This window comes from Phragmites australis, chromosome 24, assembly GCF_958298935.1.
Source record: "Phragmites australis chromosome 24, lpPhrAust1.1, whole genome shotgun sequence".
Taxonomy (NCBI): domain Eukaryota; kingdom Viridiplantae; phylum Streptophyta; class Magnoliopsida; order Poales; family Poaceae; genus Phragmites; species Phragmites australis.
This window is the reverse complement of record NC_084944.1, coordinates 10,861,162-10,933,250: the sequence shown is the minus strand read 5'-3', so window position 1 is coordinate 10,933,250 and position 72,089 is coordinate 10,861,162. Positions and strand designations below refer to the sequence as shown.

Below are 72,089 nucleotides of genomic sequence, written 5' to 3'. Positions count from 1 at the left end.
CATGTATTAATGTTGAAGGCCCTACACGCTATCGGGGCTATGCAATACCTTCCAGGAAACCTAGGCTTGATGCCTTTGCGGTGACCTTGGCTTACTGTGCCCGCAATGTATAGGCATTTGCATGGTTATGTACTAGTTAAGTTTTGCAGTCTACTGTTGGCAATAAGTAGCTAATTGTAGTATAAGACATAGCAAGGTCAGATGATTATTCCTAACTCATGCCAAATGAAGATGTAACTTAAGTTCTACAGCTTACTGCTAAACAGGGACATAATCTAGATTTATTATTTCTATCTAGTGGCTATTTGTTGTAAAAACTTCTAGCAGTATGGTTGGAGGCCTCCAACATGTTTTGGTCTTACTATATGAAAGATAGATCAACTAGGTAAACTATCGATAGGTAATCGTGGATGTACCTTTGCCAGAATAAGGCCTCTATTATGAGGCTTGAAGGCCTTAAAACCTATGGCTAGGTCGGGAGAGGTTGTCCTCAACCCCATCAGCCCTTAGCCGCTGCCTGGCTATGGAGGTAATCCATCCAGAGCATGGCGACAGCGTGTCAGAGGTGAAGCCAAAGGCTAGTCGGGAGAGGTGGTCCTCAACCCGCTCAGCCCTTAGCCATTGCCCGGCTCCGGAGGTAATCCATCCGGGGCCTGGTGACGGAGTGTCAGAGGTAAAGCTGAAGGCTAGTCAGGAGGGGTGGTCCTTGACCCCCTCGGCCCTTAGCCATTGCCCAGCTCCTGAGGTGATCCGTCCGTAGCCTGGTGACAGTGTGTCACAAGTGAAGCCGAAGGCTAGACGAAAGAGGTGGTCCTCGAGCCCCTTGTCCCTTAACCGTTGCCCGGCTCCGGAGGTAACCCGTCTGGAGGTAATCCATCAAGAGCCTGGTGATGGCGTTCTTTGACTCAGTCCTCGTCGTTAGGATATTGCATCGTCAGTGGTGGAGTTGGTGGTGGTGAAGCGGGGTCAAAGGGCCAGAGATTTGCCAGGAAGCTTGCCCCATGCTTCCAACCCCTATGTCGTCCTTCGCCGATTCCCCCTACGGCCAGGTATCTTGCTTGTCTTCCGAGGTATTCCTCTGGGAAGGTCATGAGGGTTTGGCAGTAGTCGATGTTGTGGCCATGCCCCGGTCCGTGCAGGATGCACTTGTATGCCTCTGGGGGTACCGCAGCATGTGGTTGACATTGAGATCGCTGCCGGGGGCCATGTGCCCCGGAGCCCATGGTTTCCCCAGGGCCTCCTTCCCTTCTGGGAGATCGTCAAGGTGATCCAGTGAACTGACTTCTGGAGCCGGAGTGGCTCTGACTACGCCTCCTTGGGCGAGGTGGACTTGGGGTCCCCTACAGGCGGTTGGCATCACGAGGGCTGCGTCGGGGGTGCTAGCGGTATCTACACACTTCAGAGCCCTGCACCTCCTCAGAACCCTCTTTCACCAGAGGGGCCCGAGGAGGACGCTGGGTGGATAGACTCTTCGAAGATGTTGGCTCGCCTGGGGCATCCTAGGTGCTATTGAAGGAGATAGTTTGGGACCAAGCCTAGGCGGGAACACCCCTGGGTTCAACCACCTAAACCACTGGAAAGCAGTCTGCTTGGCTGCGGCCTTGGCCACGACCTCTCCTAATGCGGAAAGGTCTTCACCATGGAGAGGCTGGAAGGCCTCCGCGCCATCTGGAGTTTCCATACTGATCCAAGGTTCTGGGTTGGTCAAGGCCGAAGGAACGCCATCCCACACGGCAGCAGGGCTGGAGGGTGCACATGGTGTGCATGGCTGAAACAGCCACGCATATGGTTGCATGGTCGCAACGATGGATATGGCGGCTAGAGCTAGCACTTTGGTGGTTTTTCTGGTGGATTCCTACCTCTCTTTAGCACTTCTCTGTTCGAGTCCCCATGGACGGCGCATTGTTGGAGCAAGAGATCGTCTTGCCCTAGCAGGTACGGCAAGAGTTTCTTCTAAGGAGGAGACTCAAGCTTGGAGATGAAGTTTGAGAGAACGGAAACCACAAATGTATTGATAGTAGAAAAAAGGATCAGTATACAGGGAGTATTACAACGTGACTTTGTGTTTGTGCACCTCTATTTCCTGTGTGTTGCCCCTTGTGTTGTTTTGAGCATTCTCCTTGTGACCCGTCCTTGCTTAGATGATCACGACCCCCTATTTATAGGATGGTACATAGCTTAGTGTACAAATTATCATAATATACAAATATCTAGGGCCTGACCAAATTACTGGGTCTTATCCTAGATAACTACTTTTTATCCTACATAGAAAAAAATATCTATCGTGGTAACTATTGTGGTGCCTGCCCCTGAGGGTGTCAGGACAACTATCATCGCACTAGGGTGTCAGGATAAGCACCACTTGCATCGGCATTAATCGCCCATCACCTCGCGTCAGGTCGGTTACAGGGGGGGTGTCCTTTCTTCCCTGATATTATCTCCGGAGACCTGGTGCATCTTTAGGCTTCGGAAGGCCACATAGGCACCAGAGGGGTGGGCCGAAGCGGTCTGCATCCTCCGGAGGGCAGGCCTCCTGCTGAGAGTCTAGAGGCCAAAGGCTCCAGAGGGGCTTGTTGTCGCTCCGAATTTTGGGAAGGCCACGTACGTACATGAGAGGTGGTCCGAAGGGGCCCGCAGCCTCCGAAAGTTAGGCCTCCTGCTGAGGGTCCGGAAACCTAAGGCTCTGGAGGGACCTTTGATAGCAACCTTCAATCATTGTCCTCAGATTGGTCTATTTTCCCTGAACAATATCGAACCTCATGTTCAGACTTTATCCATAGAGTCACAAGGTTGCGGGTTTCTCTCATGTTTCTCTCATTTTGCTTTCGTTTTCTTTTTCGTTGAGGAGCATTGGGTGATCAAGTAGGAGTAGACCATCAAGTTTTACAACAAATTTTGTGAGGCACCTATTCAACCCCTCTAGTCATCGTGTTCGGTCCTATAATTGGAATCAGAGCCGGTTAGATCACTAATTGACCTTAACCAGTTTTGTGATCCATAGGAAACATGGAGAGACATGGAAAAATTTCTTTGTTTGATGGGCGTGATTTTTTCGTATTAGAAGGTACGTATGGAGGCTTATCTTCTAAGTTAAGGAAGTGCTATATGGGAGATTATGGACTCCCTGTATGAGATTCCTATCGCTCGTACCACTCAAGTCTAAATTGAACAATATGAGTCCAACAACAAGGCTCGCAATATATTGTTCACTAGCCTAAGTAGGAACGAATTTGATAGGGTCTAGCACCTTTATACTGTCCAAGAGATCTGGACTACTCTGAGTGTCTTTCATGAGGGTACTAATCAAATTAAGGCCAAATGCCAAAACACATACAACCAAGAATATCAAATGTTTGTGTAAGGCCCTGGAGAGTCTTTGGATGCGATGTTTTCTCGCTTTGATGGCATCATTAGCAATCTTTGCTCTACTGGTGATTTGCCATATTCTGACCATGAGCGAGCAATCAACTTCTCTATGCTCTTAACCGTAGTATACTCTTCAGCATGCTCAAGTCCACTGAGATCGCCAAGGCATCTCGTCTAAGCCTAGGAAACCCCCTGTCACAGAACATGGCGTTGGTTTCGAGCACTAGTGGTGGCAATTAGGATGGAGCTAGCCTTTCTTGTGCTAACACTTTATTTGGTGGTTTTCCTTTGTCTTCCTTGGTCTCTACTACTGAGGAGCAAGTGGATACTTTGGATGATGAGGATCTTGCTCTAATCGTGAAAAAGTTCACTCGCTTCTACAACAACAAGAGAGACAGGAGGAGGGGCGGTTCCCATGCTTGCTTTGAGTGTGGCGATATCACCCACTTCAAAGTGGACTGCCCCAAGCTCAAGAAGAAGGAATATCGTGACCACGACTACAACAAGCATAAGAAGAAGGACAAGAAGCCCTTCTTCAAGAAAAACCATGAAAAGATGGCCAAGAAGGCGGCCAAGGCAGCTTCTAAGGAGTTTGTGGTGGCTCTCAGTGAAATCGACACTTACTCGAGCGAGGAGGAGAACTCAGAGGAGGAGCAGCCCATGAAGAAAAGATAAGGCCAAGGACTTCACCGGCCTCTGCTTCATGGCGGACGACAACAACAGTGACCCTGAGCTTGATCCCTCTAAGGTATCACTCACCTATGACCAGCTTTCAGTTCAGGTTGATACCTTGAATGATTGCTTAACAAAGCGGTTTGTGCGGTTTAGGAACTCAAGTCTAGGCTAGAATGTTCTTTTTCTGAGCTTGAGTTCCTTAGGACTAGGGCCAAGGTTGAGGATGAGTGTTAGTGTTGCTTGGTGGTTATGACTGAACTTGCCGAGCTTTAGAATGTGCATGCTGAAGTCACCAGTCGGCTTGAGACTGCTGAGAAGAAGCTCCTTGAGGAGAATTCTTGACCTACTCTCTTAGGCGCTTGCAAGAATTGCCCTTTTGCTCTCAAAGGATGTTGATGTGAAAGCCAAGCGCATAAAAGACTTAGAGTCTAGATTAGAGAGTGCTGAGAGTTCTAAGGATGTGCATCCTAACTATCCCGCCTGCATTATCCTTAAGGACATGCTTAATTGGGTTAGAGGGCAAGTTGAGAAGCTTTTGAAAATGAGTATCTACTTTGTCTTGTGGAGAACTGCTCAGAAGGCAAGGGCAAGATAGATTTGATCTTGGACAGGACCAAGATGTGTGCCAATAAGGCAGGTTTGGCTCTTGGGTTGGGTTTTAAGAGGGTTGCTTATTCTGAGGTTGGAAAGACTGTTTTCAGCACACCTACTACCTTGAAGCTGAGAAGTCCAAAATTAATACCCCTCCATAGCCCACCGAGAATTAAAAAGAAATCCATTGCACCACACAAGAGAGCTCCACAGCCAAAGATGAGAGCCCATGTGAGTGATCCTAGAGTGACCAGCAGTCGTGTTTCTGAGAGAGTCTTTCACTACACCTACTACTAGAGGGAAGGTCACCTAATTGGGTTTTGCTTTCGCTGTAGGAGTGATGAGCGACGTGAGTGGGAGTGGAGCAACCGGGACATGTACCGCCCTTCTACTGGTGTACATGAACCTTTTTCTCGCTCCTACCCATGAGCTTCTAGTACTCTTCAGTTCCCTTCTAGAGGTGTTGCCCGTCATGGATCTTACCATGACTCATATGGTTTTGGATCACGTGTAAGAGGTTTTGAGTCACAGCGCTTTGGCAGACCACGTTTTTCTCGTCATCATTCTCACCCTAAGCGTGCTAGTGTTGACCTGCATACCCCTGCTTTTACCTCTACTCCTCAAGTGTCTCAGTGCTGGATTTCCAAGAAGTTTCTTACTTACCCTAGCTCTGGGCACTCGAGTATGTCTTATTTGATGTAGTTGGCAAGCGGAGGACTGGAGAATAAGTGGTTGATTGACCCTGGTTGTTCGTGCTATATGACCAAAGATGCATCATGGTTCTCTAGCCTCACCCCGATGAAGCGACTTGAGTACATCACATTAGAGGACGATCGAAAAGGAAGGGTGAAAGCCAAAGGTACAGTAAGGGTGAATAAGAGTTTTACTCTCAAAGATGTAGCTTTGTTGGAGCATCTGGGATACAATCTTCTCTCTGTATCTTAGTTGTTGGATGAGGACTTGGAAGTGTGTTTCAAACGCGATACTTCTCGAGTTCTTGATTCTACTAGCGCTTAGATTTGCAAGATTTCAAGAGTAGAGAGAGTTTTTGGAGCAGATTTTTCTGAGTCTTGTGGTTCTTCTTGTTGTTTGATTGCTCAACCTTCTTTTGAGCTTTGAATGTGGTATAGGAGACTAGGGCACATGAGCTTCGATTTGCTTACTCGTTTGAGTGCTCTACGCTTGATCCGAGGATTGCCCAAGCTCAAGTTTGAGAAGAACCTTGTTTATGCTCCTTGTCAGCATGGCAAGATTATTGCCGCTCCTCACCCACCAGTTAAACTGGTGATGCTTGAACGACCGGGAGAACTTCTTCATATGGACACTGTTGGTCCATCTTGAGTTCGTTTGGTAGTTAGAAAGTGGTATGTATTTGTCATTGTTGACGATTTCTCTCGCTATTCTTGTGTCTTCTTTCTTGTGAGCAAGGATGAAGTGTTCTCACACTTTCAGAGCTTGCCTTTGAGATTATTCAAGGAACTCCCTGGTGCATTGAAAGCAATTCACAGTGATAATGGCACCAAGTTCAAGAACTATCTCTTTGATGCCTTCATCCTTGAACATGGCATTGAGCACCAATTTTCTCCCCCACATGTTCCTTAGCAGAATGGCGTGGTTGAAAGGAAGAACCGGACTTTGGTTGAGATGACTAGGACGATGCTTGATGAGCATAGAACTCCTAGGAAGTTCTGGGCTGAAGCCGTAAGTACAGCATGCTACATCTCCAACCAGATCTTCTTGCGCTTGATCTTAAATTTGACTTCTAATGAGCTGCATTTTGGGAGGAAGCCTAAGGTTTCACACTTGAGAGTCTTTGGTTGTCGGTGCTTCATTCTAAAGCGTGGCAATCTTGACAAGTTCGAGTCGGGCTCTTCGGATGGTATTTTCTTGGGGTGTTCTCTTCATGGTTATTCTTACAGGGTCTTTAAGCTTGACACTAATACCATTATGGAGTCCTATGATATGACCTTTGATGAATCAACCCCTTGTGCTAGTCCTGTCTTTGAGTATGCAGGTGATCATGAGATGAGTGAGACCATTTTTGTAGATGGTGACCTTCCAGGTCTCAGTGATGATGAGGATGATCCACTACTTCCCTCGACTACACCTACTCCAGAGCTGCTTCCTGCTTCTTCCACTCCAGCAGAGGGTCCTGCAGCCACTACATCCTCTTGGGCTGCTCTCGAGCCTGCACCAGCTGTGTTTAAAGGGGAGGTTCTCTCAAAGCGTGAGGCCCCTCGATACATTCAGTGACTTCACCCTCTACACATGATGATTGGAGATCTTGATGAGAGAGTAACGAGGTCTAAATCTACTTCGCATGCTTATTTTAAAGATTTTGCATCCGTTGCTTCTTTTGAACCCCATGATGTTGGACATGATTTATCTAATTCAAATTGGGTCAATGCCACACATGAAGAGTTGGAAAACTGTGAGAGAAACAAAGTTTGGGTCCTTGTAGAGCCACCCCCAAATGTTCACACCATAGGCACCAAATGGAAACAAGGCTAGACTTGTGGCTCAAGGTTTCACCCAGATAGTGGGGATAGACTTTGGAGAGACCTTTGCACCCGTAGCTAGGCTAAAAGCCATTAGGATTCTTCTAGCATTTGTGGCATCCCGAGGTTTCAAGTTGTTCCAAATGGATGTCAAAGTACTTTCCTTAATGGCTTCATAGAAGAAGAGGTCTATGTCAAAAAAAACCCGGGCTTTGAACGTCCCAAATACCCAAATAGAGTGTATAAGCTTAGGAAAGCTTTGTATGGGCTTAAGCAAGCTCCTCGAGCTTGGTATGAGCATCGGTACGAGATGGGATCCGTGGATAAAACTTTATTCGCTCTCAGGCATGGCAATGATTTCCTACTTGTTCATATTTATGTGGATGATATCATCTTTAGTGGTTCCTCTCATGCTCTAGTAGCCACGTTTGCAGAAACTATGAGCAGGGAATTTGAGATGTCGATGATGGGTGAGCTCAACTTCTTCCTTGGACTGCAAATCAAGCAATGCAAGCAAAATACGTTTGTCCACCAGACGAAGTACACCGAGGATTTGCTGAAGAAGTTCAAATTGAGCGACGCGAAGCCCTTGGCGACACCGATTGGCTACCTCGGTGGTGCTTGATTTGGATGAAGATGGAGAGGAGGTAGACAAACGAGAGTACAGGAGCAAGATTGGCTCCCTCCTGCATTTGATAGCAACAAGACCGAACATCCACTTCGTTGTTTGCTTGTGTGCTCGATTCCAAGCTTCACCAACGACATCTCACCACCAAGCGATGAAACGCATACTCAGGTACCTCAAGCACACCCTCGAGTATGGTCTTTGGTTTTTTGCCTCTTCTTCTCTCTCTCTTCGAGGTTTTTCCGATGCGGATTTTGCTGGTTGTTGAATTGATAGGAAGAGTACCACAGGTAGCTGTCATTTCTTTGGTACTTCTCTTGTGTGTTGGTCTTCTTGTAAATAGTCTAGCATTACATAGTCTACTACTGAAGCTGAATATGTAGCTACTGCTAACTGTTGCTCACATATTTTGTGGATGGTTGCTACTTTGAGAGATTTTGGGTTGGATTTCAAGAATGTGTCACTTCTTTGTGACAACACCAATGCCATAAGCATTGCCAACAACCCAGTCTAGCACTCCATAACCAAACACATAGAAGTGAGATTCCACTTCTTGAGAGATCACAATGAGAAGGGAGATATTGAGCTGAAATACATTGATACCCAACACCAGCTAACCGACATATTTACTAAGCCTCTTGATGCCACAAGATTTGCCTATTTGAGAGGAGAGCTTGGAGTGGGCCATCCCTATGGCATTGAGTAAGGGGGAGTTGCTCTTATAAATACTCTATCTTACTTTTGTTGCATTTGCATTGCATAGGATCATGTCAGATAATCATGTTAGCAAGCTTCACTTATATGTTCTTGGTACTTTCTCATACTAGTTTTGAATTTCTACTTTAGAGAATGGATGTGCAACAATTTGTGCAAGTGTAGACATGATTTTCTTGAGCAAGAACTTGAGATATAAATATGAATCACTTGTCACCCTTGAGTAGATGCTTTAATGTGATCAGTGCTTATATTAGGGCTAGTTCTATGAAAAGCTTGAAATCTATTGAGCAAGCTTGATTTTCTTGAGCATGAACTTGAGATATAAATATGAATCACTTGTCACCCTTGAGTAGATGCTTTAATGTGATCAGTGCTTATATTAGGGCTAGTTCTATGAAAAGCTTGCGCTAGGCTGCTTTGTTCTTTTCAGCGGATTGGGGGTCTTTGACCATTCTCTATGTAAATGTTTAGCCCATGATTCTTGGGAGAGCATATGCTCTTTTGTGTGATAAAAACAGAACTTGTTTTGGCTTTGTGACAAATTTGCATATTTTGAATTATATGATGAGAAAATGAAATGAATGATCAAGTTATGAGCTAAACATGAATCCAATACGGTGGCTTAATGCTCATGTGGTTTGCCACAGAAGTAAACCCATGGTTGCTTAAGTTCACTTGAGGATAGTAAAATGATCACAATGCTAAAACTTAAGATGCTCTCTAACTGTGCTAAGAATGCTTTTATTCATCTTGTCAAACTAAGGCTTGCATTGATATGTGGGTGTTTGCATAGCCCGTCAGGGAGAACATGGTTGTCTAGTTTGAACTTGACGTAGAACTAGCATCTCTAATCTTTGCACTGGTCATGAAACTATGGGTGCTCTTGTGGTGACATCTTTTGGATAATTGAACAACAATGATCAAAAACTTGCTATACTCTTAGTGCTTGCGCTATGAAATCATTTTGAATTCATGTATGATTTTGAGTTATATTGTTCACTCTTTGTAGTGCTTTGACATCTCTAGTTATTGCAAGTGCTTTGTGATCTATATGTAAAGCTTTGTAGGTTTGCACCTTATTTGCATCTTCTTGTTTTGCATCTTGTTTATTCCTTGATGTTTGCATTGCCAAAGGGGGAGAAAAGAAGCATGAATCCAAAAAGACAAATCTTGCATACTGAATGATGGAGAAAATCGATAATGAAAAATGTGCATCCATCAAGGGGTAGCTGGAGCTTTTGCATTTGTGCTTTTGGAGTTTATGGCTTGCCTTTCTTCTCTCCTCAGTGAGCTTTTTGTGCGTTCTTAAATTCCTTCTCATGTTCTTTGTAATGTTATCAATGCACTCATCAAGGGGGAGATTGAGAAACCAAGTTGATATGTGCCTTAGTTTATGCTTTGTGATGAGTGATTGCCAATGTGTGGCTTTGGTTGAGTGCTTGTTTGATTGCCAATGCAAAGGTATGTATTGCAATGATAATGTTGTCTAACCAAAGTTGCAAGGAATTGGAGTTAGTTCGGTACAGAAAGTTTTCACTCACCAGACAATTCGGTGTGTGGGTTTTTTGATCTCATCAGATAGTCCGGTGTATGATAGATATGAGCACTGGGCTAAATTCTACAGATAAGGTCTTCTGGTGCCAAAATTTGAATCAAGCACCGGATGGTCTGATGTGTGCACGGGTAAGCACCGGACTAATATTTCCAGAGAGGCTGAAATGTGTGCCTGCAGAAGAAGAACTCACCGGATGCTCCGGTGAGTGGAATGTGCTCACCGGAGAACAACACCGGACTAATTCTTGTAGAGAAGGTTTTTAATGCCAAATTTGAAGTGAGCGCTGGATTGTGCGGTGTAGGCAAAAGGTGGTCACCGAACCAATATTTCGAGAGAGGTTGCAAAACTTGGTTCCAGTGGGGATGTACCCACCGGATGGTCCGGTGTACGCTCAAGTTATCACCGGACTATATTTTCCAGAGAGGGGTGCAAATGCAGAGCATGGAAGAGTTGAACTCACCGGATTGTCCAGTAATGAGCAAGAAGGCACACCGGATAGAGTTTTCCAGAGAGGGATTTCTCTCGGTGCAAAATGGAGATGTACTCACCGGATGCTCCGGTGTTCAGAGGATGAACTATAACACCTTGATTTTCAGATTTCTCAAATTTCTAAATTTTCCAACATTATTGAATTTCTTCACTAGTAGAGTAGGTTTAAAAGCTATTTTCATAAACAATCAATTAATATAGGTTATTATTTTGTGTTCATTACATGCTGAGTTTTGTTAGAAGCCAGGGAAATGCATTAGAGTTCTTTTCCTTTTTCTTTCTCTTTGGTGTTTTGAGTGAAAAAGGTTTTAAAAAAAGTTTTTAAAAAACTCAATAGAGAAAAGTTAAGGATCTTAATGGTTGGAATTCAAAATCCTTGAATTCATCATCTATTCAATCCTTAATCATATCTGATCCTTCTCTAGTTCAATTCACATCTTATACAAATCCTTGTTTAAAGCTAATCTCTCCTCTTTCAATTCTACCCAAATCCAAATTCAAATTCTTTATCTACTCCCATTCTTGTTCAACCTCATTTTTCGTTTCTCTTAAATTCACTCCAAACTCAATTCAAGTTCAAACCCTATTCAAATTTCTCTTCAAAAGTCCCTTTTATAAACCCTAGATATACCTAAAGTGTCTTTGGGCTCAATCTTGCTCAAGTCTAAACTCTTTGTCACGTCTTCTAGATGGCCCAACAAAAAGGATCCATAAAATCTACAAATTTTCGCGAAGTTCTGGACAACCTCATGTTCCCATGAAGTTTCGGAGTTAAAAACGGCCTCAAATGGAAATCTTAACAATACCAAAGTTGTAGGTCTCATCGAGAGCTTTGATTTGAACCTATGGAAGTCCCCTTTGGGATAATGGAGCTAAGAGTTATGGCCCCCGAAATCAGTGCTGCGCAGATAAGTCTGAGTTCAAATAGTTTATCTTGTGGTGCAATTTTGATAATAAAGATGACGTTTTCAGAAGTTCCAACGAATACCAAAGTTGTAGTTCTTTTCAATTACTATAATTTAGAGTCTAGAAACATCCAATTTCGAGTCCAGACAATAGAGATATCATCCTCGGAATAGAGAGCTACGAAAAAGGAAATCCTAACCAACTCGAACTCAAACCCGATTCGTGTTTGGCTTGGACTCCACCTCAACCAGCCGCCCCCTCGTCCTATAAATAGGAGTAGCATGCCCTCTCCTACCCCTATTCCATGCCCCTAAGTTCTAGACGCCGCTGCTGCCCTGTCTGTGTGCCACTGTTCGTCAGAGCCGCCGCTGTCGCCCGTGATGCGCTACTTCGTCTTCTCCGTGAATCATCCTTTTTCAACCATCGAAGCAAGGTGAGGAACCTTTCTTATCCTCCCTTACTACTATTTTACCATCATACTAAGTCCCTAGCCATGCCCTAGCCCTGGCCAAAGCCCGATCTACACTGCCACGGTCGTCACTGTCACGGATAGCTGCGCTGTAGTTGATTGGCATCGACGTTCCCGGCCAAGCCCTTTCACCAGTGCATGACCCATGATGTTCCCCATGCCCTCACCAACCAAGTCGGCCAATAGAGCATCCAAACCACCTGAATCAAGGTCGACATGCCTGCTGTCCGGTTTCTGAACACATTCTGCGCGCGCACTGGATTTGCATTCGCGTTCCCCGTCAATCCGAAAGTCGTATGGATGCACCAACCACATCACGGTATGTCGCATCGAGTCTTCTATGTGACCCTAGGAGCCCATCCCCGTTTGTGCAGAGACACGACCGAAACACGATTGCAACCACAATATGTCACAACCATCACCCATCTCATATCCGCTGATCGTTCTTCCTCTCAAGGGATAATCTACCCAAAACCATGCTATATCATTGTGATCCCGGGATATATGAATGTCTCTGGGAATGCGAGCATCTTCATTGCTGCATCTGTTCGTGGTCACCACCAAACCTAGCAGTAGTCATCGCTATTTTGCTACTACCTCGGATGACCCCTTCCAAAATCAACCATACCACTGAGTTAGTCTTTCCGCATTCTACGCTATGCTTCCCTCAGTTTGCTGAAATACCACTGAAGCCCAACATCAATGTCAGTGGCCACACGCCCGATCGTTGTTTTTGACGAAATTCGAGCCACTACTGCTATGCAGACTTACTGGTAGTATCCTTAACCTAGAAACACAACCTCTGGCCATTTCATCCATCATGGGTGGTCGAGACTAGATCTCAGTGTATCCCTTCTTTAATCCAAGTTGATGCTTGCATAACATGCCAAATCAACACCACATCTTTCTCCTTAGCCTAGTCAGCGAAGTCTAGTCTGCCCTACACTTCTTGAATCTTACGCAATTATGTTGTCAAGCCTGACACACTAATTGTGCAATAAAGCCTTTTTCCAAAGGAAGGTAGTTCCAGTAAATCAGCATTTCCTTTGAAGTCTAATCCATCTCCCGAAAGCTATTCTCTTCTCATCTTAACTCCGATTATGCGATTCTTGCATCTAAATGTTTCTAAAATTATCCCTATCCAACTATAGTGTTTTCAAAGTGTTTTAATGATGTTTGGTAAGTAGGTTTTAGTGTTTGCTTTGTGTTATTTATCGGTAGTTCCTGTGAATAGTCGATAGCGTTCCGGAATAGTTCAAGGGACTTCAAACCAAGGTTTCATCAACATTGAGTAGTATTGGGTAAAGGCAAGTGTCCTTGATCATATTGAACTTATGTTTTAAATGCTTTGTTTTACAAAATTGCATGCAATGTCTATCAACTTGATGGGTAGTCACCTATGTTAGGGTTTACCTAGCTCTTCCTTCACATTCCTTGATGCCTAAGTAGTAGTTGATATGAGTCTCTTTGGTAGAATTGCTTAGCCAAGCTTTTGGGATGTTGGGAAGTGTCATATACATATTACGTGGATATATGCAATGGTGATTATGAACTTTTTAGTAACATGGAATCCTAGGACTTGGCCAAAAAGTTGGTTTGATTATGGTGGTTTATGTGGTGGGCTTGTGGATACGTTCCAAGAAATTTGTTGGTTATTTTTCATGTTGGTTTGATAATGGTGGTGGGCTTGTGGATACGTTCCAAGCAGAGATATTAGGTTTTGTTGGTTATTTCCCTGTTGGATAGTCTTTGCCCAAGTGTCACATGTAAGGACTGGTTCGTAGAGTGACAACCCAAGAAATACCGTTCAAACACAAGGCTGATATGTGTAAGGCTTAGCATATCAATTAGGCACCTCACTGACATTCGTTGGAGTACCAGGACCCAATTGATGGACCATGCTTCATAGTGATTCTCTTAGCAGCACACCAATGGCATATGTTAACTGTGTCATGAACACAGCAACATGGAAATGATGACTCGTGGCTAAAAGTTGGACAACCTGTGCAGAGTGTAAAACTATTATAACATCCGACCCCATGGTTATGGGAGATTTGGATCTTCACATGATTAGTTGGTTATGGATGTGGACTTGGTTGTGGTTTTGTTTATAGTACAGGGAGTACTAGACGGTTATGGTATGCAAGGTGGGGAGCCTTGTATACTGGGTGTTGCACTGTATGGGTTACATTCACTTAATAATTATTTAATACTTTTTGAATCCAAATATCTTTCTATTACTCGTATTTATGTAAATATACCATGTGTTAGCCTATTCTTGTTATAAGCCTACATATCATTATCTTTCCCACACTTACTGAGCGTGTCATGTACTCACACTTGCAATTTTTCCTATGCCATGCGACATGTGTGGTACTGCTCAGTGAGTGAAGATGTTTAAGATTATCAAGACGAGGTTGTGACGTTCTATGCGCGTGTCTCCTGGTCGGTTGCCTGCGGCCTTGTTGGGCACCAGTGCTTCTATTCCGCTACAGATATCTACATAGAAGACAATATATGTATATTGTTGTAAGAGTTTAACATTTATTCTACAGAAGTATTGCTTTTGTTACTTTACCTGTGATATCCTTATATGTGTTGAACATCCTGGGGGCACATAAGCTGTATTTGGTTTTGTCCGTTAAAACCAGGTGTGACATGAACACACCGGAACATCAGGTGTTCACATTTTGGGTCACGTCTGTTCTTCTCAATTGGGATTTGATTTGGACCAACATGTGATGACTTGGCTCTAGAGATACATGTTTGCTTATCTATTAATGTGCAGGTGTTGAATGCAACTTGATAGTTGACGACGGGTGATCGGGGCCAAGTGGGGTGCTTGGTGCCGGACGACAAGGAGGTCGGGCAGAGTCAAGGGTGATCCTAGCTGCACACATGAAGATCAAGTAAGGCATGGGATGAAGGTTGATGAAGACGGTGGGTTGACAAAGTCAAGTGAAAGGGATGGCGGTGCAAGTGACAAGGCGGCCCGATGGATCAGGAGCGGGAGAGACTTACCAGCGGTCAAGATCGTAAGATGGAAGACACGTGTCAATATCGGGATGCTTGCTTCACTACTACAGAAAACCCCTTTACTGCCGGCTCCAAACCCCCTTCACTACCCGTTTTGGAGCCGACAGTCGACCACGGGCAGTGATAGTCGAGGACTACCATTGCCGGCTCAATGGACCGGCAGTGAAGGGGGTTATCACTGCCAGCTGAAGGATTCTGCCGGCAGTGATTCTCTGGCATCACTGCCGGCTATATCCTTCGACCGGCAGTGATTTGTTGGAATCACTGCCGGCCGAAGGTTTGAGCCAGCAATGTTTTCCCTCTCCCCCCTCCACGGTCCTCCTCTCTGTCCTCTCTGTACTCTCTCCCCAATCTCTCCATCTCTCTCACTCAATACAAGCATACAATGATACATATATTTACTGTAAATCAATAATAAAAACACCTTCTTAAATGCTTATCTTTGCTAACCAGGTCTTTAATCTGTCGAAGGCTTATTTCATGCATTGGTGGGGTGGGGTGGGGGCTTATCGATGAATAGCATAGAACTATCATATCCGGTTACCTCAGGTTTTTCATCATTCTCGGGAAATATCTTTATCTCTGAGAAGGGAATCCAGGGACACGTGGAAACTTCTTATAGATACCCATGATATCTCATAGATAGGTAAGTTTATCTTTAAGAATGGGAAAGAAGACTTCAAAGGACAAATGACACCTCCTATATATGTGGAGCCAGGAGACCATGGATATGACAACTAAAATTGAAGCCATTACTTGAAGCCTAGAAAGCTCTGCATCAATCAAGCCTTTCATAGTTCGATCACTATTAGCATCTTCCCCTGACTACACACAAAAAAGCCGTGTGACAAGGTTAGATGCATATAAGCTAGCTACGCACCCCTTTTAACAGTCTTAGAGATCAATACAAGATAAACATAGCATAGGACAATTATCCTAAGGGAGGTCTGAATCCATATAAAAACCTCTCTTTGTGTTCTCTCATCTCTTTTACGTGTTCGTAAAATCAGTGGTTCACCGATCGTCAACACACATATAGTGCAGCATTTTTGCATGAACCAGAACAAATCCTATAGGAACCACACGAGCCACCATTATTCCAAACTGGGTCAATCTTAGGTGTATATCCTACATGTGCATATACTGTATAACACCAGGTCACCTGGCTATATGAAGTATTCCTTTAAGAATATTCTAAGCATAATCTATTATCTTAGTATATAAAAAAGAACCTCCACGTTTATCCTCAATAGGTAGAAAATCTCACGTAAATCATTAATAAAAGAAAAAACTAAACCGCTTCTACGGTGGGCTCAAATTTTGATGTACTGTTGTAGATCAACCATCATATTAGATTGCATGGAAATCTAAACCGCTTATATAGTGTGCTCAAATTTTGATATTACAGATCAACCATCACATATTGCATGGAAATCTCACTACTTAGAATGGGCTATCACAGACGGGTTTGGTTTTCGTCTGTACAAAAGTATCTATGATACCGAGGTTGTCACAGATGTTAACACTTCGTCTATAATATATCTACAAACTGACGGTTTCTGTTAATGTCTGTCTGTATCTTATGATACATCATAGATGAATTTTCTAAATATCCTTCCGTGATACTATTTTTAATAAAAATAAGATTTTGGACGTAGGAGAAATAAAAAAATCTTTTGGCACCCAAGCCAAGTTGTCATTAGTCACGCGACCCAATCTATGCTATCACACAAGTCATGCGATATTTCGTACGAAATACGCGTGAGTGTGGTTTATGGTCATTGAATATGACCTCAGGTCTCACGCGTAGCTTTCTTATTATCTCACATATACATCATTGCTGATAGAAATCGGATATTTTATCCTTTTTGTTCGAAGCTTTGCACAATTATTTGGTCATCTAAATGATTTTAAATGAAAATGTTATAAACTATAAAGTTATAGGTCTGGTTGAGAGCTACAATTTTTTATATTTGATGCTATTTGGAAATTCATAAAATATTTATCCTACAGACACAGATGCTTTTTCTTAATGTTCGTTTGTGTTACAGATCACAAACGATATTTCTTAATGTCCATCTGTGTCTTCACATTACATATAGTATTTCTTAATATTCGTCTATGTCTGGACATCATAGATAATTTTTATTAATGTCCGTCTGTATGTTCACATCATAGACGATTTTATCTTCATGTCTGTCTGTGTCTTCACAACACAGATGATTTTTCTTAATGTCTGTCTGTATTTTGTGACACATCATAGACGATTTTTCTTAATATCTATCTGTGTCTTATGACACATCAAAGATGAATTTTCTTAATGTCGGTCTATGTCTCATGACACATCACAATAGGTTTTCTTAATGTTCGTTTTTGTCTTATTACAGACAGTTTCTATTAAAAAACTATATATGATTTTTGGCACACTAAGACAGCTGGTCATTTTACACACATGTCTATTTTAGTAACTATCTTTAGGTACTTTGTCTGTGATGGGTCCTAAGAAATCGTCTGTGACATACCGTCTGCTTTCGCGATTTCTATGGTAGTGTCTATTCATACTCTTTGGAGCAATTGAAATATTGTGCAGGACTCTACTTGGTCTATTTAAATAAACTTTTTTGCATTGCTAACATTTTATGTCTCGGACTCTTTGATTTTTACATCAGATTTTTCTCATAAGGTAAGGGCTAGGTTTAGGAGAAAAATAATCGGTTAATTTCCAAACAACCACATGGTTGCTCACACTACCTCGGAACGGGTTATCACAGACGGATTTTAAACCATATCACAGATGAGTATGGATTTCGTCTTTACAAAAGTGTCTGTGATATTGAGATTGTTACTAACGGTTACAATTTTATATGTAACAGAGCTACACACAAATGAGTTTAAATAAGACATGTATCAGTAATATAACTACATATATTAGTTTCACAATACACAAAGACATTGTATAAAAAACAGTTTGTGTGTATTAAGGTTCATAGACGTATTTTAAGGAAATCTGCGTATATAAAGTGTCACAGATGGATTTTTCTAGAAAAAAAAATGTCTGTGTGATCCTTTTCTTCCTGAGAAATAATTTTGCTTCCTGGCTACCCTCATGATAAGGAATACATCATAGGTATCATATGCAAACTTATATAAGAACATCACATGAATATATCACACATACATCACATTTAAATTAATTAACACATAAGAACACATTGTTAAGAAGCTCACCACCGAATTAAACATAGAAATAATATAAGAAGAACATTGTTCATAACATAAACCTATACACAACATGAATGCCTAATAGCTGGTCTTCGAGGATTGAACTTCAACAAAACGCATGCGTTTCACCATAATCTCAGCAGAAGTATTGTCTTCATACATCACATCGTTGTCATCAGGATCAAGCACCATCATCACTAACTCAGTCACGTGCCAGAACCAAACAATATTGCTTTCAAATCTCAAGCTCTTGTTAACTAAGAGATGATGATTGAAATCAATCTTGCAGATCATGAAAATGTCTCCATTGTGATGAACATCAATAGCAAAATATTCATTTAGAATAAAAGATAGTACAATGCAATTCACAGTATAAATTGGATCCACAGTGGTGCCCTTCACAGTAGCGAAGAACACATGTTCCACAGGGCCAAAATCAACACCAAGTATCCTGACCGTGGAAGTAGACGGTCGGCTATCTGGATGTGCCAGAACTCATAGATGGTTTTTACAAATCCTTCAATATAGACATAGATGGATTTTAGGCAAAACCATCTATGATATTATCATAGATGGTTTCTTATAAGATCTGTCTGTGTCTGATGATAAACATAAATAGATTACTATGATAAATTGTTTGTAGTTAAAGATCTAGGTACTGCTTTAAATTTGACCCCTCACTCTTTACTTCCTGCTACCCTTTTAAATAACCGCTTGTCTCCCTCACTAAAGCAATGAAGTTTATCTCCCTCGCTCTTCACGTTGCCATCCAATCCCCATCCGTAACTACTTTTTAGGGTTTGATTTTACGAGGGAGGTTCAAGATCTGGATGATGAATTCCCTTCCTTGCATTGAGGTGAATTTTATCGTAGTTTTGTTAGGACTTGTTAAGAATTGATTCTATATACTGAGTGTTGTTATTATATGTATTTGGGTATTTGACTACTGATGGATCCTAGCAAACTGTGGAGTCACTCCGTCTGCATTGATTGTTTCTATGGTAGTGCACCTTATAACACCAGAAACGTGGTACTCAGACAACAGTGCAGCCATGAACTCGATAGAACCCCAAATGTAGATCGATAGGACAAAGACGACTGGACAGAGGAGGGAAAATTGGGAATTTCCATGGCGGAGGATCTTGCCACTACTGCAGAACAGGTGATCAGTGTTGATTTATGAACCAGCACTGATTAATCGGCACTGAAAATCACTATCAGTGCCGGTTCTAGATTAGAACCGGCACTGATAGTGCACCTATCAGTGCCGGTTGGTAATACCAACCGGCACAAATATGAGTGCTATCAGTGTCGGTTGTTTGTTACCAACTGGCACTGATAGGTGTTTCCCGTCTCTTTTTAAAAAACATAGCGGTTGTTGCCAGTACAGTGCTATTTTCAAATTTTGGACGTTGCTGGAAATAGACACGCATACATATCAAGTTTCATCACAGCATATATACACAACCACGTATAAATTTTATTTATAAAACATCAAGTCTCGTCACAAATATATATATACCGCATACTTATCAAGTTTCATTACAATAATCTTATGGAGTTTAAGATTTTTTGTGAATCGATGGGTCTGAACTCTGCCCTTTTTTATGGGTTGAAGGTAACGAAAAAGACGATCCAATTTCATGAAACTCGCCAGTTGGATTGATGATTTCGTCATTGATAAACCCGACAAGTTGTTCTTGAAGTGCGTTGATTTCATGAGGCATGAGACGTTCTTTGGACAGCTCGAGGATCTGCAATTTCAAGAATTGAATAAATCAATACATATGATTTTAGCGTATCAAACCTGAAAATTAGTCATCAATGTGTATACCGCCTACCTCAGGATCTTCCGGTAGGATCGAATCCTCTGTGTTGAAGCTGTGCATGAATTCCATTACATAAAAATCACATAAATTATTGCCCGGACCCTGCTTCCTACAAGGAAAGCCATGTCAGACTGTCCATTCTTTCGTGTATGGCCTGTATCTAACGCTCTTCTTGGTGTATCGCGGGTACACTCTGTATGTGTGTGATTATTACCGTAAGTAGACTTAGATTCAATCAAATCAAATATTACAAGAGCAGTAACGAAATGGTCGATTTTTACCTTTGTAGCAAGTCAATGACGGGTTGGTAGGTTTCTTTCGGAATATTTTGTGAGTCGAAAATAAAGATCTTGCTAATATCTGACTGGATGACAAGAAGGATCCAGTGAAAACTGTACATAGGTCACTATAGGTTAGTTGGTCCTAATTTCTAACGATGTATTGCTCAAAAAGAGTAGAAACACGTACCCCCAGTGGTAGGGTAAAAGTATGTATTTTTTCAATTATAGCTCCAGAAGACACTTCAATACATAGTCCTCGGTTTTCTTTAGGTCGGTAGATTTCATCATTATCGGGTTAACAAGATATGGGTCGATGAATCCCACATGCATGATGCACTCCTTCCTACATCTTTGTACCTCCATTCTACACAAGGAATAAGTTAAGAGATTCAATACAATGGTATAGAAATGTATATTGTGAAGTATACGTATACGACACTTACAGAGTCCAACAACTCAAGATAGACACGTCGAGGGCATCATGTTGGTACAGTCGATACATTTCCTCGAAGAATATAAAAATACTGCCGTCCCCGTGGAGGAGATCTTGTTCCTTGACTCTAGCCTCGAAACTTTCCCTACCCTCCTTCGACTCATTCATGTACCACGCATGAAATTTCCGAAGTTGATATGTCAATTTGGCCCACTCGTCCAGCGCGACCAACAGTTCGCCCAGCTTAAATTTCCATCTCTCGGCTGCTTTGGGTGCCACGGACTCGTTAAAAAAAATACTCTCTTGTCATATTGGCATCCTTAAGGAATCTTTCTAGTTGTTGTTCTTTCCGTACCTGGTCGATAGAAGCCTGCCTCAAGGATTTCTTTCCATTGATATGCTCGTAGTCTGATTGACGCTTAGCCACAGCAGGTTTGCTCAGTGTCAAGAGAAACTTTTTCGTTTCTTCAGTGAGTGGTTTTTTCTTCTCAGGCTCTCGCTTTTTAAAAATTTCTCGACTTCGGCGTTCACTATCGCTCTGTTTTCCTCTGCAGTTCTTTCATAAGGCAACTTCTCAGGTGCTGCCACCTTCTTAGACTGAGAGCGTGTTGTCAACTTCGGAGGAGGAGTTGGCAATTTTGGTGGCAGTGTTGCTGACTTCAGAGGAGGAGGAGTCGGCTCACTTGGAGGCACTGGTGCTGACTTCGGAGGGGAGGTGTTGGCTCCCTTGGTGGCACTGTTGCTGACTTTGGAGGGGGAGGAGTTGACTCTCTTGTTGGCGACTTGTGTGGGGGAGGAGTCGGCTCTCTTCTCGGTGACGGTGGCAGTGGCGGCGACAGTGGAGGAGTTGGATCTCTTCCTGGTGACGGTGGCACTGGCGCCGACCGTGGAGGAGTTGGATCTCTTCTGTGTGCTAGGTCCGACTCCACATCAGACGACTCGTCTGTCTCATCTTCAAACAATATGTAGCACTTGTGCCACAAAACGAAGCCACCCACGTTTGATCCGAGCCTCTTGGAACCTGTCTCTCCCGGGTAATCCATATCAAGCTTACGGTACGGCTTTCGCACGGAGTCCACGTGGACCTTAGCGTATCCCCGTGGTATCGGGAGATCGTTCAAGAGAGCCCCTTCGACGCATTGGTCGACCTGCCCCATAGCCACCATGATGGTAATGTTCATAGTGGGCACAACAAGCTTGCACACCTTGCTTTCTGTGATGTCATCCATGGGGAAACGGGCTAATTCTTCTTCTCCAAACCCCACGGACGCGCAGCTGCTCCGACGACCACCAGGGCTCACAACATTTTCTTCGCCTTGCTGATGCCTGATTCCTTGCTGAAATGATTCTTTGATTTCTCTGATTTTGGCGTCTGTCATCTGACACTCTTGCACAAGTTCTTGTCGCACTACAGCAAGCAGGTCTTCTAGCTATTCTCTCCTTCTCTTCCGACTCCTATAACTTTCGGCGGATTTTGGGAATCCCTCTTTCCAGGGCACCACACCCTTGCCTCTGGTGCGACCTGGGTGCTCGTTGGTTCCTAGTGCCAAGGTTAGCTGGTCGTTCTCCCTATCCGGCCTGAAAGAGCCTTGGGAAGACTGGGTGTGGGCATCTGCAATTCTCTGTATCACTTCCTGTTCTCTGTCGCTTTTGAAGTTTAGACTGCCATCTGCCGCCAAGGTCACCCCTCTCGCATACAAATAGTGCTTCGCTCGTTCAATCCAGGGGGCCATCTGAGGTGTGGCACCACTGCGGGTTACCTGTTCTTCCATCTCATCCCACTCGTCGTATTTCTTCACGTACCCATGCGAGCCAGTTCTGTGGGGGTATACGTTCTTCTGGGAGTTGGCTTTGTTGATCTCACTTAGTCGTTGTGCTTCCTCTGAACACTTGTGCTCTATGAAATCGTTCCAGAATGGTTGAACCGTCGGATAATGGTCCCATTTTGGTGTCCAGTCCACCAAGCTATAATTTATCCACAGCTTACCCTTGAAATTCTTGAACGCGATGGACATTGTTGATAGGGCACGACTCTTCGCTTTGGCCATGTTGCATCCTTCAGGGAACTCAAACTTTGCCAACAACTTTCCCCATATAAGATCCTTGATGTTTTCGGGAACCACCCACACGTCATCCCGTCTGCCGCTCCAAGTTCTGTATGTGACTGTGACATGGTCCCTCACCAGACACCCGATTGCTGTCTTGTACGAGCCCAGAATAACTTTTGGTCTCGTGGGCTCCCCGACTGCATTGACCTCCGCGATGATGAAACGTCCCTCAGGCATCCTGCTGAGACCTCGTCCACTCCTCTCTTCTCCAATCATCTCGTCACCACCCGGAGCATCAGCATCAGGGTCGATCTGACCCTCCGGTGCATCACCTTCGGCCGTGCCATGTGCAGCCTCAGCGGCTGTCTCCAACTCAAACTGTTCCATGTTCAAATACAACCTCGGGCTACCGCCCCATGTTTGGTCCGGTTCTATGTTTGCAGGCTCATCATGTACTGAGGCTGGAGTCGGACTTGAGGGACCTTGTATCGGAGGGGGGACGAGACGGGGCCATGCACAGCGATTGGATTTTGTACGTGTCATTCCTACATCAACATTTTAGACACAAGAAGCACTTGATTTAGAGATAATCTCAAACCGAATGCTATACTGGAACATAGAAGAAATGAGTAGAAAGGGATGTAAAATGCAAGGGCATAAGGCACACAGAAATGCAAAAGTACAACATATTGATCAGGTCCATAAGTACAACATACATCAGTTTCAGTTATGCAAGTATTCATAGCCAGAGTACAGAACACATAATAATCAGGTCCACACAAGCATTATACATTCAAACTACTCATCGCTATCATCACTCGGCAACCACCAGTACTCATCGCCCTCAATGTGGCCAACATCATCGCCCTCAACGTAGTCATAAGGAACCACGTCGTTCGGGTCCACGCTAGAATCCACATCATCGCCCTCAAGGTGGCCAACATCTTGACGGTCCAACACCTCGGCCGATTGAATGGACAACTTCTGAAGCCTGCTCACTACCTCCTCAATTTGGAGTACAAGCCGATTCGCATCCATAGAGCACTTGCACGAACAGGGATTGAAGCTTTCGTTAGCCATCTTCCTTAGGTCTACAACTATATCATCAATCTTTTCGATGGTCCACGTCCAACCATTAGTCATTGTTCTACAACCATCCAAAATGGATAGGAAAACACATATGACATACCAATTTATGACAAAGCTATATATACAAAGCTATATATTCAAAGCTATATATACAAAGCTATATATTCAACCGAAAGGAACTTAGTGCAGCATGAGAGCACCCTTCAGGAGAAGATAAAAATAACTAACAGTTATCTGTCATCAAGCATACCAGATCCACAAGACCAATAACAGCTAACTGTAAAAACAGATGTAATCTTCAGAACTGCAAAGGGATCAAAAGACATATACATACATGAAGTAAGGTACCCTATGACGAGTTCTAGACATGTATTCTAAGTTAGTCATTGGAGAGTAATTCCGTGACACAAGATCATAGCCCAAATCAATGCACACAAACCAAATAAATAGTGATTCCGTGACTTAAAACCCACAGAATACATATGACTTGTGCACAGGCAATCCACAATTTGTTCATGTTCCCTAGAAAACAGCAGTGACAAATTTAACAAGCCAATGGCCAGGGACATGTTACAACTCAAGAGAATTTTTACTCCAACATATAAGCCAATCTCCATCTAACTTTATATCCAACCAACTGAATTAAAATGTCACCCAGAAACACTTCTTAGGTAATCATAAGTCAATAGTCATGCCACATTATAGCATTCTAAAAGTTATCAGTGGAGGTTCAAGAAAGTAAAACTTTGTCTGAAATATATTTGGTTCCAAGCAAAGTTTCCACTTCTCTCTCAGAGACCAAATGTGGTAAAGAAAATCCTGACTACATATAGCTTGGTGAGGAAAGGTATCCAACTATAACTAAAAGGAAGCTGAATATAGTTTCAATTGGAAGTATAAAATTTAAGCGAATACATCCAAAAGTATTGAACGAGGTAACAAACTCAAATACTTTACATTGAAACCGCCATCAGAGAAACCAAATTTGGACATGATGTTGTGCTACCAAAAATCTGATCTTTTTTTAGCCTCAAACTGAGACCCATAATCTGATGAAAGTTCAATCCACCACAATCAAAATCACTACACGAAAAAGACGAAGAAATCCAAAGAAATTGGAACTTCTCCACTCCTTTTGCACTAACAAGCAGACTGACAGTATCTCAACGTATGAACCACCTCCGCAAACATCAATGAAAACAGCAAGATCCCAAAATTGACATGTACGGGTGATTCCGTGTCAAATTCAACTTCATACGAGGAATCATTTGCTTACATAAACAGTCATTGCAAGGTTAACTCTTTCACAAATCTATAGTATAGTTGAGTGCCCTGTATTGCAACAGAAATAAAATTTGCACAAGATATCATCAATCATGGTTGGACGAGTAAAACAGACTATCGCACAAATCAGCTCAAGAACATCTTGGCATAACGACATATCCAACATTCAGCTGCAAATGACCTCTTCTGAATAATGAAGTAATGAACCAAGGTTCCAAAGGCAATTACAAAACTCAAACTGAGACAGTAAAACTACATGAATGACGCTGCTTTAAGTTCAAAGCATCAGAGTACAGGCTTAATCACAAAATTTTAATGTTGGCATGCTTCCAAGTTCCAGCTGTAGTGTGTGTTTGAATGCATATGGTATGCATGCAGCCAGCCATTACAAAAATGGAAAAATAGTCTAGCATATATGTATATTTGAACTTCACATTTTTCACATGTATTTAGGTAATCGACATGGCCAAATGTTATCATGCTGAGGTGGAATGGCGTGATAAGAAATGGGTGGGTGGGTTGCTAACCAAAACCGAGCAGGAGAGGTGGTCCTCGGCGTCGGCGTCAAGGGCGGCGGCGGCTCCTCCTTCGTGGGGGGTGACGGCGGCAAGGGCTCGGGGACAAATCAGCGTCGGGAGGAGGCGGCGGTGCGTCGGGGCGGCGTCCGGAGGAGGCGGCGTCGGGAGGAGGCGGCGGCGCGTCGGGGCGGCGTCGGGAGGAGGCGGCTGAAGCGAATGAGGAAGGCAGCGCTAGAGTGAATAGAGGAACGAGGATGCGACTAAGTGTTGGAGATAAATATAGGAGACGTATCAATTCCGGTTCTATTTTCTAACCGGCACTGATACTATTATCAGTGCCGGTTGCACTGATAGTTGAAGTATCAGTGCTGGTTTTATGTACAACCGACACTGATAGTTGAAGTATCAGTTTAGGTTACTACATAGAACCGGCACTGATACAAGTTTTCCCAGCAAATTAATTCTTATAATGTGCTTTGTTTGAGAAAATAAATGCTTTAATGTGCTTCATTGCATATAAAATTAGTTTTAATTCTAGAAAATTGTAAATAAATTTTATAAAATCTTTTTAACTTGTTTTATGTTGAAAAATAATTCTAGAAAAATTCAATATGCACTCGATATAAATTAAAGCATATTATTACATCACCCATACATGTCCTTGATACAAAATAAAGCTTAACCTAAATACTATACAAACTTCACCAAATACATGAAAGCTGCTTTCACTGAACGATTAATGCTTTGTTATGGTCACGGCGTATGTAGGTAGCTTTTGCAGTGTCATCAATGAGAGGCAGTTCGACATTCTCTCCAAAAGGAGGCAGGTCTTCGAATTTGTCGCAGTCTTCGTCGTCGACAATATTCTCAACACCGACGATTTTTCTTTTTCCTTGAAGAACCACGTGACGCTCCTCCTTGTTAGCTGGGTCCGGGTCCTTTACATAGAAGACTTGTGCAACATCGTTGGCAAGCACGAATGGTTGTTCTCTGTATCCAACGAGTTTGAGGTCCACGGTAGTCATACCGTACTTGTCGACCTTGACTCTCCCTGTGAGTCTGACCCATTGGCACCGAAACAGAGGGACCATCAACTCGCAATATTCAAGTTCCCAAATCTCCTCTATGAATCCATAGTAGGTCTCCCTGTTGCCAGCGCGGTCACAGGCATCAGTACGGACACCGCTATTTTGGTTAGTGCTCTTGTTGTCTTGTGCTCGCGTATAAAATGTATAGCCATTAATCTCGTATGCTTGGAATGTGCGAATCGTAGTTGACGGGCCATTTGCCAATAGTTCCAACAGAGCATCATCGGTATCCACCAATTACTGAAATTATCTCTGTGCTCTTTTGCGATCCAATCATCTGACTTCGTTGGATTTGTTGAGCGTAGCATGCTCACATGCATTTTGACATACGGGATCACTACAACTACCTGTTGCAGAACTGCGAAGTGTGCTTGAGTGAATGAAGCACGATCTTTGATATGGATTGAAGTATGACCTATCGTCCCTTTCCTCTTTAGCCTCCCCTCATAGCGAGATATAGGCATACCAATCGCGTTCAGTTTCATATAGTCAATACAAAACTCAATGACCTCCTCCGTACTCCACCCTTGGGCAATGCAACCATCCAGACGACCTCGGTTACGAACATATTTCTTCAGAACCTCCATGAACCTTTCGAAAGGATACATCTGATGCAGAAACACGGGGCCAACGCTCTTTATCTCACCCACAATGTGAACAATTAGATGGGGCATTATATCAAAAAATATCGGAGGGAAAATAGTCTCAAACTGACATATAGTATGGACCACATCTTCCTGCAGCTTTGCCAGTTTGTTCGGATCAATGACCTTCTGTGAAATTGCGTTGAAGAATGAACACAGCTTAATGATTGGGTCTCGGACCTTATCCAGCAGAATACCTCGAATTGCAACTGGAAGCATCTGCGTCATCATCACGTGACAATCATGAGACTTCATCCCAACTAACTTCGTATCTTTCATGTTTACAAAGTTCCTGATATTGGAGGAGTAACCGGTCGGAACTTTGACATCACGCAAGCAACCACACAGGCAGATCTTCTCTTCCTTGCTCATAGTGTAGCAAACTGTGGGAAGTTTCTTTTTACCGTTGTCTAATTGTATGTAGTGTATGTCCTTCCTGAGGTTCATTTCTTCCAGGTCTAGCCGTGCATTTAGTGTATCTTTTGTTTTACCGGGTATGTCTAGTAAGGTACCAATCAAGCTATCAAACACATTCTTCTCCACGTGCATGACGTCGATTGCGTGTCGGACCATAAGATACTTCCAATAAGGCAGCAACCAAAATATTGACATCTTTTTCCACATGGGAGCATTTTTCCCAGCCTGCATTTTTGTACTGCCTGGCCCCTTTCCAAGTACAACTCTAAATGTATTAACCATCTTAAATACCTGTTCTTCACTACGAATCTTCGGAGCTTGACAAAGCTCCATTGTCCCATCAAAAGCTCTTTTATTCTTGCGGTATGGGTGATCCGGACAGAGGAACCTACGGTGACCCATGAAGATCATTTTCCGGCTGTTTTTTAGCCACCGCCCCTTTGTTTCCTCCAAGCACTGAACACATCTATTGTACCATTTTACAGTCTGCCCTGATAGGTTACCAAGAGCAGGCCAATCTGAAATCGTCACGAACAGCATCGCGCGCAGGGTGAAATTCTCGCGTCTGTCCTCATCCCATACCTGTACGCCATCTTTCCACAGTACAAGAAGATCTTCCACCAATGGTTTGAGGTACACATCGATATCGTTGCCTGGTTGATTCGGCCCACTAATCAGCAGAGGCATCATAAGGTACTTTCGCTTCATGCACATCCAAGGTGGAAGGTTGTAGATACAGAGAGTCACAGGCCAAGTGCTATGAGTACTTCTCGTGTTGCCGAAAGGATTCATCCCATTCGTGCTCAACCTGAACCTTATATTCCTCACTTCATCTCTGAATTCCTTGTATTTCGAATCGAATCTCCTCCATTGCATGCCATCAGCAGGGTGTCTAAGCATTCCATCTTTCTTGTGCTGTTCAGCGTGCCATCGCATCAGCTCGGCATTCGCTCTGTTAGCAAACAATCGCTTCAAACGGGGGACTATAGGGAAATACCAAGCCACCTTAACGGGGGGTCTTTTCTTCTTTCTCTTCACCCCTACGCCATCACTCTCGATATCATCAACGTTGCTCTTGTACCATGGTGCATTGCAAACGCGACACGCTTCCAGGTCTGCATCCTCACCGCGGAACAACATGCAGTCGTTTCCACATGCATGTATTTTCTCTACTTCCAATCCCAACAGGCAGACAACCTGTTTGGCATGGTACGTGTTTTCGGGCAACACGTTCCCCTCTGGAAGCAATTCCCTCAAGAATTCTAACAATTCATTAAAACCCTTATCGGCCCAACCATTGCTAGCCTTCATTTGCATCAGTGTCAGCACCATATGCAACTTGCTATGCTCATCTTTACAGTTCGGGTAAACTGGTGTTTTAGAGTCCTCTATCATGCGTTGGTACTTTTGATGTTGTTTTTCAATGGTGAAGTCCCCCTCCCCATCGCGCAACATTTGTTCTATGCCTTCTTCATTGTTGCCAACAAAAGTGTCCCAATCATCGTTCTCGACAAAAGTATCTCCAAATACCGACATATCGAAGTCTTCGTTAGCCGTCGGATCGTTGCCTCTGTCTCCTTCGACTGTTGGTTGCCCTTCATGCCCAACATCTGCAAGTTCACCGTGCTCAGTCCAACGGGTGTAGCCAGCCTTGAAACCCCTGCGAATCAAGTGTGCACGGATCTGCTCTATGTTTGAAAACCGCTTCTCATTCTTGCAGTAGACACACGGACAGCATATATAGTGCTCGTCACGCTTCCCTTTTGGCTTCTTGGCGGCAGCCCTCAAAAAAGCCTCGATGCCAACAATGAACTCTGGCCCTCGTTCCTTATACATCCATGACCGGTCTATCTGCAAATTATTATAATTAAACACATTGGACTTATAATCATTAAACATTTCTAAATCTAGAATATATTCATTGAATTACCTCGCATCCTGATTGGTCCCTATTTGAGGGCCCATCTCCTTCCGGTACTTGGGCCGGGTCGGGGGACCCGCCTTCCAAAGGCTGTCGAGTCTGATTGCGACCCGTGGGTGGACGTGCCATCCCTACAACACAGTATTTTATCAACTGTACATGTTAAATTCATTATGTTGATTAATTAACAGAGGAAATCCACTGGATTATTACTAAAATTCATGACTTTAAAAATATACGCAATCCACATACTAGAAAATTAGAGCTAGATTTTAGGGACATTTTGCAAAAACCTCCCTGATTTTTTATTCTTTGGGTGCCACTCGAATGACAGTTCTAGCGGTATTTTTGCAATTTTTGAATGGCAATAACGGTTCAACAAGTGGCAAATTTGCAATTATCCATAGATTTTAATGTAGGCACCCAACTCTATTGACATGTGACTTTTAATCTACTCGTTAAATCATCTACAATGATAAAATTGCGATCTTTCTCTAATTTATATGGATATTTGAGCTCTTGCTCATTCCAAATTTCAACACCAACTAACAACCACCTAAATTCAAACCTAAAGAAATCTAGCAACTAAAATCCAACTAAGAATCAAATGTAGATCATCTCTATACATCTAACAACGATAAAGTTGCAAACTTTACCTAAATTAGATCTCAACTACATCTCTAAATCCATAACCATGGAACAAGCACCATCCATCATCAACCCTAGAGCAATCTACCAAGTAATTTATCCAAAAATGAAATATAGATCATCTCACTAACCTTAAAACAGTTGACTCCTCCAAATTTTGAAGGCTCCCACGCAAAAAAAAAACTTTGAATCGCCAAAAAAAATGGCAAGGAGGCGCTGTAACACTGGGCTGCGGCGGCGGCGGCTTTGTCCTGGGTCGAGACGGGGAAGAAGATGGGCTATATATACTGTAGGATGCTATCAGTGTCGGTTTAAAAAGGAACCGGTACTAAAACACTACTATCAGTGCCGGTTCTTAACTCCAGACCCTCGATCGCGGGCAGGAGTTTTAGAACCGGCACTGATACCACTTTCAGTACCGGTTCCTTTGAACCGGCACTGAAGGTGACGGTTATTATGTGGGGTTTTGTAGTAGTGTGCTCTAGCGCGCTATTTGAGGGGTGGACGACCAATGCATTGATGGAGGAACGACGGTGAAAAGAACCGGTTGGGAGGGCTAAGGGAAGAGCGGCAGAGGGGCTATATGCGTTCTCGATCTAGTACTGGCGACATATAGAGGTGTCCGTGATGATGGAGCAAAAAATCGTCGTGAGGTAGCTAACCATACAATGTCGTGAAATTGCAAGGGCTTGGCGAGGTTGCTGCCATGACAACGTTTTCCATGTACACCACCAGGTTCATCGATATGCAATTAAACGCAGTTCTCTCAAGGCACTCAAACTCTGCAGCATGCATCGAGTGGCATCATCCTGTGATTGGTTCATCCAACACGGAACTCTACATATTTTTAGAACAACTAATTTAGTTTCTAGAGAAGGGAGGGAGTGGAGCTGACCACCATGTTCTCCATGGTTAGCAAGAGTGACAGGTGTGGTCGGTGTTGTAGCCAGTAGATGGTGAAGGTGCGCTTATGGGGTTCATTATACGGCGTCTTTGAGTGCAGTGAGCTCGGTATATATGCTGATCGAGCCAGAGGCATCACATTGTGCCCTGCGCGCTCAGGGGCTGCTTGATGGGCGCACTTGCGGACGACGAGATCAAGGCAGTGAGCACAATGCCAGACACAAATTTGAAGAAAACGAGAAACTAGATTTAAACGCATCTTAGAAGAGTCGCTGCTAAAACAGAAGACTTTGTATTGGCAATACTCCAATTCCTTTTATGGGTTTGATGGTCTAAACTGCGTTCTTCTCAGCCAAGGGGCATAACCAACGAGAAAGGATCAACGAGCGACAGCGGTTGACATGGTATGAGGCTGGTGACTCACTGTTGAATGGCTTTGTTTCTATGCACTGCAGTACACAGGTAGAGACTTTAAGCGTCGAAGGCTACATAGTTGTCGTGGTTCACGTCAAAAGTTTTGGATGCCGCATCAGAATTCCTCTCCTACCAGCTGTTATACTAGATCCGAACGGTTGTGAGTTTGGGGCAATAAAAGCTGGATTAGATCAATGCAACAACATCTCCGATGAAATCGAATCTGCTGATTAGGGTACAGTAGGTCGGGGAGACTCAAGGCATGGAGGAAGAGGTGAAGACATAGATGGTGGTTTCCAGTAGTGCGTTCTTGCTCAGCAATTGGATCACTACGTGAAAAACAAATAAAGGAGATATTACATAAGTGACGGGTCATATTACTCTCCTACCAGCTGTTATACTTAGATCCGAACGGTTCTGAGTTTGGGGCAATAAAAGCTGGATTAGATCAATGCAACAACATCTCCGATGAAATCGAATATGCTGATTAGGGTACAGTAGGTCGGGGAGACTCAAGGCATGGAGGAAGAGGTGAAGACATAGATGGTGGTTTCCAGTAGTGCGTTCTTGCTCAGTAATTGGATCACTACATGAAAAACAAATAAAGGAGATATTACATAAGTGACGAATCATTTTACTACCCGTCATTTATCATAAAAGTGACGGGTCGTAGTTGTGACCTGTCACTAATAGCAGTTATTGGTGATGGGTGAAAACTTGATACGTCACCAATAACAACTCATCACTCACAGGTCATCGTAGACCAGCCATTGCTGATGGGTCAAGTTTTGACCCGTCACCAATGACTAACTTATCGGTGACAAGTTTCATAGGCTGTCATAAATAATGGGTCAAGTTATGACCCCTCACTAATAACATTATTTACAAATACAGAAAATGATCCAAACATTGCAAAAAAAATTATTTTTATTTTATTTTTCTCTTATTTTTTTCACTTTAGAAGCACTAGAATATAAATCATTGTACATTTCTGCTCAAATTTGATGTAAGGGTTAACGGCTATGGATACAAACGCTCGTTCCGAAAATGGTGCAGAAACTTTTGGAGGCGAGAACTTAATCTTCCAAGCCATTTTAGGCTCGAAAAATTCGCTGAACTCGACAAAGTGTGGGAGAAACGTATGTAATTTTTTCTGTAGATGTCCGTAGAGTAAAAAAAAGTCAAAATCAGAGTCCGTATGCAAAAGTTGTAACCATTTAACCGAATGCACTCCGAGTCAACTGGTTTTTATATCTATTGTAAAATTAACATTGGTGACGGATCATATAACTGTGACCCGTCACTTATGACCCTCGGAAAAATAGTTAAAAGGATCTTTTATCCGAGTCCCTTCAGGACGCACACGAGGTTGAGGTGGTTAGGCAGCTACGCACGCGAGGGGCCTTTGCGAGTTCGATTCTCACGGAACGCACATTCTAAAAACAGCCTGAAAAATAGGTAGAGACACGTGGCGAGTGGTGATAGGCCTAAGTTGGATTGGCTTGGGTGAAAAATATTTTTTTGACTTTTTTTCACATCCAAAAAGCGTGAAAACAGTATATCAGTCATAAGTGATGGGTCACAAACAAGTCATCAGTGACGGGTCACAGTTATGACCCGTCACTAATAACCTTAATAAGTGATGGGTTAAGTTTTGACCCGTCACCAATGACCTTATTATTGGTGACGGATCCTTACCCGTCACTTATTACATGTCATCAGTGACGTGTTCGGGGTGATAGGTGAGGGACCCGTCACCCATGACGGTTATGACCCGTCACCCTTGTCCATTTTTCACGTAGTGGATGGGTGTTTATGTGCCATTACTCTAAGAAATCAGTTAATCTAGTTTCTTTCATTGGATCCATCGATGGTGATGCAAGCGTGCGTCGTTACCTTCTTGGAAGTGTCATTGGGAGCACTTTTGTTCCCACACCATTGTTGGACTTAATCCTGGTCGTGAACCTTGGGGACTCGTTTTACGCAGCTTGAAGCCGTATTCAAGTCAGATTTTTAGTTTGAATGTGTTTAGGACTTCGAAACGTGCGGTGTGCATGGGTCTAGTTCGAGTCGAAATTAGAATCCAGAATTGGATCGTGGGATGGCACGTCAGTTATGACCCATCACCAATAACCTTAATAAGTGACAGGTCAGGTTTTGACCCGTCACCAATGACCTTATTGGTGACGAATCCTTACCCGTCACTTATTACATGTCATCAGTGACGTGTTCAGGGTGACGGGTGCGGGACCCTTCACCCATGACGGTTATGACCCGTCACCCTTGTCTATTTTTCACGTAGTGGATGGGTGTTTATGTGCCATTACTCTAAGAAATCAGTTAATCTAGTTTCTTTCATTGGATGCATCGATGGTGATGCAAGCGTGTGTCGTTACCTTCTTGGAAGTGTCATTGGGAGCACTTTTGTTCTCACACCATTGTTGGACTTAATCCTGGTCGTGAACCTTGGGGACTCGTTTTACGCAGCTTGGAGCCGTATTCAAGTCAGATTCTTAGTTTGAATGTGTTAAGGACTTCGAAATGTGCGGTGTGCACGGGTCTAGTTCGAGTCGGAATTAGAATCCAAAATCGGATCGTGGGATGGCACGTTAGTTATGACCCATCACCAATAACCTTAATAAGTGACAGGTCAAGTTTTGACCCGTCACCAATGACCTTATTGGTGACGAATCCTTACCCGTCACTTATTACATGTCATCAGTGACGTGTTTAGGGTGACGGGTGCGGGACTCATCACCCATGACGGTTATGACCCGTCACCCTTGTCCATTTTTCACGTAGTGGATGGGTGTTTGTGTGCCATTACTCTAAGAAATCAGTTAATCTAGTTTCTTTCATTGGATCCATCGATGGTGATGCAAGCGTGCGTCGTTACCTTCTTGGAAGTGTCATTGGGAGCACTTTTGTTCTCACACCATTGTTGGACTTAATCCTGGTCATAAACCTTGGGGACTCGTTTTACGCAGCTTGGAGCCGTATTCAAGTCAGATTCTTAGTTTGAATGTGTTTAGGACTTCGAAACGTGCGGTGTGCACAGGTCTAGTTCGAGTCGGAATTAGAATCCAAAATCGGATCATGGGATGGCACGATTCATGTTAGGATTCGAAGTTAGCAGGTCACTATAAATATAGAGTTGTAATCTCTGGATTGTATGCCAGATAAGTCGATGAAGTCGCAAGTTGAGAAAAGTTTAATAGAGTAAAAATTCCTCCAGAAATCTTTCAGTCTGCCTCTTGTCTTTGTAGTTCTCGTCGAGCATGGAAATTTAAGTTGGACAAACTATTGGTCATGCCAGACGTGTGGGACAACATAACATATCAACTTCGAAAATTCCATGCATGGTACATGAAGGAGTCAAGGGAGGGTAGACAAATGTTCAAGTCCAGATACATGCATTGAGATTTCCTCCACAGGGACATCACTATTTTTATATTATCTGAGAAAATGTATCGAGTGTAGCAGCAAGATGCTCTCGACGTGTCTATCTTGAATTGTTAGACTCTGTAAGTATCATATACGTATAATTCATAATATACATTTGTGTAGAATGGAATTAGAGAAATGCAGGACAGATGGCATCCTCCATGTGGGATTCATCGACTCACATCAAGTAAACTCAACAATGATCCAAACCAATCCAAAAAACCAAGGACTATGCATTTTAGTGTACTCTAGAGCTACAGTTGAAGAAATACATACTTTTACCCAACCACTTTGGGTATGTGTTTCCCTCTATGAATGATCAACTCTTTTTGAGAAATACATCTTTAGAAATTAGGACCAACTAACCTATGGTGACCTATATGCAGTTATCACTACATCCTCCTTGTCATCCGCCTAGACATTAGCAAGATTGTTGTCTTTGACAGACAAAATAATTCAAAAAAAAAACCTACCAAAGAGTCATTGACTTTCTACAAAGGTAAACTCGATCATTTCGTTATTGCTATTGTAATATTTGATTTGATTGAATCTAAGTCTACTTACAGTAATAATCACACACATATAGAGTGTACACGAGATACATCAAGAAGAGTGTTAGACACCAGCCATACGCAGAAGAATGGATAGACCGATACAACTTTCCTTGTAGGAAGCAGGGCCCGGGAAACAATTTATGTGCTTTTTATATAATGGAATTTAAATAGATTCACCAGAGACACGTTCTCCAAGTGGCCAATGCTGAGGTAGGCAGCTTACATATTGATGACTAATTGTTAGGTCTGATACATGTTCATAATTTCTTCAATTCTTAAAATTGCAGCACTCAAGCTATCCACAGATCGACTCTTGCCTATTTAAATCAACACACTTGAAGAACAACTTATCGGGTTCATCAATGACCAAGTCGTCAGTCCAACCAGCGAGTACCATGAAATTGGCTACCCTCTCTCATTACCTTCATCCAATAAGAAAAGGTAGAGTTTAGACCCTTTGATTAGCATGAAATCTTAATGAAACTTGACATATTTGCGGTGTATATATACTATGACCCGACTTGATGTTTTATGACTGAAATTTATATGTGCTAGTGTATATATGATGTGATGAAACTTGATATCTTGTGAACTAAATTTATATGTATGTGTCTTTAAATATACTATTGGAGCAACAGATCATCTTGCCCCAGCAAGTATGGAGAGAGTTTATTCTAAGGAGGAGACTCAAGCTTGGAGACGAAGTTTGAGAGGAAGGAATACCATAAATGTATTGATAGTAAAAATATGGACTGAGCTAAGGGGAGTATCACAAGAAGACTTTGTGATTGTGCTCCTCCGTGCTGTGTTGAGCATGCTCTCTTTCTCAGATGACCATGACCCCTTATTTATAGGGTTATGCGTAGCTTAGCGTACAAGTTACCGCAATGTGCAAAATATCTAGGATCTTGCCAAGTTACATGACATTATCCTAGATTACTACCTTTTACCCTACATAGAAGATAAATATTTACCATTGTAACTATTGTGGTGCCTATACTTAGAGGGGTGAGCTGGTCGCTAATTACGGCGCCCACTAGCCTAGGTACTTAATACCGGTTACTTCCTTGCAGGCAAAGGATGACCGACGTTCCACTTCTGGCAGATCTTTCTTGAGGTCCGATGGCTTACCCCGTAGCCTTTGGGAAGCCTGCCTAAGCCTCGGAGACGGGGGCTCAGGGGGGAGGCATGGCTCCGGGAGATGGAGGCTTCGGGAGTCATGGCTCCGGGTGGTGGTTACTCTGAAACCCAGAAGTCAGAAAGCAGCCTTCGAGAGGCGTGGGCCTATGGGCATGGGCTAGCAGAACCAAGGGGTCATCGGGGCTCCTTAACAACGACCCCCAACATATACCTTACGCTATTGGTGGCAATGACCAAAATTTGAAAATGGGCACGGTATTAGTAGCAACCACCAAATTTTGAAAATAGCGGGAAACACCTATCATTGTTGGTTGGTAAAACAAACCGGTGCTGATACTCCACATATCAGTACCGGTTGGATCCACGAAATGATACTGATAATGATTTTCAATGCCAGTTCTATACCCGATACTGATAGTCAGTGACTATCAGTGTTGTGTAACCAGTGACGGTTCAAAATTGTCACTGATTACGATTTTGATCCGTCACTGATGACCGGATCTGTAATAGTATAGAGATTATTTATGCTAACCTAGGTGTTGAAAGAGGAGTTCGAATTTATTTGTGGTGATAAATTTGTGGTTCTTGTGTTTTGGTGCGCAAGTCAATATTGGATGTGACATTACAATCAACCCTGAGGGAGGGGTTGAGACTGTGAGAGCTTATTTCTGGGCAATCAAGATGCTAGGTGGATTCATGATAAATCATGCATAGGATCTACATCTGAACACTTAGCTCCATGATGCCACGTGTTAAATTATAGTTTGCAATCATGGTTTAACAAAAAAAAAAAAAGGTCACAGACAGCTTTTAGTTACAAAGACTTCTCCATCTCTGGTACAAAGGGTTATCCACTTCCAGGACAAAACAGGGAAACTAACTATAATGAAGAGAAAGGCGATATATGCTTTTCCAGGGAACTTCAAATGTTTTCTCAATTCCTTGTTCCAAACAATAACTAGTGATGTGGTAGTGCGGTATGCCATCGTATAATATATGCAAACAAACACTAGCTTTTTAATTGTTGTAAAAATATGCAAAAAGAAAAAATAATCTACACTACAAAAACAATGTTTTGCTTTCTTTTATTTATCATTTTATCTCCTTTGAAAGTTGAGCTTTGCGATACTATAACCGAAGATGGTGGCGAAGAGGATGGGGAAGGCTGCTAGAACTATGGCTGCAAGCGGTAGCAGCTCACGGCGGAAACCAAAGTACTCTCTCACAAATGCAGCAACGGACTTGGTCTCCCCGAATACCACAATGTTTTTGTTGTCCTCATATCCAAACTGGGTGGTGAAGAAGACGTTGAGTGTCCACGACATGGGGGAGGCGTAGTATAACCAAATCCACCATTTCGGTATTTGCTGCAATGTAAGCACCAACAAGCAAATATGCATCAGTTAGCATTTTTGTAGTATATATGCAAACAATATATAATACTTTAACACTACTATAGAAATGCACATATTTGATGGCCGATCCCACTTGCGAACCACCAGGAATTAATTAAACTTTTCTCAGATGGATCAAGACCTGGAACCGTCTGAAATAAGGTTTCTTGTACTCTGAGGCTGAGAACCGTCTATGATAAGTACTTATCCTAGACAGCTCCAAAATAAGAGCTGACTCTAATTTTGGAAGTATATGGGATAAATGTCCCTTCACTACCCTCGACACCCCGACCCCCCTGCTTTGTTTCAGAAAAAAGGAGGAGTATGGCAGCTGGCGGGTGTTGGAGGAGGTGGCTGGGATGTTTTCGACCAACTTGGGTCAAAGAAACTTCTATTATAGAGCCTTCTTCTTATTGACATTATGGGGTGACGATTTTGCACAATATGGGTGTATACTACTACAGAAAGGATCATTCTTATCCTTTTTCACTGCTGGTTCGGTAATAACCGATAATGATAAGGTATTACTACTGATTCATAAGTTGAACTAGCAGAACTAACATTGAGCTGTTAAGAACCGACAGTGATAGTCACTATCACTATCAGTTCTAGCTATAAACCGATAGTGAAGTAATATAAACCAGCAGTGATAAGGATTACCAGTGCCGGTTCATAAGCTCACCGGCAGATCAATGATTGAGCTGTTATGAATCGACAATGATACTGTCAGTATCACTGCCATTTTGTATTTCAAACTGTCAGTGTTAATCCTTATCACTATTGATTTGGAATATGAACTGATACTGATAATCCTTCTATAAATATCTCCTCCCTCACTTCACTCCCTATCTCACTTCACTCCACTTTTGTTGTCGCTACCCCTCAGGACTGTCATTTGTGTCGCCCCATCTCCCCATCTTCCTTGACTGTGGCCGTGCCACCCCATCAATCCCATCGCCCCATCTCCTAAGCCAATTGCTAACCTCGCGGCCATGGCGACCACAGCTGCGCCGCCCCGTCTCTCCATCTCCCAAGCCCATCACCGACCATGACCGCGCTGTCCCGTCTCCCATCACCCCATCTCCGCATCTCCCGAGCTCATCACCCTGTCTCATCATCTCCCAATCTTCCGATCTTGTCACCCCATCTCCCCATCTCTCAATCCCATCACTGATCGTGGCCGCCCCATCTCCCCTTCTCCGTCTATGTCCCCCCCCCCCCCCATCTAAACGAGTTGCAATAAGGTTAGTGTTCAAGATTATGGCAATAATATGTTTTCACCTCAAGATAATACAATCGTCTCAAGATAATTATGTTTTCACCTCAAGATAATACAATCGTCTCAAGATAATTATGTTTTCACCATTCGTTTAGATTTACTATTGTCACTCAAGTTTCACAGCTTTGGATAGCATAAGATGTAAAACAGATAGTGCGAGACTGCTCTACCAGGAGCTCTTCAACTATGGGGATTTGAGACTAGGTCCCCAAGCTGAAGAGCTCCTGGTACAGTAGTTGTGCGACATCCGTGTCTATTTGTCAATGAGATTTTCACCATTTACTTTAAAAATACTCTACCATGAATATTTTGGCATGGGGCTTTTTGTCTCAAGTTTGAGATCAAACTTAAGATAGATCCCCATGCTTTAATTATTCTTGGTAGAGTATTTTTGCACATGTGAATAGATTATCACTATCGGTTCAATGTACGAATAGACAGTGATAATTGGGTTATCACTACCGGTTCATTGCAGAAACCGACAGTGATAATCTATGATTATTATTATCGCTAATCCACTGCCGGTTCAATGCCCGTTTGGAACTGGCAATAACAGCCTACTCTGTAGTAGTGTAGGGCCGGCTAGATAGAGGCTTCTTTGTCTTTTAGTCAGAGTCCGTCTATCTTGAAAAGAAATTTTAGACAAGCTAGTATTCTGATATGGCGGGTTCTGGAGGGAGGCTTGAGTGGAGAGACTAGGATGGAGGAGGCTTGTGGATTAGAGCGGAGAGGATAGCGGAGGGGTAGAGGCGGCTGGCCGCTCTCAACACCGGGCGGCACCGAACTCGCCGTTCCGGCAAGAGACTCTGGCTAGACCAAACTTTAGGAGGAGTTTATTTCTTCTTGATCAAAACCTAATGACAATCTATTGCCTTTATAGAGCAGGCTTCTTATGAGATAAGGAAAGTTTAACAAATCTCTATCAAAAAGGAAACTAACTAATATATTCCTAACAAACAATATCTCCCCCCTCTTTATCCTTTCAAGCCGATTCCTAGCCACTTTGCTGCGCCTGGGAATTCCTATTTCGGCGCTGATATGTTCTACCAATAAAAGCATCGACAACATTTCCCCCCTCGCCCGAAAATAGCTCGTCCTCGAGCTGAAATGAGGGGTAAGCTGTCTTGAAATCATCCAAGAATTCCCAAGTTGCGTCCACTGGTTGAGTACCAGTCCATTGCACTAATATTTGCCACCATCCACGATTCAGTCTGGCCTTGGTCACCGCAGCAGGAGATGGTACCACCCGGCCATTAACAATGTCTGGAAGTGGTATGATAGAGTCTGGAGGAGTGCCGATGAAACGTTTCAAGAAGCTGACATGGAAGACATCATGTATGCGGGCTTTAACAGGAAGCTGAAGACGATAGGCCACTGAACCAATGCGCTCAATAATTTGAAATGGACCATAGTATCGAGGAGCTAACTTGTTGTTGGAGCCTGTTTTGAGGGATGTTGCTGGCCGATGCTGCAGACGAAGCCAAACGAAATCCCCAGTGGCGAACTCTAAGTCACGGCGAGATTTATCATGCTACTTCTTCATATAAGCACTGGCCTGGAGAAGTCGTTCATGAATATCATGAAGGAATTCATCACGATCGCGAAGCTGACGATCCAGAGCGGCCACACGAGCCGAGCCTGGCGCATAGGACAAAAGGACTGGAGGAGCCCGACCATACACCACTTGAAAGGGCGTTGTCTGCAATGAGGAATGGAATGAAGTGTTGTAGCAAAATTCCGCCCAAGGTAGCCACTGCAGCCAAGTGCGGGGTCGGTCACTGGCTAGGAATCGAAGGTACATGGCGATAGTGCGGTTGACCACCTCCGATTGTCCATCAGACTGAGGATGAAAGGCCGAACTGCGATGGAGTTTTGTTCCAGTGAAGTGAAAGAGTTCCTCCCAAAAATTACTGGTGAAAACGGGATCTCGATCACTTACAATTGAACAAGGAATGCCGTGTAATTTGACTATATTGTCATAGAATGCACGGGCAACTGAGCTTGCTGTATAGGGGTGAGATAATGCAATGAAGTGTGCATATTTTGAAAACCGATCAACCACTGTTAAAACCACAGTCTTGCCGCCCACCTTGGGAAAGCCTTCAATGAAATCGATGGCAATATCTTCCCATACCGACGATGGAACTTGCAGGGGCTGTAATAACCCGGTCGGATGAAGATGTTCGGTCTTGTTACGCTGACAGACGGAGCAACCCTGCACAAACTCCTTGACTCGTTGGCGGGTATGAGTATTGTAGAATGTCGAGCGAAGGCGATGAAGGGTCTTCTCAATGCCCTCATGGCCCGAATCATGGGCGTCAGCCAGAAGTTGGGGCCATAGTGGTGAAGCATCAGGAACAAACACCCGGCCTTTGTACAGAAGTAGGCCATCGACTTCTTTCCAGTTTTCATCGGCTTCTGGTGAGGATAACTGTGCCCGAATGCTACGTGCTTGCTGATCTTCAGTGAGTTCGGCACGCAGAGCTTCATAGACCGAGAACACCGGAAAGGATATAGCAGATAAGGAAACGTCATCCTCATGGCACCGAGAGAGTGCGTCCGCAACTGTGTTGAGACGTCCTGGGCGGTATTCCACTGCATAGTCATATCCGAAGAGTTTGCTCACCCAAGTATGCTGGGGAATTGTCGACAGTCGTTGATCCAGAAGGAACTTAAGGCTGTAATGATCTGTTCGGACCAAGAAGTGACGACCCCAAAGATAAGGTCGCCAATGGTGCACTGCCTTAACCAATCCAATGAGTTCACGCTCATATGCTGCGAGTTTTGCGTGATGGCGGGGCACAGCACGGCTGAAAAATGCGATTGGACCGGATCCTTGGTGTAGGACTACGCCAAACCCAGTGCCCGATGCGTCGCAATCAACGATGAACACATTGGTGAAGTCCGGCAGTTGAAGAACGGGTGCCGATGTGAGGGCTTTCTTGAGGGAGATGAAGGCGTCGTCGGCCTTGGTACCCCAGGAAAACGACTCCTTTTTGAGAAGAGCCGTGAGTGGCGCCGCAATAGCGCCGTAGCCCGAAATAAACTTGCGGTAGTATCCGGTGAGGCCGAGAAAGCCTCGTAGTGCCCGGACGGATCGTGGGCGCGGCCATGCCTCGACTGCCTCAATCTTGGAAGGATCCATGGCAACGCCCTGGCCAGAGACTATATGGCCAAGGTACGCTACTGTTGTTTCGCCGAAGAAGCACTTGGAACGCTTGAGTGCAAGATGATGTGCACGAATGGCTTCAAAGATAAGCTTGACATGTTGGAGATGTTCGGCCCACAATGAACTATAAATCAAAATATCATCGAAAAAGACGAGAACAAATTTTCGTAAGTATTGTTGCAGGATGTCGTTCATGAGAGCTTGAAAAGTAGCGGGCGCATTAGTCAAACCGAATGACATCACCAAGAATTTGAAGTGGCCACGATGCGTGTAGAATGCCGTCTTCTTGATGTCAGCTGGGTGCATTAATACTTGATGATACCCACTGCGTAGATCCAGCTTGGTGAAGAATCGAGCCATCTTAAGTTCATCAAAGAGCTCATCCGCCACCGGCATCGAAAATTTATCTTTGATGGTTTTGGCGTTGAGAACACGGTAGTTGACGCAGAAACGCCAGGTACCATCATGCTTCTTGACGAGGAGGACCGGGGAGGAAAATGCTGAGGTGCTGTGCCGGATAATGCCTTGATCCAGCATGTTGGCACATTGTCGTTCAATCTCATCCTTGAGCAGCTGTGGGTAGCGATATGGTCGTACTGCGACAGGAGTTGTTCCCGGCAACAGATGTATGCGGTGATCATGACGCTGTGGCAGTGGAAGGCCCCGGGGTTCTTCGAAAATGTCGATGAAGTCGGCCAGCAAGTCATCTAGAAGCGCGTGGTCTATGGTGACCATGCACAGAGCGGGCATCGGCTGGGCTGCGCCAATTCCATACCAACACACCGAATGATCAGCGCACCAAAATGTCATCGACAGAGCCTCAAAATCCCAAAGGATGGGCCCCAAGGTGCGTAACCAGTGCACCCCCAAGACCACATCAAATCCGCCCAACGGAATTATATAGAGAGTGATGTTGAAAACTTCATTGTCGATGAGTATCGATTGTCGTTCACAAATGCCCATCACCGGAACACATTCACCATTGGCGACCGAGACATGTAGACCTGGCCGAGGGGTGACCGGAAGGTGTAGCTGCTGCGCCATAGCTTCGTTGATAAAGGAGTGAGTGGAACCGCTGTCCACCAGCGCCGTTAGGGAGTGCTCGGCGATGTGGAGCCGAAGACGCATGGTGTGCGCAGCGCGGATGCCGGTCAAGGCCATCAGGGAGATTGCCAACTGATCTTCCGTGTCATCATTGTCGTCCTCTAATTCGAGCAGGAAAACTCCTTTAATGGAGCACTTCCCGATGTGCTCCTTTGAAAACTTTTCCGGGCAGTTGAAGCAGAGTCCCTTGAGGCGACGATCGGCCATCTCTTCGGCGGACAAACGGCGAAACTGCGATCGTGGAGCGGCTTGCTGGGCGCCGCCAGGAACGATCAGTTTAGGTGCCGCCGAAGTCGAGGGAACCGATGTTGGCGAAGACAATGGGGCTAAAGAGGAAGACCCAGCACCAGGCTTAGCTGCCGCACGAAAGTAAGTCGTCGAGCGTACGGGGGGTGGCTTGGAATCCCCATCAGTATCGCCGAGACGCTTCTCATAAGCCCGGGCCAGGCTCATGGCGGTTTGGAGGTTGGTTGGTCCTTGTAGTTCGACATCAGTACGGAGAGGCGCGCCGAGACCAGCGGTGAACAAGTTGACCTGGTGTGTCGGCGTAAGGTTGTCGCAACGGCAAAGAAGTGCCAAGAATTGGGGTTGATAATCTTCGACCGTCCCGGTGCAACGCAAGTCCTTCAGTTCGCCGAGGATATTAGCCCGGATGGGAGGTCCGAAGCGAAGGTTGACAAATTCGACGAACCGAGCCCAAGACAGTACGCCATAATCCCGTTCCAACTGATAATACCATTGGGCGGCGACTCCGTGGAGATTGAAGGAAGCCAACCAAACTTTTTCTTCTTCCATGGTGTGCTGGCCGCGGAAAAACTGCTCGCATTTGTTGAGCCATGGAAGAGGATCATCCTCGCCATCATACGAGGGGAAATTGAGCTTGTGATGACGAATGACACCCCGAGGAGTCTCAATGGGATCAATGGCACGGTAATGGCCGGGACCGTCGCCAGAGAGACGACCGGCCAAAGATGCGTCAAGGCGAGAGTTGCTCGTGGTGTCGTCGCGCAGTTTCTCTGTGCGCGCGATACGTTGATCATGGTGATCCAAACGCGTCTTGATGGAGTCCATCTCAGCGAGAACGCGCTCGAGCATGGAGGCCAAGTTGTTGGTGTGCGGGGATGATCGTCGGAACTGGCCATGGAGGGACCAGAGGGCGGGGGTGGGGAGGATGGCGGAAGCGGGCTGCCAACAAGCGACAGAGAAGGTGCTTTCTCTGGTACCAGATTGATATGGCGGGTTCTGGAGGGAGGCTTGAGTGGAGAGACTAGGATGGAGGAGGCTTGTGGATTAGAGCGGAGAGGATAGCGGAGGGGTAGAGGCGGCTGGCCGCTCTCAACACCGGGCGGCACCGAACTCGCCGTTCCGGCAAGAGACTCTGGCTAGACCAAACTTTAGGAGGAGTTTATTTCTTCTTGATCAAAACCTAATGACAATCTATTGCCTTTATAGAGCAGGCTTCTTATGAGATAAGGAAAGTTTAACAAATCTCTATCAAAAAGGAAACTAACTAATATATTCCTAACAAACAATATCTCCTCCCTCTTTATCCTTTCAAGCCGATTCCTAGCCACTTTGCTGCGCCTGGGAATTCCTATTTCGGCGCTGATATGTTCTACCAATAAAAGCGTCGACAACAATTCTAACTATAAGTTAGGAAGGTTTGGATTTGATAAGTTAGGAAAGTCTAGATTATATCTGTTAGGACTCGGCGAGTAAATGAAAGTCTTGATTCTCGTGTTCAAGTCAAGGGCGCATGTTCTTCCTTGCTGCTCCCATGTGCACCGGCTACCTCCTGTCTGTTTCACAACACCAACTCTCTCCTCCATTGCCATGTCAGGGGTCCAAGTGCCATGGTTAAGGCTCTACCCATGTCCTCCTATTATCCACAACAACACCCTGGCACCTTCCGAGAAGCTATCCTCACGTCGTTTGTAAGTAGGGAGTAGCGGGGGATGTCATGAAGGCGTGATAGTACATGATGAAAAGCCACACGTCAAACCTCTCCTACCACTTCTAACTTAGTCTCTATAGCACGCTCTATTATCTCACTGGTGTCATCCTTGGCAAGCTCCTCGTCCACATCAAGCGCCAGGATACAGTAAAAGGCTATTGTAGGGAGGCCATGCCCTTGAGCACGCAACATGGCTCGGGTGAGCCGTTCAGAGGCTTCTTCTCGTCAAGTCAGAGTTTTCATCCTCCCCAGCTCCGCTCTGAGCCGATGCACCTCCTGGCGGCTGCACACCACTGCCCCGCCCCACCACCCCCACCCCCCTCTCACAGACACACCATTGCCGCGCCATGGGTTCCAAGCCCCATGCTCAAGTCCCCAAGGCACGCCCCCTTCATCCCATGGCTATATAACCTTCACCCAATCATCCTTCTACCCTCCAAAGCCTTGCCCACACCAATTTGGCACTCAGTTGGAGTGCTTTTGTGGATTTTCCACTCCATTGTTTTACTGACATATAGTCCTAGAATACAAATGTCAATGATATATTGAGCGGAAATTTCTCAAACGTCAATGACTGGAATGGAGAAGAGTATGCAACCACGAGGGATTTGCTTTGATGGACTTACTGGAGCAGGGACGATGAAGCCAGACATGAGGTTTTGAATGGTGTAGAACATGGATGCAAATATGGGTGCCAGTTGGATATTTGGCGTGAGTGACACCATCATCATTCCAAGGTAGAGGAAATAGAGCAGCGTGCAGAACATGGTGTACAAGAACCAAAAAACCTTTGTTGCTGTCCACGCATATCCTATCATTGGATATGCGATGAACATGAACAGCACTACCTGCACAAGTACATAAGGAATCTCCATAGCAACCTACGTGAGAAAAAAAGGGAAAAAAATAAAGTCAAAGTCGGCAAATATTAGTATGCAAAATGTATGAACTGTACCTAAACGGTGTTGTGATCTCTGAAACTAGTTTGTTAGACTTTCTTTGTTAGTAACCTGTACTGAGTTTATGATTGACCTGTGCAAAGGAGTAGGCCCAAGGAGAGTACATTCCTGCAGACATTTCTCGGTACACCACAGAACGCTCGATGGAGACGAATGGCATGACCAATTGGCAGTTGTTGATGCCAGCGAAAAGAGTGGTGCCAAACATGCACCCTAATATGGTGAATAAATCCTGCTGGTCATTTCTATCCACAAACAAATCAATAATCAGAAAACGTGTACGAATTACGAAAATATAATTAAGATATATGGCTTGACATGATGCTCAAAGTGTTTAGTATACAAACATGTCGTTTATGTTGCCTTGCTGCCAGTATAATGCTCCAAAAGCAATGCAGGAGACCGTTATGAACACAATTCGCACCAGGTTGTAGGAAGGGGTTCTCCAATACGACAAATACTGCTTCCAGAGGCAAGCTTTTAATTGCACCAAAAACTTCTGCGGGAACCGTGTTGGGAAATGTAGATTGCTCGTACCAGGAGGTGGAATGCTCAAGCGCTTTACAAGTGTTTCCTTATCTCTTCAATCACAACCAATAAACTATTATTAGTACCGTCCATGATAAATAAACCGATAATGTAAATACTTGTATAAAAATAGGAAACCTGGACTGTCCACTGCTTATCGTAGAAAGAACACAAGATCTAGACAGGTTTGAACTTTACGGAGGATAATGACCCTATGTCCTCGTGTAGCTTTTACCTTGTGTCTAGAGCTATTTCTAATACTACTCGGCAAGTTCTGGTTCCTAGAACGTGGCTGCTAGATTGAAGATCTGATCAGAACAGACGAGTGCAGGTATTTGCTTCTTGATATGAGATGACTTGTCTTGAGGGGTACCCCTCTCTGCATAATATACTAAGGAGGAGGGTAGTCGTGTCCTAGTGTAACATCTTAAATTTTTTAACTTTTGAAATAGTTTAAAATTTTGCTAGAAATAAATAGGAGTCGTAAATTTTGTTCAATTTAGAAAGAAATTAATATCTAAATTTAATCTATCATAGGTTATATTTATGTTTAATGCATTTATGTCACAGTAGTTGCAATAGGTTTTATGTGTGGAAAAGTGTTTGCAAAAAATCGCTAGAAGGCACTCGTTTAAAACCTCTTTTGAAAATAGTTAAAAAAGAAAAAGAAAAGCAATTTCATATTTGCTAAAATCCTTCCCGGCCTATTCTCACCCTAAAGCTGGCCCAAACTCATCTTTTTCCCTCCCGATCCGCCCTCCCCCTCCCTCTCCTGCTTGGGCCTCGGCCCAGCCATTGCCCCCGCCCTCCCTCCCTCTCCCGCTCACTGGGCCAAGCCGTCTGGCGAAGCCTGCCTCTTCCGTGCGTAGTTGTCGCCTCCCACCAACACGCGGGCCTCGCGCAACTCTAGCCGAGATGCCGCGTCGAGCTGCCGCACCTGAGCTGGCTCCCCTTCTTTAAGCCCACCCCCCCACTAGCTCAATCCCCTCTACCGCGTATTCTGTGCCTCCCCGCGCCCTCTCCCCTCCCCAAAACGGCTGAAATTGTGGCTTTAAGCCCCTTTAAGAATCCCCTCCCATTTCCCCCCTCTTCATTCCTCTCTATTACTCAGGTTAGTGTGGCAACCGATGGCATTATGGCCATAAGCGCCACCAGCCTTTTCTCTCCATTGCCTAGCCGCTCTGCTTCATCTCTCACCCATATAAGCCACAATACACCTTTACAACGAGGTTCCACACATTTTCCACCCGCTCACGCCCCTTTTCTCGCTCAGATTTGCCATCGGCGCCGTCTTCTTCCCCGTCTCCCATGAGATTATGTCGTTGCGCCTTTCTACACAGTTGTGCCGTCTCTAGCCGATTTGACCCTCTCTCTGGCTCTCCAAATTCCCTCGGAGCCAAAATACATGGCTTGTCATCAGCGTTCGGCTGCTGGATTAGGTCCACAACGCTGCCATCTTCACTGTCGCACGGACGTCTCGACCTCGCTCCAGCCCTAATTTTGCTTGGGGTGAGTCTGCCGCGCGCTCCTCTCCATTTTCTGCCACTCGTCGGTGAAGCCCGGCCGCCAGAGCACCATTCCAGCCACTCTTCGGCTGCCTCACCACCGTGCTCAGCCTGTCAACACCTTTGTTCCATGGTGGACTAGTGGACCGAGCTCCTTCCCTTGGTTCACAACGCATGGACCCTACCTATCTCCTTTTCCCCCTTTTCAACATAAAAACATTTCATATTTGTTTTATGACATCAGCATGCGCAATAAAAAAGATTTTAAGTATAAAAATAATTAGTTTAATCTCTAAAATTAAGTAAAAATTGCAAAAAAAAAAAGCCTCAAGAACTTCAAGTGCATACATCTTTTTGCTCGTAGCTCCGATTTGGACGATTTTCGCCCTCAAATTCTTGTAGCGATGTGTAGAATCTTTTTATAGGGGTTTACCAAGTTTTAGTATTGTTTGGTGTACTGTTCTTAGTATTTTCTTTTGTGTGCTTTTCCAGTGTGCCATTTAGGAGGTGAATAATTCTTGAACCTGCAAGATCAAGCTTTTGAAGACTTTGAGCAACCCTCAGCTGAAGGTAAGTGTCCTTGAACATCTTGCTCCTACTTTTAGGGTTTATATGTAGTTGTTTATCCTTCTTTGCATATTTGTCTAAATTGGATGCCAATGATTAGGGTTTTCTAGATTTTGTATGATCATCCTTGTCGCCGTTATTTGAGTCATGGGAAATCAAGGGTAGATATGCTAGTTACTATCATGATTAGGGGTAAACGTTAAACTTGACTAATGATTATGCAACATGAACCGGGTATGGTAATTGTGTAGCAACATGGTATAGAAATCCTAACAGGATGGATGGGTGATGATGGTGCAGGAATGCACGTGTGCAAGGAATACACGGTTGGTTTGTGGTTGTTCCTATGTGGGATCCTAAGGACCAGTTCTTGAACATGTAACCAAGTTAACCGCACATCCATGAGGCTTATATGATTACGGCCTGACCAACTAATTAGTCGCCTCTCTGATTCTGTGGGCACTATTGGACGGTTGAGTGGCACAAGAGAGGGGGCTCCTGCAGTAATGGAATCATTGTTAGCAGTGAAACCTTAGTGGGTGCCTACAAGTCGGCATGAGCTTTGTAAAGGCCTTGTAGTGAGACCCCGATTCCACACCCCGGAAGTGTGAAGCAACATGAGAATCATGACTCATAAGAAAAGTTGTGCAAACTCTGCAGAGTATAAAACTGATCGATCAGCAATGCTCACGGTCAAGAGCGGGCTTAGATTTCTTCTTGATTAGTTGGGATCAGGGTTTTAGTATGGTTAATTGGGTAGCTAGGTAATGGAATTATATGGTGAGTCTAGGTAGTCGGATGAGATCCGATGAGCCATTCTTTTTGCTTAAGTGGTGTCTTCACACTTAGTAAATAGGGTGTCAGTTGTTGGAGTCATAGGTTAAGGGTGCTTAGTGTAGTTAACCAGTGTCTAACTTTTTTCTTGATTTAAGTTTCATATCATGCTTTCCTACACTTGTAGAGTACATTATATACTCACACTCAGTGCCCTCTTTCTCGCATTCTACTGCTGTTCAGAAGTCATCAATGAAGCTGCAATCTTCGATAGAGATGACTTCAACCCGGAGCTCCTTTTCTAAACTGGTGTTCCCCTAGTTGACGCTTATGGAAGATGGAAGCCCCTCTGACGCTAGAGTTTATCTTTTCCACTATGTTTTTCTTCTAGACTCTTGGGTCCTTTTGTAATAAGTTATGACGTTATTGTAATGATGATACAATGACGATACACTGATGATGTAACGTATGTATGAAACTTTATCCTGGCATGCATGTGTTATACCTGGTTTTGTTCCTTTAAAACTGGGTGTTACATTTAGTAGGAATCTTGATATCCAACTAGGATTGTATCCTTTTGGGATATCCAAATGATTCCTTCCTTATATGAGGATTCTTTCCAAGTGAAGTTTGATATATATTACTTGGAGGACAAGAACTTGCCTTATATATGTCTCATGGAGGCTTCTGGAACCATACCTATAGGTCTTAGACACGTGTACCATGGGTATTTATAGAATATATCACATTTCTAGTAATATCTGAATTATTAATTATTTATTTCTCATCAAGTACTAGTGTTTTGAAAATTTATTTTTTAACAAACAAAAGATAATATGTGGTTAAGTGTGGTCCTAGTCAAAAGCCATGCATGTTCTTTTTTTCTTAAGTATTGTGGGAGAAAATCACCAAATCTAATTTGATGTGGTGTGTTTCATTGTGTTATGGTGATATTAATAAATAAGTTTGTTTGGGACATTGACATAGCATGTTGCATAATATCCCATAGTTAACTCTAACGATTTTCTAAAGCTTACTTGCACATTGATGAGTCCCTGAAAAGTTGTGTGAAATTGACTCCCAATTGAGCTTCCATATGTGTGGAAGTAACTTCTAGCATCCATGTTGATGGGTTATAGTTATCCTTGATCCTCGGTACACCAGGTATTGCCTGAGAAGAAACAGAGGGAATCATTTCACCAGTGACGGTGGATTATTAATTAAAACAGACTTCAGTTTTGATTTATATATTATGTGGCCTTTATGTGTTGTGTACATTGGAAATCAACAGGAAAAGTAGTAAAAACAACACTTTTGTATTCCTTCTTGAAAATATATAGAAAAAAACAACGAAGGCCATATTTGTTTATGTGAGTTTACTGCAAAAAATAGGTAAATCAAAATTTAAGCTTTTACTGTTACCTGGAAATAATTGATAAGCTTACACGAATGGTGTCCAAGCGGCCCTGCATAGATCAACTCTCCACCCCTTTTCATCAGCATCAGCTAAATATGAATATACAAGCTAATTAGTAATATATGGTACACCATTATTACACGAAATATTATGTGAACGAACTGGAGATCAATAGCGCGCATGCAGAATATTGCCTATCTTTCTTTGAAAAAATTGAACACTTAGCATGTCAAACACTTCGACCATGAAAAAGGTTAAAAAAAGGTTATGCATTGATTTTAGTTCGGAGTTCTTCATGTAGCCAGCTAGTATGGTTGGATAATTTTTAATTCTATTAAACTAAACTGTATGGAGTTCTATCTGAGCTTCATGAATTTTTATGCGAGCCCCTAGTGCTTCGTACTAGTCGAGGCTATATGAATAGTAAGTACCTCACCCCCTGTAATTTATATTATTCCAGGAAGGTGAGATAATGCTTAGTAGTTTCACAGGAAGTTGCAAAACTCACCTGGTACATGTTTTGATATGAGAAAAACTGGTTTTTGTAATCCTTCTTCAACATAATGACCTCATAGAATATTTGAGAAGGGAGGGGTGCATAAATAGTACGTACCTCATCAAATGCCTCAAATATTTCAATACTTGGTTGGTGAATGGTGCAGACAACTGTTCGACCTGTGTCTGCAACATTTTTCACTGCACGCATGACAATAGCAGCTGCCCTTGCATCCAAGCCTGATGTTGGCTCATCCATGAATATAATTGAAGGGTTCGACACAAGCTCAACTGCAATTGTGAGTCGCTTCCTCTGCTCCGTAGATAGCCCATTTACCCCTGGTATTCCAACCAAAGTATCTCTTATTTCATCCAACTCAACAGTTTCGAGGACTTGGTTGACAAATTCCTGTAAGGTAAAACAATAGGAGTTAGCTCGTAGTTCTGTTTTATTTTGTGCCAGCACCTATGGTAAAATTTTAGAAATGAAAATAATGTATTTCACTTGTGGACAATCCTAACTCACATTTCTCGTTTTTGAGTCAATTTCTGTTGGAAGGCGCAACCAGGCTGAATAGGCAACAGACTCGCCCACTGTGATATGTGGGGAGTGAACATCATTTTGTTCACAGTAGCCTGATATCCTAGCAAAAGTTTGTTGACTTTTAGGATAACCTCCTATTCTTATATCTCCTTCAATAACTCCACCAGTTTTCCTCCCTGCAAGAACATCAAGCAGGGTTGTTTTCCCTGCTCCAGTAACCCCCATGAGCGCTGAGAGGACCCCAGGCTGGAAGGCTCCTGTAATGTTATGTAGTAATTGTAGTTTTCTTTCCATGTAACCTTTCTCCCTCATTTCCTGCAAAAAAACTTTTTATTGGTTTATATGTTCCTGCAAAATGTTTACTTGTAACTAGTATATTTCTCTATTTTTTTAACTAGTTTGTTGACAAGCACAAGTATATGCCCATGTGTTAATTTATCGAGCATAGCTTTCTTTCCCTATTAAATGTCTTGACTCTTGAGAGTATGATAGTTACCGCTGGTGTGTCCACATAGTAGTTCACATTCTGAAATGATATTGTAAGCATCATGAAAGGTAATACCATCCTCCCTGCATAAGATTTGATTATTTAAAAGTGACCCTTTCCATTTTATTGACACTATGAGTAGTATTTAGTCTCAGAGTGTAGAAATCAACTAACCAGTATTGTTTGCAGTCAAAGAAGCTTTTGGTCCTAACTTATGCATCAAATTCTCTGTATCCTTGTTCTTATCTTGGTCCCGTCCATTCAATATGGTAAGTTTATCACGGGAGCTAATAACTCGAGAAGTTCCAGGAGCTGAGGGTTAGGTACACGGGAGGTTAGAACAACACATGCTTGTAATTGGAACTATTTTACTACATTTTGAATGTTTATCTTTTATCATAATATGCTTTTGTTGAGTTTACAATCATGTAGTGCAGTTGCACCTGAATGTAAAGTATCTCAGTTTTTTAATTAAAAAATATTAAGCTAGATTGCACTTACCCTTTTTGGTAGTCAAGCCAATGGCAAAACCTATATTGAACAGCAAAATAAACCCAATCAATGCTCCAATTGAAAGCCAATAGAAGTAGCTGGAGAAGTCTAGCCCTCGATCCATTAATATTCTCCTTCCAAGTGTCACACCAGACACTGTAATCTATGAACAAATAAAAATTAGTTTCGTGTGGAGGTGCCATAATTGATTTTTACATATTTTTATATATATTGGAAATGTGATGCAAGTTATCCTTTAAGATGGAAAATTTTTGCACCTTTTTGGATATGGCCATTAAGAATTAGGTGTTTAGTTCTAGTAACAAGATAATAAATTGAAGTAATATTGACAAAACCACAATATAGCAAGAACGACAGGCTTCGTGGTTGCATGCAAAAGGCCAAGAGATTAGTATTTAGTTATGCAGTGCTTATTTTTATAACTAGTACAAATTTTCTATGTCAAATTGTACCTTTTGCCATCTTGGTGCCAAGAACTCATTTCCAGTTAAGCCTATCTCAGCGTACGACAATGGTGAGAACCAAAATCCCCATTTGAGCCAATTAGGCATGGATGCTTTAGCAATACGATAAAAAAAGTGTTAGTGATGTTATCTAATAGTTTAGTAAACATAATTATGTACTAAGATAGGGACAATCACTTGCTAGAAATATATAAACAAGAGCTTACGGCGAGGAATGATGAAACCTCCAAAAAGAAGGATGACTAGAAATGACATTGTACCGCCCACTGAACCAGCCGTCATTGTTTGGCAGTATGAGGCAACACATCGAAACAATGACAACGCTCCAATGTGTATTAGAAAGAGGATGAGGAGCTGACAAAAGAATCTGCACGCACGAGCAACACTTCTTAAAACAATGTAGTTATACGTTGAAAACATATAGGATTTACATATAACACGAAACCACAAGATAGAGTTAAATAAGGCCCTAAAGGGAACCGATGTTTAACTTCAGTAGACCAAATAACTGCAAAAATAGTTAAAGAATCCACATATATGCATTGTTTTTTGCTATTATGCAGAAAAGGGGCATATACATGAAACACATAGTTGGCCTCTTTAAGTTAGCTAAGATTATACACACACAGGCATCGCATTGCTACAAAAGTTGACAACAGAAAATACCACGTGATTCAGTAAGTTATTCCTACTTATTCGCTACATAGGATCCACAGAAAAATTGTATTTCTACCTGGATGCCTCTGGAGTATACCCAATAAGGAAGTATGATATTGATGACCAGGCTATTGACTCAACTAAAGAGATTGGAACCTTTAGGACAAAGGCTGGTATTGAATATGCCCATGCAGGGTAGAAGTAATAGTCCCTTTGTTTGTAAAAGACTGGGAGTCTACTAACTACCATCGACAGCTCAGGAAACCCATTCACCATCAGCAGAAGGAGTGCACAGAAGAGGGAACCCATATAATTGTTAGCATGAACTCTGTCAACACTCATATGTGTGCGTAGAAATATCGTCCCAGTAATAACGGCAAGGAGTCCAAGCTGCAGTAAACATGTAAGCACTATGTTAGTTTCTGGTGGTCAAATTGAGAAAAATGTAAAATCATACTATTTGTTTATTTAAATTGTAAGACATGATTCTTCAATTTTCACAAAAACAATAATCTAAATGTGTTATGTTCCTAAGGTTGGGATTAGAGGCTGTTGCTGTGGTAGATTTCTAAGTGGCTCCCATTCATTCCTGACCCTCTGGTCAACAATATATATTGACTGACAATATTTTCCCGAGCAGCTTACTTGAACAGATTTTGTTATGTAGATGAAGGCATTCCGTTTCATGAGGAGAAGCTCTCTTGCAAAACATGCCTTGAGGAGTTCCCACTTGGATAATGAGTATATACTGTAGGATAAGGCATTTTCATGCCCTTTGGATTTGTCATAAGGCTTTGAAAGCTCTCCAACAAGATTCTGACCAACTTGAGATGCTTTAAACTTGTCACATAATTGGTCGACAGTAACAAAATTGTATGTTTCTCCAGTACGGCTCCAATATTGTTGTTGATCCTTTTTCGACAAGACCTGCACATAAGTTTGGAATAATGAAGAAAATTCCTAATTTTTTATTGTAAGTTTTTAGTTACCGTAATCTATATCATACTACCTTAACCTATACACGCTCGATTCATATTAATAGTTATCTGTCTTTTTTCATGATGTTTTCACAAACTTGTACCTTTTTTCTCCATTGTAAGTTGAACTAATGGTGAAACTTGTCTCTACAAAAGGATAGTTATTACGAACACTATAGCAACCTAAATGTCTAGTTAAGCTGTTATGCAGCACCAAATGATATGCTAAGGGAGCAGACAAAATTCAATAAGAGCTACACTGGTTCAGGTTGCTTTTTAAATGAGGCGTATCGGTGAAGTATGGTCATAATCTTGCATCCAAGTGAGACAACCTAAGGTTTTGGTAGTTGAGGTCATGGGTCAAGGCCTTATATAATATCCTTAAAAACAAACATATGAAATACCTCCCACGTACTCTCATTTTTTTTATAGGAGCGAGAAAACTATTTGGGTAATGTACAACACCCATATGTACAATACTTCTCACTCCAATAAATGAAATAAGTATAATATGATGGCTTATATGAATTTCCAGACTCTGTTGCTGCTTGTTTCAGCATAACCACTTTTGTATTACTCAAATTTGTAAATATGTACTTTTAGATACCTCTTGAAGAAAATCAGCCTCTCCTTTCCTTTCAGGGCGCTTGAATCCACATGATTCAAAGAAACTCATAATGCAACTCTTGGATCCATGGTATACAATTTTTCCTTCAGCCATCAAGATAATATCGTCAAAAAGATTGTATGTCTCTGGTGTTGGTTGAAGGAGTGAGGTTAGTATGGTAGACTCTGAGATATGAGCCAACTGTTGGAGGCAAGAAACAATTTGGAAGGTAGTAGAGCTATCCAACCCAGTTGAGATTTCATCCATGAAGAGTGCTTTTGAAGGCCCTACTATCATCTCTCCTGATGGTAAACCGGAAAAGAAACAAGCATATATAAACAAATGAGCCAACTTATTTTATTTATCGTATATAGGAAAATTTAGTTTTGGATTATATAAAATAAGAATATCACTTTAAGAACTTTATTCCCTTTTTTTTCTGGTAGACAGGATAAGGCTTGATTTGATATCTTAATGAGGGTGATTTACATGGTTTTCATAAAAATGTAATTTGCAGTATACCTTGCATCTTATTAATTGTGGATAGTTAGAACAAAGTGTCACAATAGTAAATGTTAAGTAAAATAAGTAACTTCAAAAGAAGCAAAATCAATGAAAATGAAATGGTGTATGGCGTTCCATTGGCAATTATGGATTTTTAGTCCATGAATTGTAGTATTTTGATTCAATCCTGCAAAACTGTAGTTAGGATAACAAAGATAATTCTAAATATTACTGTACAATCACCTGTGGTTAGTCTCTTCTTCTCACCACCTGAAATACCTCTTCTCATTGCATCTCCCACCATTATGTCAGCGCATATGTCAAGTCCCATGATCTGCAAGTTAAGCAAGAGCTTACGCATAGAGAAATTTTCGTATGCAGTGGATCGTGATTCATCATACTTCCTTGAATCACAATTACCTTCATAATGTAATCTGTTTGCATGCTCCTTTCTAAACCTTCCACTGATGTTGCCTATAAAAAATGTAGCTTGATTTGGAACGTGTTACAACTAAAAATGAATAGAGTTTATAGTATTTTGTTCCTGCTGATAAAATTATATTAGGCTGTATATTTAGAGTGTTATGTTTAAAATTGCTCAATTTGCAATATGAAGAACAGTTAGAAAAGCATTATAAAGTTGGTGCTTACCTTCATATACATGTCAATGTCAGGGTCAGGGGTAATACCGGCCTCCTTCTCTCTTCTAATCAGTTCCTTCATGATCTCTAATTTACACAAGAACATTGCCGTGTTTGGTTGAGTACTGGGAGTAAATAATTAAATTTGCCTCAAAACAAGGTCCCTCTACCTTTAACCACTATTTTACTTGATGTTTTGGACATAACATGATCTTCCATACCTAACTTTAACCACTATTTTAAAGTATAATATATAATCAAATAAGTTTATGATATTATGAAAGTATGTTTGAAGACAAATCCACACATATATAATTTTTATATTTTGAAACTAAATATTTCAAAAGTTATTGATAGTCAAAGTTTTAAAAGTTCGACCGGACCTTGTCCAAAACATATCGAGGATTAGTAAAAATGACAATGTAGTATTTGTATGGGGGTAGGAATCACCTAGCCCGCACTATCTATTGTAGATGGTAACTCTGCTCAGAATTGACAGCCAGTCAGAAGGCTATCATGAGTGAATCTTTGAATAGACCAAGAGGCTTACTCTACTAAATATAATTTCCTCGTTGGGGAGATCTTCTTAGTCGGATGCTTCCTTATACAAGGAATCTTTTTAGGACAACTTTGAACCTTATCAGGAAAATACAGATCAACTCCCCTGATAGATTTTTCATTATCTAGTAACAATATATTAATCATGAACAATTTTTGAAGAGACACTTCAAAAATGAACACATGGGTGACGCTTTGGAAAAGACCATTTTAGGCTCCGAAGCGGCAGAGGGATGTGAACCAGCAGGAGTAACATCACCTGGTAATGAAACAATGAATGCCCCTATCTTGCTCTATAAATAGGGAGAATACTCGCATCCAATCCGTTCACTCAAGCTTTCAATAAGCCTCTTCTTCCATAGCCTTCCTCCATCCATGGAGAACACGCCTCCTCCATCTCCGACTTCTCCACCTCTATCAACAGTGCCTTTAGATATAGAACCCCAAGTGGTAGAAATCTCATTCTCCAAAGAGGGGAATGAAGATACTTCCAACCCTGAAGCTATTGGTGCTACCTTTCAAGAGTAGTTCTATGCTGAGGCCAAGAGCGACCTCAACAACGATTGGGTCATTGAGAATATCTTCCATGAAGATGAAGAAATTGGTGAAGAAGGGCCTAGAGTGAGGATCGCGTTGTCGAGTGGATGGATGATGGAGTCATGCATCGCGACACACTATCGACAACCTTCATGGGAATAGAAGATGATGAAGCTCAAGAAAGAAGGCTCGACAATGAGCGCTCCATCCTAGCTTCATCCTCATCTGCCTTTGGCAGCTGTGCTGCTATAGGAAAATATGAGATGAAGAAGTGGTGCATTTCGACAATTAGAGCCGTCATGCCCACTCTTCTTCCTGCTCCGACGATGATGACAACGGACCAAGAGTACCCTAGGCCATTAGCAGTGCAAAAAGCGGCGATGATAGGAACCAAAGGTGTAGATTAGTATAGGAATATTAGGCCCATTGAAATCTTCACCTTTGTGGCCTTTTCTATGTTTGGGTCATCCTCTCGAGTAGATCTTCAGGAGAACTTTGTAAGTTATGAATATGAGAACACATATTTAATCTTTTGTTTAACATCTTGACGCGGCTTGTACATGATTAAATCATTAATGAGTCTATGTGTTCTAGATTAGGGTTAGGATTCATTTACACAAGTAAGTAACAATCCTCTGATAATGTTCTATGACCAAAGTCATAGTTAACTTGATCGACAAGATGAAGTTAGCTTCAATCACGTAACACTCTCTTGGCAAACCATCTCGTTTGTGTGTTTATCTCAACCAAACCTAACTCCACCTAGTCGAGAAAATATTTCGACCAAAAAGAATTGCAATCTAGCCAAGGAACGCATAGCTAACTCTATGCCAAGGAAAAACTAAGAAATTGTTCATCAAATAGGGCAGGAGAGGTACTTGGCTAGCAATGGTTACCTTTCCTCTTTTTTGGTGCATAGAAAGAATCTTTGGGAGGAAATCATGTGGTCGTGCCACACACGAAAGGCAATTTTGAATCTTGTGCTGCCATTCTCCTAGTTAATAGGGGTATTAAATCTAGCACCTCAATCAGGGAGGCTATCAAGGAATTCACTCATTTCTATAAATAAGGTGGGATGATGGCGTCAACCCCTTATCTCATTCTCAAGCTTTCCAAGTCCCTAAGCACTAGTAGCCTTTTGTTTTCCTCTCACAAGCGAATTTCAACCCTTCCACACTCCCCGAAAGCCTTCCTTCCTACAATGGGGTCTGCCTTAATGCAATCGGAATCCTCCACTGTCTTGATACAGAAGTTCAAGACAGAGGAGCTGATGACCGCGGCACATCTTATCACCTAGGATCATGTGGAAAAGCATGAATTCTTGAGCCCAGGCATCGATTGGATCATGTTGTTTGAGAAGTTCTTCTACTACGGTCTTTGGCTTCTGTTCTTGGATTTTCTAAAGGATATCTTGATCTTCTATGACATCAAGTTGGTCAACCTCAACCCCAATTCAATCATGATGTTGAGCGTCTTCACTCACCTGTGTGAGGTGTTCATGGGGGGTGCAACCATTGGTGACTCTCTTCCAGTGCTTCTACTAGACGAAGTTGTTGCCTACCGCTAGTGTCATTGGATCCATAGGATTCTAGATCTGAGAAGGCATGACCAATTCACACATCGACATGCACATGAAGCCCTCAAGGGGAAACATGGCCAAGCATTGGTTAAATTGCCAGTATGCCTACATAGGGCAACTCGACTACAATGGTGTTCGAGCCATGGCAAAGCCCTACTGGCAAGAGGAGGTCAAGAAGTCTCTAGAGCTTAAGGCCCTGATGAAGCACATTAAGGCGTTGAATAATTAGGGTCTCATAGCCTGGGACGTGGCGGAGGACTTCATCACGCGCCAAGATAGTCCTCTGAAGAAGCGCTAGCACCTTACAACCATATACATGGGTCAAAATGACCCAACAAAGGGCAACTCTAAAGGTAACAACAATTTCCTTGTTACCTGTGTCAAAACTTAGTCATGTCATAACAACCTTGTTGTCTTCTGAGATCTTGTAGAAGAAAATCGCCCAGAGGTTGAAGACCCTATTCGAGAAGCCCCCTCTGCATAAAATGAGCAGTCTTCTGAAGGTAGTCTGTGAGTTGACTACCAGCTAATGGCTAGCAAAATAAGAAGTAAGAATTCTTTATCTTTCGATCACATTGTTCTTTTTACCACCCCTCTAATTTATGGATCTAATCATAGAGTATCTACATAGTGGTGAGGCATGCCAACGTCCCAAGGCCATCTCATGGGGTCAAACCGATGACTAGGACTAGTAAAATTATCATGATCGCTAGCTTTGAGCCCCAAGGCAGCAAGAGGAGAAGATCTTCTAGCTTGCATCTGAGTTTGAGTGATGCCGCTCCATTATGTTCTTGGAGGCGACAACACCTAATCAAGATTGATAACTTTGGTAGCCAATTGGATGGCACTATCGTTCCTCACTAGCCATCACCACTAGTCTGATCTAACTCTCCTCTCGAGTTAAATGTCTTTAACCCAAGATCTTAGACTTTGGAAGTCCACTCTTCTCTCATTCGTCATGCTCGTTGACATGAATGGTTATCGATGATGGACTAAATTTGCAAGGACTCAGAGGATGAGCTCAAGGAGGAAGACGACTACATGCAGTCCTTCCTGAGGGAGGAGTAAGAACAACAGTAACACAACCAAGAGAACACTGAGGTTATCAAGGAGTCATCTCTACCTATCCAAGAGCTAGTGCTCATGCTGGCCACCAACTCAATGGATCTTTTGGAGCAATTTTCTTCGAACCATGCAAGTGGCACGCCACCAGTCCTCAAGCCCGGTATAGATCATGCCATCACAAAGGATGCCCCTGCAGAACCAACTATGGTTCAATGCCTTAAGGTTAAACTTAATGTTAAGAGGTGAGGCTCTCTTACTCGTTATTTTCACCGTTCCTTCTCAGGATTCCTTAAGCAATAAACTTTCATGTAGCACAAGAAGTTGGAATTTGCCAAAAGAACACAAACCTACTAGTCACACCAGCTCCAGCTACCACCACGTCCTTGACTACCACTGGAGCAGGAGATTTCCTTCCTGACCGAGTGATCTTTTCCTGATGGTGGTGAGCATTCTAGTTTTATGGGCAATTTGTTTTGAGTCGACACCATCCTCAGGAATAACTCGATCCTAAAGATAAGCCCAAATGGCATCCATCTATGAATCTTCCTATTGCGCCTAAGGAGTTATCGCATCTAAGGAGTTAGGAAGTTCCTCTTGCACCTTTCCATTGTCTGAGTCAGCAGCTTCTTCATCTTTAGTGACTTTTTGGACAACATATGGCTTTGAGAGTTTTTCCAAGAAAACCCCAGAATGTAGAGGAGATTGAGATGAAGCTAATCAAGACAATATATTGGTTGGGATATTGTCCTTTCTTGGGACAAACTGTATCTCTAGTTCAATGAAGAATTGCTCTAACCTTCTTACCTCTGCAAGATATGCAGCCATAGTTTGGCGGAGTACTTGTACTCCTTCTTGACCTAATTCGTGGCAAGCTATGAATTGACCTTCATGAGTACTCATTGAATTCTCAGTGATATAGCTATTCGGAGACCAGCCAACAATACTTCGTATTTTGACACATTTTTTATCATGAAAAAATTTATCTAAAGGGCATACCAAAAAGTTTCCTTTGCTGGTGAATTTAAAAGAATCCAACCCCAAGCCTTGAAGTGTAAGTGAACCATCGAAATACATGGTCCAAGATTCTCGGAGCGCTAACTCTGGCTCACCTTCTAGCTCTGGGCTACCCACTCAACTAGGAAGTCAATTAATGCTTGTGATTTAATGGTTGTACGGGGGAATGAAGTGGATTTCAAACTCCCCAAGTTCTACTGGCCAGTTAGCAATTCTCCCGACAACAATATGTGTATGTAGTATGTATCCCAAAGGAAAAGTTGAAGGAACATCAATCTTGTGCGCTTGAAGGTAATGGTGAAGTTTATGAGAAGTCATAATGACAGTGTAGAGTAGTTTTATTGTACTAGTGGATAGCGTACATTTTCCCATGCAATACTTTGCTCGTGTAGTACACTGGCCTTTGTTCCATCTCACACTTATTCTTCTTTTCTCTCTCCACAACGAGTACCGCACTGACAATCTGTGGCATCCCATGACGTATAACAAAAATTCTTCCCTATTTCTGGTGGGGTCAAAACTGTAGTTGTGGAGAGGTATCTCTTTATGATTTGGAACACTCATTTTGGTTCCTCCATCCATTCGAGACCATCGTGTTTCTTCAAGGATAAAAGAAAGACAATCCCTTTTCACCTAACTAGGAAAAAAGCAGCTTAAAGCTGCCATGCATCCCGTAAGTTTTTGGAGTTCCTTTATGGAACTTGCAGACCACATGTTCTCAACATCTTTAATCTTCTCGGGGTTTGCCTTAATACCATGACTGGATACTAAGAACCCAAGTAGCTCAAGAGAGGCCACTCCAAATAGGCACTTTTTAGGATTAAGCATCTTATGATTCCTCCTAAGGTTGCCAAAGATTTCTCGCATATTGTTGAGTAGATTTTCGTTTTCTTTTACTCTTCATGACCATATCATCAATGTAAGCTTGTAAGTTTTTACTGATTTGTGGCTCAAAAGTAACCTGAATAGCTCGTGGGAAAGTAATACCAACACTCTTCAAGCCAGAAGGCATTTTAGATAGCAATATACGCCAAAAGGAGCGATGAAGGCAATTTTATCTTCATCATCCTTACACATACTAGTTTGGTGATAACTAGAGTAGGCATCTAGAAAGCAAAGCAACTCGCATCCCAAATGTGAGTTAGCCAGTTGGTTTGTTCAGGGTAGCAGAAATTGAACCTTTGGACAAGCTTTGTTTAAGTCAATGAAGCCTACACACATCCTCCACTTCCCGTTGGCTTTCTTGACCATCACAGGGTTTGCTAACCACTCAAGATGGTATACTTGTCGTATTATGCTTGCTTTTAGGAGCTTGCTTATTTATTCTTGAATAGCTAGCATTGAGCCTATCTGAATGCACTTGGATGGCTCTGCTGGGTTGAGTGGTCCACTCTTGAGGGCATCGTTTGGAGTTTAAGGCACCTTTGGTCTAGAGTGCTTAGAAGAATGTTGGAGTAGCATGATATTAACTTCACACAATGGCGTAACTTCTACCATATACAGACTCTTCTTATCACACATCAATGCAATGGTCTTGTCTCCTCAAACTATGATTACTCCGCTAGCCCCTGCCATCTTCAAGCATTGGTATTTGTAATGGGGTGACCGAGGATGGTGTTGTAGCTGGTCTCAAAGTCAGTGACATCAAATAGAATCTTCTCTTCCCAAAAGTTTGTAGCAGCACCAAATGTGATTGTCAAGACACTTGGCCGATAGTAGTGGCCAAACAGCCTAGGATTATACTGAGATGACTTCTTCACGGTCCAGATCTTTGTCCTAGGGATCATCATAGCATCTCGAGCACCAACCAATCTTTGTCCTGGGGATCATCAATGTGGACATGATTTACCTTGAAATTGTTGATGGTGGGCTCCATGACAATCGGATTTCTTCCTAGATTTGAGACCGAGTTTGGGCAATCACCTTAATCAAAGGTGAGCTGAACATCTGCCCACTTGGTGACCTTGATCACAACAAACTTTGAGATTTTAGGAATTGTATTTCGCACATTACTGAACTGGTTCTTGAAGTTGCATAGAATTTCATTGTCCCTTGTCGAATCCACCTCAGGTCATCAGGTTTCCAGCTCACATGAAGGTCCCCTAAAGTTCCCAATGAACTTGTTCCATAATCATTCCCAAGAGTTCATTCAACCTCTAGGTAGATTGTCTAGCCATGTGGAGGATGCTCCTAAGAGAACCGTGGGGAGATAGTTAGCCATGTCCCTCCTTCCTCGCACTAGATCAATGCTTCCATCATACTTCTCTTGGATACTTTGTCGAAACCTAGATGGCTAATGAACATCTTGATGTAAACGCCCGATATCCTATAACGATTGCAACACTCTTCCGTCATTGTAGGGTAGGGCTCCTGGTGTAGGAAGAAACGTTAGAATCCTCGAAATTGGGATCAGAGTGAGATCAGGATGTACTCTACTTGTCTCGATGCTTACGCCAATTCTCGATGTGGCATCGTAGGTCATGATTATTCCCCTCACCGCGTTGATGGCCACAAGGTGATATTTCAGAGCTGTTAACCTAAGTTGTAGCTCTAGTGTCCAAGATGGCCTCAATGTGTTTTTTTCCCATCATCGGCAAAGATATTGATGCTATCAGGTCACATTTTGACTTGTGTTATTCTCACCATGTCAGCAGGAGGGGCAGCTAGTAGAATCTTAGCCCCCTCTATCCACTTAGCAGCAGGTGAGTAGAATTCAGAACCTCATTCACGTTGAGCCCCTGAGTTGAAGAGACTTTGAGAAGACACACCAGCAATACCTTTTCCATTAGGTTTGGTACAGTTATGATGTTCCACAGTGGGCAAAGTGGTTGGAGGAGGACTTCCGATGGCTTCACCACTAGAACCTTAGATTGAGCGAGAATAGTGGCCTTGATGGCTTCGGCTTCCTTGGCGACTGCCTTGGCATAAACTTGCCTTTACACAAGAGCTACTACTTTATCATCATTGTTGTTGCCAACTTCTTATGGTTCATCTTGTGATCTAGTTATCTCGACCATGTCTATGTTGTTCGTCCCTAAGTCAACAGAGTAGACTTCCCCATCGGAGAAATTCATAACATCAATGCGAGGCTCTCCCTCTAGAACTAACTGATCTGAATAAGAAGTGGTTTGGCAGCATGAGCTACCGTGCCATGTAGTTGCATGTGAAGATCTACAAACTACTGAGTTGGATTACAAATTGGCTCACAAGTTGAGGAACTCAATTACCAGAAGATGAGATCCGATCTTGCATATCCATGTTCACCTGGATAGGTTGTCCATAGATTTCAAGGCCAAATTCATCATAGAGCCCCTCATATGAAAAGCTTGGCTTGGTGGTCATGATCTTATCAATCGATCAAAATGCCTTATCAATCCTCACAGTTGGCACCAACTGTCGAGGATTAGTCAAAACGATTAGAGATCACATGGCCAACACTGTCGATTGTAGATTGTAAAATGGGGCACGTGATCAAGACAGGTTCAAGCTTCCCAGAGAATAATAGTCCTATGTCTTATGTGTTTGTCTTGATCCTTGTATTAACTCGAATTGAGGATTACAATGTAAGATGTACAGATCTAAACCCCAAGCTAGTTGGTGAGTCTTTCGAGCTTGTTGAGGGCTTCTTCGGAGCTTAAATGCTAGATCTCGTACCCCTATCGTGATTATATAGTTAGGTGGAGAGGGGTCATGTCCTACCCGGAGTTTTGAGCTAAGTCCACTTGATCTGTACCTCCCGATATATCCAGGGCACTTGTTTCCTTATCAGGGGATTCTTTCCGAGTACAGACAAAACTTGCCCTTAGAGAACAAGTTCACGTTGTGCTTACCATGGTGGCTTATAGAACCATATCTCATGGAAGCTAGACACATGTATAATGGAGATTTCGTACCTGTATAATATTGTATTTCTAGTAATATCTAAATTAATAGTTATATATTCTTTGTCAAAATATTATGTATTTATGAGCCGAGGGAGTAATATAGTTACCTGCTCTATTTCCAACGCCCTGGAATCTTGCAGAGAAGTCGAGGGTTTCTCTGACAGTCATCTCAGGGACATGAAGGTCGTACTGACTGATGTAAGCTGCCGTCTTCTCTGGAGCAAACTCGTTTAGCTTGGCACCATTGTACTCTATTTCTCCCGTTACCTACATTGCAACAATATGTGCATGGTAAAACTAGGCTTTCTTTTCAGTAAGTCGCAGTGTTTTCTTTAGTAAACCTATTTGGGTGTAGAATACGCGTACATGCCTTGCGGTGAATAGGAAGAGAAGATAAACGTGGTGCGTGAATTGATAGACAGAGAGATAGGGTAAGTACCTTGTGATTAGTTTGGAGCTTTCCCGCGAGTGCCTTCAACAGGGTGGATTTGCCGCTGCCGGGAGGTCCCAAGAGAAGCGTCAGCCTAGAAGGCTTGATGATGCCGCTGACATTGTCGAGAATGCGAATGCTTGCTTTCTGGCGGTTGAAGCCCAACCCCAGCATGTTGCTCACCACCTCCTTGATACAACGATGATGCAGAAGAACTCAAGCTGTGTGAATTATATTGCCGCCGGATGGAGGCCATAGCGAGGCACAGAGATGGAGCGAGACGTGGTACTTACAGAGAGGTTGGAGATGGTGGCGTTCCAGAGCGTGGGGAGCGGCTTTCCTGGCACCACCTGGCATTCTGCCTCAACAGACACGTCGCGCCACCGCACCTCCAGCGTCGCCGCCCCAACGCCGACCCTGTCCATCCTCTGGCGCTGCTTGCGGAGGAGGCGGAGGTTGTCACGTTGGATGTTGGCGATGAGGGTGTCCACCACCACCCGTCGCTCCGTCGCCCCCAGCCGCCGCACGTCCACCACCTCCAACCGCGGCGCACATCTGTGGTCTCCATTCCCATGGTGTCCATCGTGAAGGCCAGGACTAGGAAGGCGAGCACGGAACAGCGAGGTATGGAGCCTCTCGGATGTGGGCAGCCTCTCGATGGCCGCCCATTTCAGCTCGACCTGATCCTCATGGTGATTGCCGGAGAGGGAGAGGGAGCGGGAAAGGATCTCCCTGAAGGTGGCCGACGCAGCACGCAACGGCGAGGACAACGGCGGCTGCATTGATATCGTTGATACCGGTGCCTCCTTGTTCACCTCCATCGATAGTGATCTCCCGCTCTGGCCGCCCGTCATCTCCGACGGCACTTGTTGGTCATCTTCTTGTGCCCACAGTGCTTCTTCTTCGTCACCGAGGCCGACCTGCTGGCCCTCCCCGTCGTTCTGATCCATGGTAATGCGCACGCACCCTGCTGGTTTGCTTCTTCTTCTTTTTATTCTTGGTGCGGTGTTTTCTAAGCAAGATCGAACAACTTCTTTAAATTTTGCGTACCATAAACATAGAGAGAATACTAACCTACTACACATACCTACGCCGCAGCTTGCTTAATTTATAAATTGATGATCAATCAGCAAGTCAACTGCTTAGACTTGTTAAATTGATCTCCTTCCGTGCCATGTGTCTTCATCTCGATTCCCTTCTCTTCTCTTCAAATACCATTTTTAATATAATCGTTCAAATTAATTGTCCGCATGACTTGACCATGGAACTACTCGGTGCCTTCAGTTGGCCACAAGGAAAAGAAAAAAGAAATATCTATATAGCGTTTGTGTGATGTGGCAATAACGTGAGTATTCGATACTGCCTCTGCTCTTAGGTTCAGTGTGGTAGAGTCTGTTCCGTTGGAACTTGATGTTAGTTAAGCGGTCTGATTCACGTTTCTGGGTTGGGATGTCAAAGGGCTCCAATTCCTGTTCCTCGATAGGGGTTTCCCCTGTTAAGAAATAAGGATAGGGTCAATTTTTTTCTGCGGGGTTTAATGGGAGAAAAGGCCCCTCAGGTATGGCGGGGTTGGGGCGGGTCTCGTCCACGTCCCTATGTCCTAGCGGGGTCTCGAATATACAGGCTTTACATGTATAGTCGTCCATCGTTAACATACCTTAATCCATAGGACTATCCAAGTTAAACAACAACTACTACAAAATAGCACATCACTACCGGCTCTAAAAACCCTTTTACTACTGGTTTTAGAGCCGACTATGGGTAATAAAGGAGACTGGTAGTGAAGGAGTTATTACTGTCAGCTGAAAACTTCAGCTTTTCAGCCGACAGTGATGATGGAGGAATCACTACCGGTTGGTGATTTCAGCCGACAGTGATGCCTCTCTGTGCACCCTGTGCTCCCTCCCTCTGTCAACTCTATATCTTCTCGATCTCTCTGTCTCTCCCTCTCAATACATGCATACAATGAGATATATATTTAATATAAATTAATAATAAAGGCACATTTATTAATACATAGTAATTCATATCATATTCGAGTGAACACATATTACAAGTCATTAGCATCGACAAACATACATATATACATAACGGATAGTGCTACAAGACCAAATCAGAGTGCACATGTTCCGAACAGGACGATGCAAAAACAAGTATTGACAATCAGAAAATATGCCCAATTTCAAACTGATATATACCAGAGATAAAAAAGACTAGCATCCCACTAGAGAACCAATACACCAATTAGAAAATATGCACAACCTCAGCGTATCTCAAACTATCAGTTCATCATCGAGCGTCTCAAAATTATAATTCACTACACATGACCTTGGAATAAAACAACGGCAAAATATCAAAAATAGATCCTGTCATCATGTGTATTTCAAGAAGTGGATAGTAGGAACAAAATATGTGCAATAGTGCTCTCCTAAATTGTATAGCAATTGGCCCCAGGACAAAAGAAGTCTTGCCCCCTAATTATTCTATAGGATACATCATCGATTGGGAAAATTTCTAAGCTCTCAGCTAATAATTAGAATATGACAGAGTTCTGAAAGAATCATCATGGACAGTGCTACCATAAAAAATTAGTGTGCACAAGTTCTTAACAGAAGGGTGTAAAAACAAGTACTGATAATCAGAAAATATGCCCAATTTCATACAAACATATACTTGGGATCAAAAAGACTAGCAGCCCACTGAAGAACCAACACACCAATCAGAAAATATATCCAATCTCAACATATCTCAAACTATAAGTTCATCATTGAGCATCTCAAACTATCAGTTCATCATCGAGAATTCTCAATTTACATGAAAATCAAATCAAATCAATTCAATTTGCATAGCATCTGTGTACTCCCATAGCATATGTTCTTACCAATTTGCATAACATATATTCCAAGCTCAGATTAGGAGAACATGGCAACAAACCTAGAGCAAGGAGGAGGAGACGGAGGGGATGGGACAGGAGGGTTGTCGGCATGGGTGACGATGATGGACGGGGAGGAGACGGCGGTGATTAGGTGCTACTCCTCGGTGAAGGCCTCGGGGTGGAGCATTGGGACGGTATCGGGGAGGAGGATGGGTCCAGCGTCAGGAAGGAGGACGTGAACAACGTCAGGGAGTAAGATAGCGACTGCGTTGGGGATGAGAATGGGGTCGATGTCGGGGTATAGGATGGGAACGGTGTCGAGGAGGAAGACAGCGACGGCTTCGGGGAGGAGGACAATGACGGTGTCGAGGAGGGCCTGGACGATGGGCTCGGGGTCATCGGTGCGGGCTCATGGTCCTCCAGTGGTGTGAGCAAGGACAAGACGGAGGCGACGGTGCTTGAGGATGACGTGGGAGGCAATTCGGTGGAAGGAGAAAATTTTTCTATGTCTAGAGGGAGAATGCGACGCTTCGGTTATATAGGTGCACCCTTCAATGCTAGCACACCGTATCTATTGGGTGGTGGAAAACTACTTCTCGTTCTTGCAATCAATATATGGACAGCATATGTATTGAGACTATGTATTGGACTTATGCACCACAACTGCTACAAGGAAATACTCCATGCCATTCTTGTAGTCTGCGCTCACATGGCTCGCATCGTACATCCATCTTCTGTGTATCTATAATTATATCATTATTGTAAATCCAAATTCATAACATCTAGAAGATTTTGCAATCATCAAAAAATAAATTATCTTGTCCTCTCCTACTGGCAATTGGCCTGGGATCGAGGAGGCACCTTTTGTATGCTTTCGCGTCCGCTTTTGATGTGTTTGTTGGTGCTATCCCTAGAAAATTTCATTATTATTAAACCCTTATATGCATGACATACTTATAGCTATAACTTATCAAAATTAAACAGCACATTCACCCTTGAGATCAACCTCGTGAAATGACAATGAATGATATATCATGAGATGTGATCAAACGACATGAAATTTTGTAGAGATGTAGTGCATGAAGTTATGAATACAGTAGAGGAAGAATCACATGAATTGGAGTTCATTTTTCCACTTAATTAACCAAATTACATGCTTGCTATTTTTAAATCCAAAATTAAATGAGGTAGTTCAAATAAACTCACATGAGGAATGTACTCAACATGGCAAAAGTTATTGTTACTGTGTAAGGTATATATAGAGAAGACTAAAAAAAATTAGTTTAACATTTTATGATTTTTATTAATTTCTATAGAAATTAATCAAGTTTAAAAAGCTTAATCAAGATTAACAAATAATTAGTGCTAAACAAGCATTTCATGCTTGATATATATTTTTCCTGTACAGGGCATGACAAAAGAAGAATAACAAAGTTTGATCGACCAATTTTGGATATTTCAAGATTTAATTATGGATTAACAAGTTACAATATATTTAATGAAATAGAGGTATTTCAGTGAACATTTCATGCATGCATGTATTTCTTCATGTGAGTTTGTTTGAACTACCTTATTTAATTTTGGATTTAAAAATAGCAAGCATGTAATTTTGTTAATTAAGTGGGCAAATGAACTCCAATTCATGTGATTCTTTCTCTACTATTTTCATAACCTCATGCACTACATCTCTACCAAATTTCATGTCATTTGGATTACATCTCGTGACATTTCATTCATTGTCATTTCGATGCATTTTATCGCTATTTAGAGAACGACATTGCAGAGTGTCACGAGGTTGATCCCGAGGGTGAATGTGTTGTTTGATTTTGATAAGTTATAGCTATATGTTTGTCATGCATGTAATGGTTGAATAATAAGGAAAATTTTGAGGGACGGCACCAACAAACACTCATCGGAAGCAGACGCGAAAGCATACAAAAGGCGGCTCCTCCAACCCAGGCCAATTGCTAGTAGGAGATGGTGATGTAATTTATTTGTTTGTGATTGCAAAGTATTCTAGATGCTATGAATTTTGATTTACTATAATGATATAATTGTAGAAGAATAGAAGATGGATGTACGATGCAAGCCGTGTGAGTGCAGAGTTCAAGAACGACATGGAGTCTTTCCTAGTAGTAGCCGCGGTGCACAAGTTATATACACAGTCTCAATACATATGATATCATGCATTGATTGCGAGAACAAGAAACAGCTTTCCATAACTTAGCAGATACATTCCCACTTAATGCTAAGGAGCTTTATGCCTAGCTATACCTGGTGGATTGAGCATAGTGAAGCTGAGATCATACAGGAAGGGCAATACATTGGCAGAGAAGATGAAGAGTTGTGCACCGATGTGCCAGCTGATGAATACACTGATATGCCGCCTGCCAGAGATACGTTGGTCGATGATGATCTGGAGGATATGATGGTCAACACCGACACCGATGATCTGGAGCAGATATTGCGCGATGGGGAGGGAAACTTTACCAATGAAAAAGAGTTTCAAAAGTTCAAGCATATGAGAGAGGACTCTAAAACACTATTGTTCCCGGGATGCGAGAAGGAGCACACAAAGTTACGTACCATACTTTCACTGCTACAATTGAAGGCAAGCAACGGGTGGTCTGATACAAGTTTCACGGAGTTGTTACTGTTCTTGAAGACATTGCTTCCAAAGGTAAATGTGCTACCAGAAAACACATACCAAGTCAAGTAGGTTGTGTGCCTATTGAGGCTCGAAGTGCAAAAAATATATGCATGTACAAATGATTGCATGTTGTATCTTAAAGAGCATGCAGACT

General features: G+C 42.9%; 1 protein-coding gene across 2 annotated transcripts; it reads right to left on the bottom strand.

Annotated features, from left to right (window-relative positions):
• Positions 1-37,505: 37,505 nt before the first annotated feature.
• LOC133907950 (ABC transporter G family member 41-like) lies at positions 37,506-67,439 on the bottom strand. 2 transcript variants are annotated; one of them, XM_062350083.1, is made up of 22 exons: positions 66,704-67,439; positions 66,420-66,596; positions 66,088-66,247; positions 57,354-57,430; positions 57,123-57,176; positions 56,946-57,036; positions 56,199-56,500; positions 55,260-55,541; positions 54,691-55,004; positions 54,164-54,324; positions 53,946-54,049; positions 53,482-53,635; positions 53,155-53,292; positions 52,990-53,063; positions 52,476-52,808; positions 52,068-52,358; positions 51,460-51,543; positions 51,075-51,208; positions 47,011-47,244; positions 46,737-46,908; positions 46,331-46,585; positions 37,506-38,171 (listed from the first exon to the last, which is right to left on the bottom strand). In XM_062350083.1, the coding sequence occupies exons 1-22, from the start codon at positions 67,358-67,360 to the stop codon at positions 37,902-37,904; spliced, it is 4,518 nt and encodes a 1,505-aa protein (XP_062206067.1). In that variant the 5' UTR covers positions 67,361-67,439; the 3' UTR covers positions 37,506-37,901. The 2 variants fall into 2 exon arrangements, with proteins under 2 accessions (XP_062206067.1, XP_062206068.1); XM_062350084.1 differs by having other exon boundaries at positions 37,934-38,171; positions 46,715-46,908.
• Between the last annotated feature and the right edge of the window lie 4,650 nt (positions 67,440-72,089).

Bases quoted from the DNA above. Each gene is read 5' to 3' on its own strand.
- LOC133907950 (XM_062350083.1), bottom strand. From the start codon at position 67,360: ATGGATCAGAACGACGGGGAGGGCCAGCAGGTCGGCCTCGGTGACGAA. The intron at 66,597-66,703 runs GTAAGTACCACG...TGTATCAAGGAG, and splicing joins CCACCATCTCCAACCTCTCT to GTGGTGAGCAACATGCTGGG. The intron at 54,325-54,690 runs GTAGAAATACAA...TCGTGCGTGCAG, and splicing joins TATACTCCAGAGGCATCCAG to ATTCTTTTGTCAGCTCCTCA.